A 60948-nucleotide genomic window follows, 5' to 3' on the forward strand; every position below is an offset into this window, starting at 1 on the left:
CACGGGGAAGATGGCTGCTCCTCAGGACTTGACAAGTGGGTCCTCTACTTGTTCTTTTACAGGGAATTCTTCTTTCCAGGGTCATAATTTTTTTTTAACAAAACATACACAATTTCCCTCCTTATAAAAGTAATACGTTCTTATATTTGCTTCCCACTTGAGGGAAAAAAAGAACACTCTCCATCAAAACAATGCTTATTCACAACGTCCAGCTGACTATCCACAAAGATAAAAGAAATCAGTCATGACCCTAAATCCATCATACTCACCAAAATACAGCAACTTTCGAGTCTTCTGCGTGCTGCACTGCTCATCAGCAGAAGGGCTAAGTGTCATTCTTTTCTCCAAGGGTCCCTGGTCTCTGATTAACAGTGTTCTCCCTTGTTCCATCCAAGTGATCAAATCTGGCTTGGAAAAAACACCACCTGCAAAGAGAGTCCACATAAGACGCAATCTGGATTTATCTGAGTTCTTCACTGAACATGATTATCAGAGTTGACTTTGATTCCTGAAGACAGGAAATCAAAGTTAAGTTAAAAAAAATTGAAACCCGGGGCGCCTGGGTGGTTCAGTCAGTTAAGCATCCGACTTCGGCTCAGGTCATCATCTCACAGTTCGTGGGTTCGAGTCCCGCGTCGGGCTCTGTGCTGATAGCTGAGAGCCTGGAGCCTGCTTCATATTCTGTGTCTCCTTCTCTCTCTGCCCCTCTCCTACTCGCGCTCTGCCTCCCTCTCTCTCTCTCTCTCTCAAAAATAAATAAGCGATAAAAAAAAAATTGAAACCCTTGAAATTACATGAATGACAACAAAATATAGCCTAACCAAGACTGCTTAGCTTAAATGTTCTCTGCAATGTTTCATAAAACTAAAGGAAATGGGGAAGTTAAGGACAATGATTTTTACTTTTATTTTAATGGTTATTTATTCTTGAGAGAGAGAGGGAGAGACAGAGCCCAAATGGGGTAGGGGCAGAAAGAGAGAGGGAGACAGAATCCAAAGCAGGCTCTAGGCTCTGAGCTGTCAGCACAGAGCCCGATGCGGGGCTTGAACCCACGAACTGTGAGATCATGACCTGAGCCGAAGTCAGACCCTTAACCAACTGAGCCACCCAGGTGCCCCTGGACAATGATTTTTAAAAGGCCAACAGATCCAGGCAGAAAGTCTTAAAAAATGATCATTATGAGAACAATGTGAGTGCAATAAAAAGCAAAATCACAGGAGGTCAAGAAGGGAGCCTGATCACTAAACGCTTCTGACTAGACTCCCCATATTCAAGGAGACTAACTACTGAGGTGCAGTGAAGGAACCAGGAAGTTGTTAAACGATGGCAATGATGAAGGGAGAGAGAGTAATGTGTCTAATGACATAAGCATGAAGGGAAGAAGGACAGTTCTAAAGTAAAGGAATGATTTTAGAAGATCCAATGGATGCCCTGTAGTAATGTCACCTACCGCTGAGACCTTGGATCAAGCATTGGCAGCACCTGAAGGGCTTGTGAAAAATGTGGACTCCTGGGCCTGAGGCTGAACCTGCTAAATCCTAATCTCTGGGGCTAATATCTGGATGCCCATACAGAAAATCATTTGTAAATAATGCCCTTTGGGTTTTAAAAAGTGGGAAAATCAGACTGGATTTTCCAAGCACAAGGACACTAGTTGTGATAACTCCCAACTCAACCCTGGATAAGCACGTAGCTCGAGTTTCTCCTACCTTACTGGACTGAGACTGCTCTGCTTGATCTCCTAATGTTGAGGTGTCCCGGGGCTTTCTCCTATCTACATATTCTCCCTAGGTGATTCCACCTAGCCCTGAGATTTCAAACACCATCTTGGGCCACCTGGGTGGCTCAAGTTGGTTGAGCGTCCGACTTTGGCTCAGGTCATGATCTCACGGCTGGTGGGTTCGAGCCCTGCGTGGGGCTTTGAGCTGACAGCTCAGAGCCAGAAACCTGCTTTGGATTCTGTGTCTCCCTCTCTGCTCCTCTCCCAGTCATGGTCTCTCTCAAAAATAAACATGCAAACAAATTTTTTTTAAACACCATCTATATAGTCACTCCAAATTTGTGACTCCAGCCCTGATCTTCACTTGGAATTCCACTCTTGCGTACCCAATTATAAATATTTCCATATAATGTCTAATAAATATCTCAAACTGAAGGTCCTTTCCCCAAGCGTTCCTGATGTCATCGAATAAAGCCATTGGCTTCAACATACTCAAGCCAAAAATCTAGGAGTTGATTCTTCTTTCACTTTTAGGCTCGACGTCCAACCCACCAGCAAAATCCGGGACGCTACCTCCGAAAGACATTCAGAGCCTGTCTCCTTCTACCTTTATCACCACCTACCTCGTTCGGCTGCCATGAAGCCTCACCTGCACTGCTGAGGTTCTTGGCTGGTGTCTCTCCTTTCATTGCTGTGCGCTACAATTCATTCTCCCCATGGCAACCCAAGTAATTAATTCTTCCAACAAATTTTGTCTTACTAGTCCTGTGTAAATCCTCTCATCACCTTCCCTTTGTATACAGAACTAAATCGAACTCTGGACCTTGACCTAGAGGCCCCTTCCAGACTTGGCACCACAGTTCTCATCTCCTAGCCTTCTCTGCATGTGTGACTAGCCTCAGCGTGGTTCCCATCACACAATGAGCTCATGCACTCCAACCCTTAAACTTCTGCACTAATCTTTCCTCTGCTTAGAATTTTCTTCCCTCTGATTTCGCACAACTGATTCATCTTGTCATCCCTATCTCAGATAGAAGAGATTATAAACCCCAAAGGAGGGAGAGAAGCCTACAGGCTATATTGAGATCACCTGTTAAATTGGTAACGGTAGAAATGGTTTTAATGATGTAAGAATGAGTTAGAGCAAGTTGGATAAATGGCAAAGTATAATCTCAACTTTCTCTTCAAATCTACCCCGTGAGTATTTCTCTGGGTATACCTACGTGTCCCATCCCACCGCCCCTTCTCCCTCTACCAGGGAACTTTTCCCCCAGTTCTTACGAGGAGAGAAAACTCCTCTTGCTGAGGCAACACATGTAGGCACCAAAGTATCAGTTTTAAAAAAAGGATACACTTAAAAAAAAGAGAGAGGCAATGAGGTCATTTAGTAATTCTAACTGTGGGACAAACAAGGGAGGTTTGGGGTGAAAGAGAATTCTGAATTAGTAAGACTGGGGGAGTGCAGATATCACTAGATAAAATAATGACATGTTAAATATTCCCAGGCCATAATAGGAAGTTAAGAAGATATTCTAAGTGTAAACTGGCCACAGAATCATACTCAATAGCTAATACAGAGTGGAAAGCCTAATAGTATTAGGCTGGTTCCCCAAAAATGATTTCTTTGAAGCCAATCCTACCCAGGGAATCAAGAGTCTCATAATTGGTCTTCATCACTTGCTGATACATTTCCTTCTGCCACTTCTCCAGGATCTCCCACTCTTGTTCCGAAAAATATAAGGCCACATCATCAAATGTCATTGTTACCTGGAATCACAAACAGTACATACATACATTTTCACTTTCAGGCTCCCATCTTTCAATGTCCATGTCTTTAAGAGACGAGAAGAAACTATATTAAAATCTCATTCTTGGGCGCCTGGCTGGTTCAGCTGGTGGAGCATGCAACTCGTGATTTCGGGGTTGTAACTTTGAGCCCCACAGGGGTGTAGAGATTACTTAAAAATAAAATCATATAGGGGCACCTGGGTGGCTCAGTTGGTTACGCCTCGGACTTCAGCTCAGGTCGTGATCTCGTGGTTTGTTGCTTTGAGCCCCACGTTGGGCCCTGTTCTGACAGCTCAGAGCCTGGAGCCTGCTTTGGATTGTTTCCCTTTCTCTGCCCCTCCCCTGCTTGTGTGTGTGCACACGCATGCTCTCTGTCTCAAAAATCAATAAATGTTAAAAAATTTAAAAAAAGAAAATCATATACATATATATAATTATATGTGATACATATATTCTATCATTCTCTCTGGATGGTGCCATGAACAATGTAATAAAGGGGTCACAGAAGTCTACTTGACCCACATAGTGAATTAATGACCAGCAGGCCTTTGAACACATGCATCACCTAAAGGGGGATCCTTTACTTAGCAACAACCAATTATTGGTATGCAAGACTTTTAAAAACTTTTTTATTTTGAAATATAGACTCAGGAAGTTGCAAAGATAGTACAGTACAGAAAGGTTCCCTGTGTCCTATACCTGATGGGGGAGGAGGTGAGAAGCGGAAGGGGAAAAAAATGCATTACATTAGTAAGATTATTAGATATGAAAATCTCAGTAAGGGTAGAAACAAAACTTGCATAAGTAGGCAGGTTATATACTTAGTTGAATTTAACAGAGTTTCCTGGATTGAGCCCAGGATATGCCTATTGAACTCTAAAACCGGTGTTGAAATTTCCCGTTAACCACCCCAACTGGTTTCAAATTTTCTGTCATTTCCTACAGGGAGCAGTCTCCAGTTCCTTTCATTCCCAGTCTTCCTTCCCCTAACTTTTTTTTCATCCGTTCAGATGAGCTTCTTTGAGGTTACATCCATCAGCAGAGCACAGAACGAGAACCCAAGAGAAACCAAAGAACTCCGACACACGGCGGAAACAGCGGGTGACAAGAGGGGACGCTTGGTTAGACCCTGAATTTCTCCCAGTGACCCCTTTTCTTCCTATTCCATTGCAGAAACAACCTGAGCACCAAAACCGTCCCTTTAACCGCCGGGGGCTCCGAGCTCAGTCCAGGGTCACGCACGTACAGTCCCCCGCCACCCCACTGCCCGAATCGGGACCCCACACCAGATCGCGACAGGGACGAGTTTCGACAGGGCCCGCATCCTCCAAGGCCCCTCTTACCGGAGCCAGCTCAGCCATGGCCCTTCGCGGCCCCCGCTTCTGCCCCTGCCTTCGCCGCTGCCCTGGAGACGCCGAGCGCACGGGTCACCCCCCCGGCACCGCCCACGGCGCGCGGCCTTCCACCCCCGTCCAGCCCCGCTAGGCCCAGCCCCCGCGCGGTGCACGCTGGGACTCGCGCCCGGCCCGGCCCCACAGCGCCCCCGGCGGCCGGGAGGAGCCAGCGCCGTCCCCGGGTCCTGGCGCAGGGTCTGGGTCTCCGAGCGAGGAAGACAGACCGAGAGGCACTGAACGGAGCTGGAGAGAGGAAGACGGAGAGGCGGACGTGGGGCTTCAGCTGCAAGTGGGGAGACGACTCGCTCTTCAGTGAGCCCCGGACAGAGAAGGGGCGCGGGGCTGGTTCCTCCCCGAAGCGGACCCCAGGCGAAGGGAGGATCATCTGTGAGGCCATCCCGGGAATGAAGCGAGGGAGGTGAGCCGGCCCAGGGGGTCAACGAGCAGGTCCCTGTCATGGGCAATGGGGAGTCCGTCCTGCCAGGGATTCTGAGAGTGTGCAGCCCCCCCCCCCCGCCCCCGCTCAGAATCCTCCCGCCAGGGGCCAGAAGGCAGGCAAGTCATCCACCAAATCCTGCTTCTTCAGTGAAACCACTTCTGGTCTACCTTGGACACACGTCGAGCCCATATTTAACAGTAGGTTTTTGTAGATACGTCTCAGGTTGAGGGCGTGCTCTTCTATTCAGAGTTTGCTGGGAATTTACAATGTGAGTGGGTGTTTTGTTTTGCCCAAAGCCTTTTCTGCATCAATTTATATTTTTATGTGGTTTTTCTCTCTTAAACAATTAATATGGTCGGTTAGATAGATTGATTTGTGAACGTTGAACCAGCCTTGCATTCCTGCCATAAACCTTACGGGGAAGACCTGTGGAGGGTTGAAATGCTACTCATCTTACAAGCCGACAAATCAGCCTGCCGTAGTTTCATAGGCGTTGACAATAGACAAAATTCATGGGTCATAGGCAGCTTGAGATTTATGTTCACATCGTTCATTACCTTGTCCTCAAGTCCCATGGGAATGATATGGGGTGGCCCAGGTGGATCCTGCACACATGATGGCTTTGTGTTGCAGGTGAAGAACCCAAACCATGGCATTCCCACTCTTACAGTGGAGCTGTTAGCAATTTGCTCGACTACTCTGATCATCTCTCTTTTATTGTTAATAACTACACTAAACGTAGTTATTAAAGTACTTGGATTTAGATCTTTTTTATTATTAGTCATCTGCTTTTCCTCTCTGCCTTTCATTTCCCTGTTTTCTCTTCTGGATTATTTGACTTTGTTTTAGTATTGCATTTTAATTTACTTATAATTTTCGCTGCGTCTTTTTATTTTTTTTTTTAATTAATTTATTTATTTTGAGAGAGAGAGAGACAGAATCCCAAGCATGCTTCACACTATCAGCGCAGAGCCCCGTGTGGGGCTCAAACTCACAAACCGTGACATCATGACCTGATCCGAATTCCAGAGTCTGGGGTTTAACTGACTGAACCATCCAGGTGTCCCTCACTGTATCTTTTTATATTCTATTTCGTAGTTGCTTTAGGAACTCTAAAATATGCATTTAATTTTCTTTTACCGTTTTTAAAAGTTTGTGTATTTATTTTAAGAGAGACAAAGAGAGCACAAGCAGGAGAGGGGCAGAGAGAGAATCCACACGCCGTCAGAAGCAGTCTCCACACGCCGTCAATGTGCAGAGCCCAATGTGGGGCTCAAACCCATGAAACTGTGAGATCATGACCTGAGCTGAAACCACATCAGTCCCTTAACCGACTGAGTCACCCAGGCACCCCTAATTTTCTTTTACTTTGTTAAAAGAGCAGCTTTATTTGGATATAATTAGTATACCATACAATTTTCCCATTTAAAGAGTACAGTTCAATGACTTTTAGTCTATTCACAGCTTCTTCCTTTATTCTTTCTTTTTTAAATAATAGACTTTTTAAAAATCGGTTTTAAACTCACAGAAAAATGAGTGTTAAATACAGAGTTCCCATTAGTCCCCCACCTTCCCTCGATTTCCCATATTAAAACAAGCATGCAGGATTTTCAAGATTAAGAGAATCCAAGGAAACAGAACTGCACAATGACCTATATAAAATTCTAACTGTAGAAAATTTAAAAGTCTGATTGTCTCAGAGCTGATTGGACTGACTTGCAATGTTATTATCAATATAAGAATGTTACATGTCTCCCATCCTTTGCCAACATTGTTTTCAAGATTTTATTTTTAAGTAATCTCTGCACCCAACATGGGGCTGGAACCCACAACCCGGAAATGAAGAGCCACATGCTCCACCAACGGAGCCAGCCAGGCACCCCTGCCAACGTTTTTCATTTGCTCTGACATCCATTTCACGTAATCATATTTTAATTTTGTTTTGATTTGCATTCGTTTCACAAAAATTGATTGATGCTGTGTTCTTTTCTAAATAGAAAAATGTATCTACCTAATGTAGATACCTAATTGTAGATTCACGTGGGAGTATAAGAAATAATACAGAAACATCCCATGTTTTACTGGTACGTATTTGTATGTGTGCGTTTGTTTAGTTTCATGAGGCTGTAGGCTTTTCTATGCACTAATTTCTTTTTCCTGCTCTGTAAACTCTTCATTTCCTATTTGGCAATTCACTGGTGGATCCTAGAAAACGATTTTACCTATTTAAGTAAATTTCATATCACATCACAGTCACATCACAAAATCCAGTGATTTTTCTCATATTTTTTTTTGGATTCAGTAGCTTGACTTATTAGGTTTTATAAAATGTATATATTGAGATGTATTCATTTTTGTCTTTGAATTTCTTAGAATTTCTTTCTATATAAGAATTTGTCTTTGAATTGTCTTAGACACTCTGTACATATAAGGTAGGGTAACAAATTACGGAAAGGAATTTTTTTTTCTTTGAGTAAACTCATTGGCCACGTGGAATTATTGCAGGATATGGTGTTAGATGTGGATATGGAATAGTTTTTATTTGTTCTAATATCCACTTTTACCACGTGGACGGCCTTTGTCCTGTTTTAGTGAAATTCACTTTATGCCGGTAATTAGAAGTGCTCATGAGCCTTTAAAGCCAATGGAGGGGTACCTGGGTGGCTCAGTCGGTTAAGCAGCCAACTTTGACTCAGGTCAGGTTCGTGAGTTCGATCCCCCCGTGGGGCTCTGTGCCGACAGCTTGGGCCTGGAGTCTGCTTTGGATTCTGTGTCTGTCTCTGTGCCCCTTCCCTGCTCGCACTCTTCTCTCTCTCTCTCTCTCTCTCAAAAATAAATAAACAGTAAAAACGAAATTTTAAGCCAGTGGAGCCCCTTCTTCTTTGTGAATGTCAAGGACACTCACTGACTTCCTTAGTGGTTCTATTTCTCCAGCCTTCTGCCTTCTCCTGCTGCCGGTGAGCTTGGCCAGGTCAGCTCCACATCTTTACTGTTGTCATTATAGCCAAGGACTATTTCTCCTAAAGCTGCTACCAGGTCCTCAAAGTTAGGGGCATATATATTTTTTCCTGGAACGATTACAGTTTTCAGTCTAAGTGAGGTCGGTCCTCTGGGTTTACTGTATCTTTTACTGGACACTCAAATGATATTCCCAGGGGACCGGAGAAGTGAGCACCTGAGGAACACCACCACGTGTTACACACTTGCTGTGTACATGACAGCCCAGTATCTTGATGTGTCTTCCGCGTGTGCAGAAGGAAAGAAATCACGAAGAGGCACGGATGCAGCTATTTTTGTAAAATTCTGCTTACTTTCCTAAACTATCCATTCCAGGTCAGCCTCTCTGCTCTCCACGAGGAATGAAGGTTTTCCACTACATGGCCTGACAAGAATCTCGCCCCAAGCTTTAGGCCATCCCAAGACAACACATCTCCGTTCCCCAGAGTTCTTTCTGGCTGACTTCAGGAGGTCCCAACCCACAAAGAAGCCAGCTATGGTAGAAAGACCTTGAATTTTAGAGTGAGACCTGGGTTTGGGTGTTGGCTCTACCATTTGCCATCTTTGTGACATCAGGCAAGTCACTTGAATACTTGTAACTTTGGTTTCCATATCTGAAGGGTTGCTGTAATAATTAAGTGAGGGGGGCGCCCGGGTGGCTCAGTTGGTTGAGCGTCCGACTTTCGGCTCAGGTCATGATCTCGCAGTTTGTGGGTTCGAGCCCCGCGTCGGGCTCTATGCCGACAGCTCAGAGCCTGGAGCCTGCTTCGGATTCTGTGTCTCTCTCTCTCTGCCCCTCCCCTCTCAAGCTCTGTCTCTCTCTGTCTCAAAAATAAATAGAAACATTAAAAAAATTATTTTTTTTAATAATTAAGTGAGATAACATAGATAAAGCACTTTCACCACAGTATCTAGCATTTATTCCTCCTGGCCTTGCCTCCTTCCCATCTCCCTCAACTTTAGATTGTCTAGTATGCTGATAGGCACCTCTTTCACCCTATGTGGAAGTCTCCTCAGTTCCCTTCTCTCGAGTCTTCTTTTCTCCCCTAACCTGAATCTCTTGGTCCTGTGTTATTTCCCCACGAATGATTCAGCATCAAGCCAACCTAATAGGCAAAAAATCTTACAGAATCAAGTCACCTTTGACATTTCTTAAGTTGCTCCTAAAGTACGGTATAAATGGCTTTATGCAGTTCTGCACAGCATTTCTTATATACACCGATGTTTCAGAACCACTGACTTAGATCAAGGGAAGGAAGGAAAGGAAAGCCCGTTTATAGATGTGTATGCATTCAAACCATTCTGCCTCTAAGATAATCATCAAATCTCTGGAGGTAGTGAAGCAACAAATGGAGAAAATGAAAGTGTTGCTGCTTGCCTATTGGGCCTACTCCATTCCACATTAATATTAAATTTCTATAACCTTAACAGAGTCAATAGACTTGTTTAGTTAGAGGATTACCCCACCTTATAAGCACACGGGATGTGACTTAAGAAGTATCTATCACGGGGTGCCTGGGTGGCTCAGTCGGTTGGGCGACAGACTTCGGCCCAGGTCATGATCTCATGGTCTGTGAGTTCCAGCCCCACATCGGGCTCTGTGCTGACAGCTCGGAGCCTGGAGCCCGCTTCGGATTCTGTGTCTCCACCTCTCTCTGCCCCTTCCATGCTCATGCTCTGTCTCTGTCTCTCAATAATAAATAAAATGTTAAAAAAAAAATTAAAAAAAAAAAAGAAGTATCTATCACATGGGGGCATTATGAGGGCTAAAAGCTACAAAGTATGTGCTTATTCACATAGTGCTTGGCATATAGTAAGCACTTAATATAAGTTAGCAATTGTTTTTATCATCTTCTTGAAAAGCTTCAGATAAAGAACCTAAAATCCCAGAACCAGATGGAAAACTGTCTTTCTCATTTCACTGAGAAGCATCATATGCACTTAAATGAAAATACATGACGAGTCCCTTTTAAATATGTGGTTAGGAGAAACCAGAGACTCCAAAAAATCATACATATACTCACAAGAGGAGGAAGAATCTTACCTAGAATTACCTATACTATTCTAATGTTTTATTTCTACTTTTTCTTTTGAAGGCCTTACTAAGCTAGGATCTGTTTAAGTTACTGGAATTCACTGTTCACTGGTGTTTTTTTTTTTTGTTTTGTTTTGTTTTTTAGTGTTTATTTATTTTTGAGAGAGAGAGAGAGACAGAGCATGAACAGGGGAGGGGCAGAGAGAGAGGGAGACACAGAATTGGAAGCAGGCTCCAGGCTCTGAGCCATCAGCCCAGAGCCCGACACGGGGCTCGAACTCACAGACCGTGAGATCGTGACCTGAGCTGAAGTCGGACGCTTAACTGACTGAGCCACCCAGGCGCCCCTCACTGGTTGTTTTTTTTTTAATTTCTTTAATGTTTATTTATTTTTGAGAGAGAGAGAGACAGAGAGACAGAGCATGAGTATGAGTGGGGGAGGGGTAAAGAAGGAGGGAGACACAGAATCCGAAGTAGGCTCCAGGCTCCGAGCTGTCATCACAGAGCCCGATGCGGGGCTTGAACCCACAAACCGCGAGATCATGACTGAGCCGAAGTCAGATGCTTAACTGACTGAGCCACCCAGGCACCCCTATTCACTGTTCTTGTTTCCAGTAGGTGCTAGAAATGAGGTGGCCGGGGTATGTTAACCCCCAAGGAGAAAACACACTCTAAACTGCAGCTAAGATTGTAATGTTTTATTTGTCAAGTTTGAAGTCTGAGTTGAATCGCCATTTATAGGCAAACAAGGTTGTTTTCTCCTTAATAAACAGGAGGCAAAATCCTGTTTTCCAAACAAGAATAAATGGAGGAATCTGTGTTGAATCTAGAAATTCAGGGCAAATGTGACAGTCTGATCCTCAGTCACACATTAACAGACCCCTGTCATAGTGTTTTGTTTGGAGACCATATTAGCCATGCCTTACTTGCCATAAGGGGCAAAAATGCATCACCTGGTAGTCAAATTACCCTTTCCTTTCTTTAAAAAAATTTTTATTACATTTCTTTATTTTTGAGAGGCAGAGAGAGAGCACAAGCAGGGTAGAGGCAGAGAGAGAGGGAGACACAGAATCCAAAGCAGGCTCCAGGTTCCGAGCCGTCAGCACAGAGACCGATGCGGGGCTCAAACCCACGAACCGTGAGATCATGACCTGAGCCAAAGGCACACACTCAACCGACTGAGCCACTCAGGCGACCCCCTTTCCTTTCTAAAGATCTGACACTGCTAATCTTCATTGAGGAAGCTTTTCTGGGAGTCGTGGTGAACATAAAAAAAAAAAATGTGAGTTCAAGACTCTCTACCTGTTATAGTCGAAGAAAATGTAACAATAATACAGATAGGGAGTTCCCGAAATAACTCCCTCAGATCCATATATGAATTTACAAAATGTGGATTTGGAGAAAGAGGTCATGTGGAAGCGTTGGGACCCTGTGGTTGCCTCATCATCTTGTTGAATTAAATGACTTTTGTTGTTCTGGCTGTATTTTGCTTTCGTGATGTGAAAATTTCTATTTCCTGAATAATGAAACTTGGACAGAGAGAGGTCCCTTGGGACTTGCAGCGCCCCAGATATGATCAAGAGTTTCCTCTGATAAATCTCATGGTAGCCTGTGCTGTACCAATGCTGAGAATCCCACAAGTGTGCCAATTGAGTAAGTACTTTGTCTGTGAAAATGCCAGTGATCCACAAGGATCCCAGAGATGATACAAAATGCTTCCAGAGGGAGGCTGAAGTATTGAGTCATTGTTTCTTTCACAAAGTCTTCTTCAAAAAATGTGAAGGATTTGGGTGGCTCAGTCGATTGGACCTCTGACTCTTGATTTTGGCTCAGGTCGTGATCTCACAGTCGGTGAGTTTGAGCCCCGCATTGGGCTTCACGTTGACAGTGTGGAGCCTGCTTGGGATTCTGTTTCCCTCTCTCTCCCTACCCCTCTCCTGCTCACTCTCTCTCTCTTTCAAAATAAACAAACATTAAAAAGATATATATATTTTTTTAAATGTGAAGGATTGGAGAAACAAAACCAAAAAACAGAGAGGGGAGGGCCTTTTTAAAAATTTTCTTTTAATGTTTTTATTTATTTTTGAGACAGAGAGAGACAGAGCATGAGCATGGGAGGGGCAGAGAGAGGGAGACACAGAATTCGAAGCCCCTCCAGGTTCTGAGCTGTCAGCACAGAGCCCAACACAGGGCTCGAACTCACGGAGTGTGAGATCATGACCTGAGCTGAAGTCGGACACTTAACCAACTGAGCCACCCAGGCGCCCCGAGGGGAGGGCCTTTTTTTTTTTTTTAATTTTTTTTTTTAACGTTTATTTATTTTTGAGACAGAGAGAAACAGAGCATGAACGGGGGAGGGGAAGAGAGAGAGGGAGACACAGAATCGGAAGCAGGCTCCAGGCTCTGAGCCATCAGCCCAGAGCCCGACGCGGGGCTCGAACTCACGGACCGTGAGATCGTGACCTGAGCTGAAGTCGGAGGCTTAACCGACTGAGCCACCCAGGCACCCCGGGGGAGGGCCTTTTTAAGCAAGGCATCAAAACCAAACCAAAGTGTTCACCAAAACACTGAAAACGTTTACACAAAAATTTTAAATTTCTATTTGGCAAGACGCAAAATGGCAGACGTCTTTACTAGGTAAAGTATATGTAACAAGAAAAACAAGTGTTTAATTTCTGTACTATATAAAGAGTTTGTGCAACCCAATAAGAAAATATCAACAACTCATAGTGGAGGGGAAGATGATGGTGGAGTAGGAGGCGCCTAGGCTCACCTTGTCCCATGAATACAACTAAATAACTATCACATCATCCTAAATACGCCAGAAATTGATCTGAAGTCTGACAGAAGAATCTCCACAAATAAAGGTAGAGACGAGGCCACGTAGAAGTGTGGAGACATGGCTTGGGAGAGAGACAGATCCTGACCACTGTGGTGGGGAAGGAGCCACAGTCGTGGAAAAGAGTGAGAGACACATAAGCGCTCAACGGAACACACGAATCCCCATAGCAATTGGCTTGGAAAGCGAGAGGGCCTGAGTTTTGTGAGTTCTTGCAACCAGTGAGGCTTAAAGCTTGGAGTTTTAAAGGTTAGCGTGATTGGCTCCGTGAGCTTGGAGGACACGGGGCTGCTCTTGGAGAGAAGGCAGGGCAAACAGCCCATAGACCTACAACATGGAAGCAGTCAGTGAGCACCTGGGGCACACAGTGGGGAGGTTAGTTGCTCATCTTGAAGTGCGTCCCAGAGAGGCAGCGTTTATGGAGAAAGCGCTCTGGGAACAAAGAAACTAGGCCTGCACAGTTTACGTCTTCTTCTCCTAAGCACAGAGCACAGTGGCTGACACTCACTACTTAATTGCTTACACCAAGCCCCGCCCCCTCATGCTCTGGTGGAACTGCCCTTCTGATTTACACTTGTCTTGTTCCCGGCACAGTGGGTCCCTCCCCCAGAAGACAGGCCTAAACCCCTGCCAACACTGCACTTACTGACCCAGGAGTTTTGCCAGGCTTGGTTCCAGCGGTGGTGATCACAAGTCTCATTTCACAAGAGCACACCTAGTTAAAATGCGCCACATTCAGGCCACAGACTAAACACTGCCCACAAGAGGCAAAGAGAGCCTCTGCAGACTGGCCTGAAGAACAAAGCAGCCAGGACACAACAGCAGAGCACATGTAGCACATAGCGAAGACACTCCCAGCCCTACACTACACTGCAGGGCACTACAGGACCTCTCCTAATAAAGGCATTACCCTCAAGAACAGGGGACATAGCTGACTTTCCTAACACAGAGAAACACACACAGAGACTTAGACAAAATGAGAAGACAGAGGAATTTGTCCCAAATAAAGAATATGACAAGGCCATGACAGAGATCTAAGGGAAACAGATATAAGTAACGTGCCTAATGGAGAGTTTAAAGCAATGATCATAAGGATGCTCACTGGACTTGAGAAAACAGTGGAGAAATCAGTGAGACCGTTAACACAGAGATAAGGAATAACATAGCAGAGATAAAGGGCTCAATAAATGCAAGGAGAAACATGCTTGATGGAATGAACACTAGGCTGGAAGAAGGAGAGGAACAAATCAGTGATCTAGAAGACAGAGTAATGGAAAGTAATCAAGCTGACAAAAGAGAGAAAAAATAATTATGCAAAATGAGAATAGACAGGGAAACTCAATAGCGTATCATGGAAGTCCCAGAAGAAGAGAGAGAGAAAGGGGGCAGAGAATTTATTTCAAGAAATAATAGTTGAAAAATTCCCTAATCTGGGGAAGAAAACAGATATCCAGATTCAGGAGGCACAGAGAACCCCCAACAAAATCAACAGAAGCAGATCCACACTAAGATATATTGTAATTACAGTGGCAAAATGTAGTGATAAATAAAAAATTATTAAAAGCAGCAAGACAGAGAGGACAGTTACATACAAAGGAAACCCAAAAGGCTATCAGTGGATTTTTCAGCAGAATCTTTCCTATCTAGAAAGGACTGGCATGATATATTAAAAGTGCTGAGTGGGAAAAACCTGTAGCCAGGAATACTTACCTCAGCAAGGCTATCATTGAGAACAGAAGGAGAGATAAAGAGTTTCCCAGATAAGCAAAAACTAAAGGAGTTAATGAGCACTAAACCACTCTACAAAAAATATTAAAGGGGACTCTTTGAGTGGAAAGGAGGGACCAAAAATGACAGTATGAAGGTAGGAAACACAAAAGCAGTAAAATAAAATATTTCTGTAAAAAAATCAGTCAAGGAACTCACAAAATAAAAGGACGTAAAATATGATACCATATTCCCAAAAAATGGGGAGGAAAGGAGGAAAGAATGGGTTCAAACTTAAATGGCCATTAACTTAATATAGACTGCTATATGTAGAAGATGTTGTATACAAACCTAATGGTAACCACAAATCAAAAACCACTAATACATATACAAGAATAAAGAGAAAGAAATACAAACATATAACTAAAGAAAACCAGCAAACCTTGAAAGACGAGAAACATTCACAGAAAATCTTCAGAAACAACCACAGAACAAGTAATAAAATGGCAGTAAATACATATCTATTAATAATCACTTTGAATGTAAAGGAATAAACATTCCAATCAAAAGACATAGGGTGACAGAATGGATTAAAAAACAAGATCGATCTATATGCTGCCCACAGAAGAATCATTTTAGACCCAAAGATACCTGCAAATTGAAAGTGAGAAATATTTATCATGCAAATAGATGTCAAAAGAAAGGTGGAGTAGCAGTACTTGTGTTGGACAAAATGCACTTTAAAACAAAGACTAGTGGGGCACCTAGGTGTTGAGCGTCCAACTTCGGCTCAGGTCATGATCTCCTAGTTTGTGGGTTAAGGCCCCACATCAGGCTCTGTGCTGACAGCTCAGAGTCAGGAGCCTGCTTCGGATTCTGTGTCTCCCTCTCTCTGTGCCCCTTCCCGACTCACGTTCTGTCTCTGTCTCTCTCTCAAAAATAAATAAACAAAAAAAATTTTTTTTTAAAGTAAACACTATAACGACTCAACTTGGAGGCACTCAAATATATATGTTAGTAACAAAACTAAAAGAACTGATTGATAATAATACAGTAATAGTAGGGAACTTTAACACCTCACTTACATTAATGGACAGATCATCTCTTTCCTTTTTTTGAAAAAAAATTTATGTTTATTTATTTATTTATTTATTTGAGAGAGAGACAGCATGAGTAGAAGAAGGGCAGAGAGAGAAAGAGAGGGAGACACAGAATCCAAAGCAGGCTTCGGGCTCTAAGCTGTCAGCACAGAGCCTGATATGGGGAGATAATGACTGCGAGATAATGACCTGAGTTGAAGTCAGATACTTAACCAACTAAGCCACCCAGGCACTCCATTTCTTTTTTTAAATTTTTTGGGAACAGAGAGGGCACAAGTGAGCAAGGGGCAGAGAGAGAGAGAGAGAGGGAGAAAGAGAGAATCCCATGAAGGGTAGACAGAGAGAGGGAGAGAGAGAGAGAAAAGTGGGGCTCACCCAATGTGGGACTTGAGCTGACCCAAAATGAGGCTTGAGCTCACCTGATGTGGGTCTTGAACTCATAAAACACGAGATCATGACCTGAGTCAAAGTCAGATGCTTTACCGGCTGAGCCACTCAAGAATCCTAATGGGAAGGGCATCTGAACAGAAAATCAACAAGGAAACAATGTGGTTTTTTTTAATGTTTATTTATTTATTTTTGAGAGAGAGAGAGTAAGAGAGAGAGCAGGGGAGGGGCATAGAGAGAGGGAGACAGAGAATCCCAAGCAGGCTCTGCACAGTCAGCGTAGAACCCAATGAGGGGTTGGGGGCAAGCTCACAAGCCATGAGACCATGACTGGAGCCGAAATCAAGCCAGATGCTCAACTGACTGAGGCACCCAGGCATTCCAAGGAAACAATGGCTTTGAATGACACACTGGACCAGATGGGTTTAACAGATATATTCAGAACATTCCATCCTAAAGTAGCACAATACACATTGTTTTCTGGTGCACATGGAACATTCTCCAGAATAGATCACATACTACACCACAAAACAAGTCTCAACAAATTCAAGAAGATTGAAGTGACACCATGCATCTTTTCTGACCACAATGCCATGAAACTAGAAGTCAACCACAAGAAAAACTCTGGAAAGACCACAAATACATGGAAATTAAACAACATGCTACTAAGTGAATGAGTCAACCAGGAAATAAAGAAGAAATTTAAAAAAATACATGGAAACAAATGAAAATGAAAACACACTGGCTGAAAACCTCTGGGACGTAGCAAAAGTAGTCCTAAGAGGGAGGTTTATAGCAATACAGTTTTATGTCAAGAAGCAGGAAAAATCTCAAATAAACAACCTAGCCTTATACCTAAAGAAGCTAGAAAAAGAACAACAAACCTAAAAAACCAGAAGGAAGGAGATAATAAAGATTAGGGCAGAAATAAATGATGTAGAAACTAAAAAACAAAACAAAACAAATAGATGAATGAAACCGGGAGCCGGTTCATTGGAAAAATCAATAATATTTAGCCAGACTTACCAAGAAAAAAGAGAAAGGACTCAAATAAATAAAATCACAAATGAGAGAGGAGAAATAACAATCAAGACCACAGAAATACAATCACAAAAGAGTATTATGAAAAACTATATGCTAATGAATTGGACAACCTAGAAGAAATGGATAACTTGTTAGAAACATAAAAACTACCAAAATGGAAACAGGAAGAAATAAAAAATTTGAATGGACTAATAACCAAGAAATAAATTGAATTAGTCATCAAAACACTCCAAACAAACAAAAGTCCAGGACGAGATGGCTTCACAGGCGAATTCTACCAAGCATTTAAAGAAGAGTTACTGGGGTGCCTGGGTGGCTCAGTCGGTTAAGCGTCCGACTTCGGCTCAGGTCATGATCTCACAGTTCATGGGTTTGAGCCCCGTGTCCGGCTCTGTGGTGACAGCTCAGAGCCTGCAGCCTGCTTATGATTCTGTGTCTCCCTCTCTCTCTGCCCCTCCCCTGCTCACACTGTCTCTCTTTGTCTCTCAGAAATAAATAAATGCAATAATAATAATAATAATAATAATAATAATAATAATAAAGAAGAGTTACTACCTATGCTTCTCAAACTATTCCAAAAAATAGAAAAGGAAGGAAAACTCTCAGATTCATTCCATGAGGCCAGCATTACCCTGATACCAAAACCAGATAAAGACAGCACACACAAAAAAGAAAAGTGCAGGCCAATATCTCTGATGAACATAGAAGTAAAAATCCTCAACAAAATATCGACAAACCAAATAAAAAAAAATACATTTAAAAAATCATTCACCATAATCAAGTAGGATTTATTCTAGGGTTGCAGGGGCGGTTCAATATTCACAAATCAATCGTGATATATCACATCAATAAGAGAAAGGATAAGAACCATATGATCATTTCAATAGACACAAAAAGCATTTGACAGAGTATAGCATCCATTCATGATCAAAACCCTCAGCAAAGTAGGTTTAGAGGAAACCTACCTCAACATAATAAAGGCCATCTATGAAAAACCCACAGCTAACATCATTCTCAATGGGGAAAAACAGAGCATTTCCTCTAAGGTCAGGAATAGCACAAGGATGTCCACTCTCAACACTTTCATTCAACATAGTACTGAAAGTCCCAGCCACAGAAATCAGACAACAAAAAGAAATAAAAGGCATCCAAATTGGTAAGGAAAAAGTAAAACTCTCACTAGATGCAGATGACATGATACTTTATATAGACACAAAAGGCTCCACCAAATAGTACTAGAACTGAGAAACAATTCAGTAAAGTTGCAGGATACAAAATATACAGGAATCTGTTGCATTTCTATACACTAATAATGAAGGAGCAGAAAGTAAAATTAAGAAAACAACCCCATTTACAACTGCACCAAAAATAGTAAAAAACCTAGGAATAAACCTAGTCAGGGAGGTGAAAGGTCTGTACCCTGAAAACTATAAAACACTGTTGAAGGAGATTGAAGTATCCACAAAGAAATGGAAAGATATTCTATGCTCATGGACTGGAAGAATAATATTGTTAAAATGTCTCTATTACCCAAAGCAATCTACAGATTTAATGCAATGCCCATCAAAATACCAACAGATTTTTCACAGAACTGTAACAGAGAATCCTAAAATTTGTTTGGAAACACATAAGACCCCAAATAGCCAAAGCAATCTTGAAAAAGAAAAGTAAAGCTGGCAGCATCACAATTCCGGTCTTCAAATCATGTAACAGAGGTGTAGTAATCAAAACATTATGGTGCTGGCATAAAAATAGACACATAGATCAACAGAACAGAATAGAAAACCCAGAAATAAACCCTCAGCTATATGGTGAATTAATTGAGAAATTAGTTGGGAAAATTGGACAGCAAAGTGCAAAAGAATGAAACTGGAACACTTTCTTATGCCATACACAAAAAGAAATTCAGAATGGATGAAAGACCTAAATGTGTGACCTGAAACCATAAAAATTGGAGAAGAGAGCAGGCAGTAACTTCTCTGACATCAGTCATAGCAACTTTTTTCCTAGATAGGTCCCCTGAGGCAAGGGAAACAAAAGCAAAAATAAACTATTGGGACGACATCAAAATAAAAAGCTTCCACACAGCGAAGGAAACAATCAATAAAACTACAAAGCAACCTGTGGAATGGGAGAAGATACTGCAAATGACATATTTGATAACGGGTTAGTATCCAAAATAGATAAAGAACTTATAAAACTCAACAGCCAAAAAACAAACAATCCAGTTTAAAAATAGGCAGAAGACATGAACAGAGATTTCCTTAAAGAAGGAGTACAGATCGGGGTGCCTGGGTGGCTCAGTTCGTTAAGCGTCCCACTTCAGCTCAGGTCATGATCTTGCAGTTCGTGAGTTTGAGCCCCACATTGGGCTCTGTGCTGACAACTCAGAGCCTGGAGTCTGTTTCACATTCTGTGTCTCCCTGGCTCTCTGCCCCTCCCCACCCCCCGCCTTCTCAAAAATAAACATTAAAAAAAGAAGAAGAAATACAGATGGCCAACAGACACATGAAAAGGTATTCATCATCGCTTATCATCAGGGAAATGCCAATCAAAAGTAAAAGGAGATATCACCTCACACCCGTCAGAATGACTAAAATAACACAGGAAACGACAGGTGTTGGCAAAGATGTGGGGAAAAAAAAAGAACCCTCTTTCATGCTTGTTGGGAATGCAAACTGTTGCAGCCTCTCTGGAAAACATTACGGAGGTTCCTCAAAAAGTTAAAACTAGAACTATCCTAAAGATCCAGTAATCACAGTATTGGGTATTTACTCAAAGAATACAAAAACAGTACCTCAAAGAGATACATGCACCCCTATGTTGATAGCTGCATTGTTTATAATAGACAAGATATGGAAGCAGCCCAAGTGTTCATTGGTTGATGAATGGATAAAGAAGATGTGAGCTAGGTTTGTGTGTGTGTGTGTGTGTGTGTGTGTGTGTGTGTGTGTGCACAATGGAACATTATTCAGCCTTTAAAAAGAATGAAGTTTTGTCATTTGCAATGACATAGAGCTAGAGAGTATAATGCTATAATGCTAAGTAAAATAAGTAAGACAGAGAAATACAAATACCAAATGATTTCATTCATATGTGAAATTTAAGAAACAAAACAAATGAGCACAGGGGGAAAAAGAGAGAGAGAAGCCCAGAAACAGACTGTTAACTATGTAGAGAACAACAACAAAAAAACCATATAGAGAACAAACATGCTTACCAGAGGGTAGGTGGGGTGGGAGGATATGTGAAATAGGTGATGAGGATTAAGGAGGGCGCTTGTCATGATGAGCACTGAGTGATTAAAATAAAAACTTGAAAAAAAGAGAAAAGGGGCGCCTGGGTGGCGCAGTCGGTTGAGTGTCCGACTTCAGCCAGGTCACGATCTCGCGGTCCGTGAGTTCGAGCCCCGCGTCAGGCTCTGGGCTGATGGCTCGGAGCCTGGAGCCTGTTTCCGATTCTGTGTCTCCCTTTCTCTCTGCCCCTCCCCCGTTCATGCTCTGTCTCTCTCTGTCCCAAAAATAAATAAAAAACGTTGAAAAAAAAATTAAAAAAAAAATTAAAAAAAAAAAAAAGAAAAAGAAAAAAAGAGAAAATACCAACAAGCCAGAAAAATGCTTAAAATGTGAACAGTTCAGAGAAAAGGAAAGTCACAAGGCTTTTAAGCTGATGATGTTCAGCTTTACTCATAATAAATAAATACAAGTAATACTAAATGAGATCTCACTTTTTACTCATCAGGTTGGCAGAGATCAAAAAAGTTCAGGATACAGTGGATTCACGTGGGGAGTGAAACAGACACTCTTATACCTCATGGATATATACCTTTATGGATATGACCTCTACAACTTGTTGATATACTTCAACATTTTATGTATACATACCTTTTGACCTAACAAACATTTCCACTTCTAGCAAAGTTTCCAACAGACATTATTATACGTATGCACAGAGAAGTATGTTCCAGGATATTTGGGACAGTATTGCTTACATTAGTAATATTGTCTAATTAGATTAGAAATAACCTCAGTGTTTCTCCATAGGGGATTGTTGTCAAGGAACTGTTGGTTCTGGGGTTTATCCGATTTGTAAATTCACAAGTTAGCCTGCTATAGTTTCCAGAGACGGTGGAGAAGACAGGAGACTCCTGGGTCAGAGACAAGGGACTTTATTACTCACAGAGCAGCAAAGAGCATAAGCTTCACGTTCCCATCAGTTCGCCCATACGGACAACTCAGGTGGCTCAGGTGGCTGCTGTACACAGTGTGGTTCTGTGTCACAGCAGGGGGACAGCAAGCTTAGGAAATTCTCAACATAGAGTTGCCAGAGTTAGCAAGTAAAAATACAGATGTCCATTAAATTTGAATTTCAGATAAACAACAAATAATTCTTAGTGTAAGTATTTCACAGTCCACACTTGTTGCTTATCTGAAATTCAAATTTAACTGGGCATCCTATTTCACCTGGCAGTCCTATCCTAATCTTATGAGGGTGATACTAGCATACATGTGCAACTTCTTTATTTTAATTTTAATTTTTAAATTTTTAAGTGTTTATTTAGTTTTGAGAGAGAGAGAGCACACCAGCAGGGGAGGGGAGAGAGGAAAACAGAGAATCTGATCAGCATAAAGCCCAACGTGAGGCTCAAACCCACGAACCGTGAGATCATGACCTGAGTTGAAGTTGGATGCCCAACTGCCTGAGCCACCCAGGTTCCCCTACATGTGCAGATTCTGACCTGGGGGAAGACAGTATCTTTATTATCCTAATGAAGAAACAAATATGCCTTCTCCCCCAGAGGAAGACACTACCTCTGTTTCACAGATTATTTGCCAGACAACTATCCTGGAAAAACTTGTCCGGGATAAAAGGTGTCACAACACGTGTAGAGACACGTAAAATTTCACATAAACTGAGGTGTAAAAAAGGCAACATCTACCTCATGTGGTTGATGTAAGGATTCAATTAGATGATTGTCTAAAGTGCTCAATAAATACGAATCACCAGTTCAATGTTAGTTTTTTATTTTTACAGATAGGTTTTTTAAAAATATCCCTTTTTGAAAAGTTTATTTTGAGAGAGAGAGTGAGAGAGAGAGATAGGAGCAGAGAGAGAGAGAGAGAGAGAGAGAGAGAGAGAGAATCCCAAGCAGGCTCCATGCTGTCAGGGCAGAGCCCAACGCAGGACTCGAACTCACAAACCGTGAGATCATGACCTGAGCCAAAATCAAGAGTCTGGCTCTTAACCGATTGAGCCACCCAGGCGCCCCTCAATGTTAGTTTACTGCCTGTTTGGTAATTGCCATTTTTAATTCTTTCCATCCTCTTTTGTCAAGCTTCTGTGAGTTCACAGCTTGCAAGCCTCTCTCACCATGTGCGTCTGCGCTCTCCTCCCCACGATTCCACATTTTAACATCTAGCAGCACTGCCCCATTTGGAGTTCTCTGGACATCCCTTGCCGAGCACACCTCCAGGACTTTGCATTGCTGGAATGACTGTGTTCCCTTCTCAGGACATCTGGTAACTTCTGTTTTTCCTTCAAGACTCAGCTATCAGGTCACCTGCTCCAGGAAGCCTTCCCTGAAACTCCCTGAAACACAGAAATACTACAGCTACTGTAGTACAAACATTTCGTGTTTGTATCTCTTGTGGGTGGAATTACGGAAATTTTCATCTACAACTCCAGGAATCTGATCACTGCACAGTTGCCCAATCTTTCACGTATGCCTAGACGAGAGCTACATGCACTTGTACCAGGGGCGTGCTGACCTTTGGTTTTGGACTCAGAGCCTGACCAAATTCTGCCATCCGGGCTTGGCCATTGCAAGGTAGAATAGCTGAATACTTGCTCAGTGTCATTGCTGGTGTTCTTAGACCTGTACTTGAGTCATGACCGTACAATTGGGTAGATTTCTATCATGTCCCATTGGTGCTTCGATCTTCAGTAGCATGAATATGGCATGTCACTTGTATTTATTGTTAATATCTGAATATCTACTTTCAAGTTAAGGTATTCTAAATTCTTGGTAACTTAGAAAGCTAAATTTGGTGATGTCCTTTATATGTTGTACTGCTAACAGTCAGTTGAAGTACATATGATTGGATTTTTAAAAAATGTTTATTTTGGGGTGCCTGGGTGGCTCAGTTGGTTAAACCTCCGACTTTGGCTCAGGTCATGATCTCGCGGTTTGTGAGTTCCAGCCCCGCGTCGGGCTCTGTGCTGACAGCTGGGAGCCTGAAGCCTGCTGCAGATTCTGTGTCTCCCTCGCTTTCTACTCCTCCTCTGCTCACGTTGTGTCTCTCTCTCTCAAAAATAAACATTAAAAAGATTTTTAAAAAATGTTTATTTTGAGAGGAGGGGGAGGGACAGAGAGGTAGACAGAGAATCCCAAGCAGGCTCTGCACTGTCAATGCAGAGCCCAATGAGGGGCTCGAGCCCACAAACTGTGAGATCATGACCTGAGCTGAAGTTGGGACATTTAACCGACTGAGCTACCCAGGCCCAGGCGTTCCTGCCCAGATAACTTTAGAAAGAACACTGTTATCTTTTTTGAGCCTACAGATGTTTATAAAAATATAAATATAAACACAGGGCAAAATAATAGATTAGATTATATCATAATTCTAATTACTGTGGAATTCTTTGGTGCAGTGGCATTCATAACACTAAATAAAATCTGTAGAAGGGCTCCTGGCTGGCTTGGTAGGTAGAGCACGCAACTCTTGATATCTGGGTCGTGAGTTCAAGCCCTATGACAGGCATACAGCTTACTTAAAAAGAGATAATAATATAAAATAAAATAAAAATACTTTATAAAAAATATGTAGAAACTAATGTCTGCTTACTTAATTCCATTTAGTCTGTGAATCTCAAAAAGCCCTATTTGATAATTTTTCACATATTAGGAGGATAAATTAAAAACAGAATGTCGGTGGGGGGCGGTGCCTGGGTGGCTCAGTTGTTAAGTGTCTAACTCTTGATTTTGGCTCAGGTCAGGATCTCACTGTTCCTGAAATGGAGCCCTGAGGCGGGCTCTGCCTGCTTGGAATTCTCTCTCTCTCCCTGTCTCTCTTTGACCCTCCCCAACTGTGTTCTCTCTGTCTCAAAAATAAATAAATAAACACTAAAAAAAATAATAAAAAGCAGAATGTCAACATGGCTACCTCAAAATTTCACGAAGACAAAAACTCATATACAACAGATGTGTGATAAATCACCCTTTTTTTTTTTTTTTTAAGTTTATTTATTTTGTGAGAGAGAGAGCACTGCCTCAGGAGGGGCAGGGGTTGGGGGAGAGACAAAGTCCCAGGCAGGCTCCATGCTGACAGCCCGGGGCCCAACATGGAGCTCGAACTCACTAACCATGAGATCATGACCTGAGCTGAAATCAAGAGTTGGATGCTTAACCCACTGGGCCACCCAGGTGCCCATGATAAATCATCTTTGTGTCGTGATTAAAAGTATAAAGACAGAATGAAAAAAAAGAATTTTTAGATAAAATGAGATACCCAGAATACATTCGTTCTCTCTAAATAATGAACTATTCAAGAATGGTTTTAATAAGATAATACCTCATGGTTTGGGATCTGTGAAGGCTAATGCTTTTTAAAGCTTGTAGAAACAATTGCAATAGACTAATAACCGTTTCAGCATTTGAAGAGAAAGGATTTTTGAGATTTGCTGAAGCTATGGATTGTAAATATTGATTTATTTTAGAAAACATTCCTAAAAACTGTTGCTGGATTTATATTTTGTTATACACAAAAAGGTTAATGAGAATGTTAAATACGCTCCCAAAGTATATGGTGTGACCTTTGGACACAAGGTTGGAAGAATCAACCTTAATTTTTAGATTTGACAACAAAGAGGATTAAAGATTAATTCAACCATGTTTCCACTTTCCTTACTTGGTGAAAGATTCTTGTGTCTCACACAGTGGATCTGACTTTGAGAAATATTTATGAAATATAAAATCATACAGACCAATGCATGAAATTATCATTGACCACAGGACACATACAGTAAAAGGCTATGAACACAAACACACTGTAATTTGTTTACACCCTTCAGTTTTATATTCATAAAATGGTCATAGCTTAAAAAGATGTAACAAAAAATGACTGGCTGCAAGCAGAAAGACCACTTCCATAATTTTTCTTCAGCCAGTAACAAATTATATGATATACAAGAGATTGTGAGATTGTCAGTTCATATACGAGATATTTAAACAAGGTGGAATAACAGCTATTATGCTTTTCAAAGGTAACGAAGGAGGCCTTAATTCTGTATTTCCCAAAGAACATTACCAACATAGCAAGACTTACTAATAACCAATGGTTAATTACATAGAAAGCAGTTTGCTTGTTGGAACTTGATGCATAAATTGATGTGCCTTAAGAGTGTAAGTATTTCCTGCATGATTCCTGCTGAAAAGATCTTCCTTTGATTCTACTCCAGGGAAGATGCTGAAATTGGTGTGCATACAAGATAAGCTACAGACGGAACTTTGATTATTTTCTTAACTTGAAAGGTAATTAAATCGCTCCATTGTCACATTTCTAGATCCAAACTTTAAGGACAAATTTATTTCTGGTCACTGTGTATAGTGGCAAGAACAGACAAAAATATTACAACTTAGAATCTAAATAAATGAGTACAAACATGTTAAAACCTGCTTCTGAAAGTATCACGCCTTTTCTTGAAAGTGCACAAAACTTTAGTCAGTGAAATTGCTTCAATGGAATGCTGTCATTGCCCAAGAAATTACCAAGGCCAACAATTAAAAAGGCACAAAGTCTTTACCATAATCAGTTCCTCTTAGAGGAAGAAACACATAAATTGGTGGCAATATTACCATATTATACTGGCAGATGTAGCCTTGCTATTCCTTGAAGCTCAGTTGAAAGTATTTTATTTGGTGATGCAAATGAACCTGTTTATTGGCCATACGGATCCAGCAGTCGCCAGGGCTGAGAAGTTACTGTTCTTGCCTTACAAAGCCAAACTTTAACATTTTAACTGCTACGCTTTTAATAATAAAACCATAAAAACTGAGTTTCCGGGAAAGTTCGTATTTTCTTTCTTTTTTAAAAGCTCACTCTGGGGGCGCCTGGGTGGCTCAGTCGGTTGAGCATCCGACTTCGGCTCAGGTCACGATCTCGCGGTCCGTGAGTTCGAGCCCCGCGTCAGGCTCTGGGCTGATGGCTCAGAGCCTGGAGCCTGCTTCCGATTCTGTGTGTCTCTCTCTCTCTGCCCCTCCCCCGTTCATGCTCTGTCTCTCTCTGTCTCAAAAATAAATAAATGTTAAAAAAAAAAAAAAAAAAAAAGCTCACTCTGTTATGGCGACATTCTCATTTAGAGAATAGCAATTTTTAATTTTTAACTATCAAACGTTCAGCACTTGACCAAAATAGATTTTCAGGTATAGCTCCAGTCTAAAGATAGTTTGTATGCTCAAGAGCAGGTGCCCCAACAGGATGGTTCTCATACTTTTGTGATTTAGTGTTACTTTGACCGTTACGGGCATTGACTTGATTCATTGGTTGAAATACAGGCTCGGGAGGATTTTCATTCACGTCGAGCATGTTCGAACTGAGGGCTGTGCTAGAAACTCAGGATTGTGTGGTTGTCTTAACTGTAACACCCACGACCTCCATAATAACACTCGGCTCTCTCCTGTTCATCAGCACAGACGCAGCAAACCGCAACCTCAATAATCCGAGACCGTAGACTTCGCTTTTGGTCCTAACACAGGCCACATGAGACGTAAGCCGCTTCACCTCGTTAGCCACAAGTGCTATGTCTGCAAATGACGGACGTCTCTTCGTCGCAGATTTGTGCCTCTCGGTCACTCGTCGTAACGCACCGGCTCGCTCCGGCCGGTCTGGCTCCCGCACTCCGCCCATCGCCACCTTTCCAAACTGGGCTGTCTTCCCGCCGGCGCGCCTCCTGTCGCGCGGTGCCCGCTAACCGGGCCCTCAGGAAGAAAGGCGCTCCCGGGAACGAGCCCTGGCTTGGGGCTGGGTCCTAAGCTCCGCTCCGACAGACACAGCCTCTGGGGGTAAGCGAGAAACCAGAAGCCTCGGGCGCCGCACCTCCACCGCCGGGGCGGAAGTGGCCGCCGGGGCCGGCAGGGGGCGCGCTGCGGCGGCGGGCGGGCGGCGCGGGCCTGCGGCGCGTCTAGGCCGGAGCCGTTTCCAGGGTGCGCTCGGTGGCCACAAAGCGCCAGCTGAGGGGCCGCTGCGGGCCGAGCGCCGCTGAGCCTGCCCGCCTCCTAAGCTTCACCGGCCGGCCGCCGTGCCTCCGCTGCGTCCCGGCGCCCCGAGCAGCCGCGCGAGTCCGGGCAGGGAAGGCAGAGCCGGGCGGGCGCCGCCTGCGGAGAGACCCGGGGCCGGCCTGCGTGGGGCCGCGCGCGGCGGCGGCGGCGGCAGCGGCGACGACGACGACGACTCCGGCCCGGGCCGGACAGCGCAGGGCCATGGCCGAGGCGGCCCCGGCTCCGGTAAGAGCGGCCCGCGCGCCGAGCGCTGCGAGCCCGGGACGGTCTGGGCGCCTAGGGCTCGGCGCCGCGGACCCGCGGAAGGGGAGGAGGTCGGGTCGCCCGGCCTGTCAGGCGCGGGGCCCCGGCGCAAGGGCGCTCCCGGGGTCCCGCCGGCGGGGAAGGGCCTGAGGCGCCGAGTGGGGACACCGACGCCGAACTCCGGCCCGGGACGGCGGCGCCCCCTCCCCCATCGTGCGGTCCCGGCGCCTCGGGTGCGAGGCCCGGGGCTCCTCCTTCCCATTCGGACGTTTAGAGCCGAGAGCGCGTCTTCCGCTAATGAAAGGAATGAGCGAAGAGGGGCTCCTCCCGCTCGGTGTCAGCCCCGCCACTGCCCGCCAGACGCGCGGCCGGCAGGAAGCTTGGTTGGGTGTTTCCATCAGCGTTCTCCGGCTCCGGCAGCCGTCCGCACAGAATCACGTTCGGGGCCGTCCGCCTGAGCCCCGCGCGGCCGCGGATGCGGCGGGGACGGTGGCCCCCGGGCGGGACGAAGGGCTGCGTGAGCGCCGGGGTCCCCAGCGCCAGGTAGATGACGACGCGCGCCACCCTAGGCCCGCCGTCTGTGCTGCTGCTGAACGACTGGTGCGGGTTCCGAGGACCAGATAGCCTTAGACGTGTTTATTCATCCCGCGGCTATTTCCCGCAGGCCGGCAGCGAGCCAGGCCCTCTCCCAGTTGCTAGGGCCGCGGAGGTGACCCACGTAGTCCCTGCGCACAAGAGCCACGTAGAAGGAGCAGGGACCGGCCCAGTAGCATAGGACTGACACGGACGCCGTGCATTTTGTCAGCCGGGAAGCCTTTGGTCGCCCCAAGGAGAGCCGTTTTAGTGAGTCAGGAAACAGAATGGGCAATGGAGTGCCTGGAAAGTGAGGAGGAAAAGAGGGAGCAGGTAGCAATGGGGTGGGGAGTAGGGTAGAGAGGAACGCAGTGTCTGCCCTTGGATCTGTTTTCCTTTTTTTTTTTTTTTTTTACCAGGGTAAAGATGATCAAGCCTCAATGCCAACCCTATTTAATAGAAATAAAGTGGACACTACATAAATTTTCTAGTGCTGGCATTTAAAAAGTGCAAACAAATAGATGAATTTAATTTTAATATATTTTATTTAATCCAAAGCATACAGAATATTTCAGTGTGTAACCAATATTGAGAATGTTTTTTCTGGGGGGCAGGGGACGCCTGGGTGGCTCAGTCGATTAAGGATCTGACTGCTGGTTTTGGCTCAGGTCATGATCGCCTAGTTTTGTGAGTTCAAACCCCCTCCCCCCCCCCCCATCTGACTCTTAGGCTCTGCACTGGCTGCAGGGAGCCTGCTTAAGATTTTCTCTCTCCCTCTGCCCCTCCCCCACGTGCACTGTCTCTCAAATAAACTTAAAAAAAAAAATTTAGAATTTTAGAGCACACGCTAGTCGGGGGAGGGGGAGAGAGGCAGAGGGAGAATCCCAAGCAGGCTCCATGCTCAGTGCACAGCCTGAGCCAGAGGCAGACCTGAATCTCAGGACCCTGAGATCGTCACCTGAGCCAAAACCAGGAGTCAGATGCTCAACCCACTGAGCCACCCCAGGTGCTCCCAATATTAAGAACTTACTAATGAAGTTTTCCATTTTCCCCCCTCATACTAAGTCTGCAGAATCTGGTGTGTGTTTTAAACTTCCAGCACGTCCCAGTCACAATACCCACATTTCAAGTGCTAATAGCCACATGTGGTTCCCATATTGAATGGTGCGGGTCTGTCTTTACCGAGAAGAATTAGGAGACATTGAACTACTGACCATAAAAAAGAGAAAAGAACAATGTCCCTAAAAGTGTGGAAAGCGTTGGCATTCAGAGCATAAGTGGAGAGATTAGTTTTAAATAGGATGCGTGCAACCTTTTCCTGGGGGAAGGAAGGAAGAAAGCATGGATTAAGCTACTGATGAGTTTGAAGTGAGAAGCCAGTGTAATAGGAGAAAGTTGAGAGAGTTGCAGGCCACTCTTCTTCTCAAAGTAGGAGGCCATGTTGTCCCCTGAGGTTGAGGGGGCCTGCAGTGGACAAGTGTCTCACTGCCCCACGTGTGCTCTCTGAACCACCAGCATCTGCATCACCCGGCAGCTTGGTAAAAATGCAGAATCTCAATTTTCCTCCCAGGCCTGCTGAATCAAAGTCTGCATTTTTATTTCTGAGTTTATTTATTGTAGAGAGAGAACGCGCGCGCGTGCAAACGAGCAAGCACGAGTGGGGGGGGGGCGGAGAGATGGAGAGAGAGAATCCTAAGCGGGCTCCACACTGTCAGCGCTGAGCCAGATGCGGGGCCGATCTCATGACCTGAGCTGAAATCAAGAGTCGGACGCTCAACCGTCCAAGTCTGCCTTTTAACGAGATCTGCAGATGATTCTCGGGCACGTTAGTTTGAGAAGCGTTGTACTAAAAGTTTAAGGGGTGTGCGGGGGGTTGCAGTGGCTACTATATGGAATGGGAAGAAAAGCGTAGGGGGCACCAGGCAGTGTTGAGTTCCTGCTGAGCTTAGAGACCACTGGTGTGGGGTGACACCAGTTTTCCCTGTCGTGTGACTTCCTTTAGTAGGGTTTACCAGGTTGCTTACAGGAACAGAGAAGGAACAGTTAGACTGATTCAGAGCTGGAGCAGGTGAGGCAGAAAGACAGAAAGGGGTTGAAGGTGGTTGAAATGATGCACCGAGGAAGGAAACGAAGCCTGTAACGGGCTGGGAAGCCAGGAGCAAATGGCTTGGGCAGGGGTTTAGTGGGATTGCAGAGCAGGTGGTGGGTGAGCTGGAGAGATGGGAGGTTGTGGCCAGGGAGCGGGTTGTCAAATTCATAGAGTCGCAAGGCTTTGTGGAGGTCATTCTGGTCCAATCTCCCCTATGTTGTAGGATCTTTCTTTCTTTTTTCTTTCTTTCTTTCTTTCTTTCTTTCTTTCTTTCTTTCTTTCTTTCTTTCTTTCTTTCTTTCTTTCTTTCTCTAATTTTGGAGAGAGAGAGAGAGACCGACCAAGAGCTGGGGAGAGGGGCAGAGAGAGAGAAAATATTTTAATGTTTTATTTATTTTTGATAGAGCGCAAGTGGGGGAGGGGCAGAGAGAGGAGAACAGAGGATCCGAAGCAGGATCTGCACTGACAGCAGTGAGCCCCGTGTAGGGGTCGAACCCAAGAACCGCAAGATCATGACCTGAGCTGAAGTCGGATGATGAGAGAGAAAATCTTTTTAACGTTTCTTTATTTTTGAGACAGAGAGACAGAGCATGAACGGGGGAGGGTCAGAGAGAGGGAGACACAGAATCCGAAATAGGCTCCAGGCTCTGAGCTGTCAGCACAGAGCCCGACGTGGGGCTCGAACTCACGGACCCGTCCACGAGATCATGACCTGAGCCGAAGTCGGACGCCTAACCGACTGAGCCACCCAGGGGCCCCGATGAGAGAGAAAATCTTAAGCAGGCTCCACGCTCAGCGGGGGCTGTGTCTCATGACCCTGGGATCATGACCTGAGACAAAAGCAAGAGCTGGACACTCAACAGACTGACCCACCTAGGTTCCCTGGAATTTCTTTTTTTTAATATTCATTTTATTTCACAGCATTTTCAGTGATGGGGCAGCCTGGTATTTTCTTGGAAAGATCTAGTTTCAAAAATTATTTATGTAGGACAGAGTTTGCCTGCCTGAAAATTCCATGTTCTAGTTCTGCCCTCTGGAATAAATGCAATATAATATTTAAAATATTAAACATTAAATAAAAAATGATAATGTTCTGGGGGCACCTGGGTGGCTTAGTCAGTTAAGTGTCCGACTTCAGCTCAGGTCATGATCTCACGGTTCGTGAGTTCAAGCCCTACATTGGGCTCTCTGCTGCTCTGCTCTCAGCGAAGATTCAGATCCTCTGACCCCCTCTCTCTTTGCCCCGCCTCCCTGCTCTCTTGCACATGCACCCTCTCTCTCAAAAATAAGTAAACGTTGGGGCGCCTGGGTGGCTCAGTCGGTTAAGCATCTGACTTCGGCTCAGGTCATGATCTCGCGGTCCGTGAGTTCAAGCCCCGCGTCGGGCTCTGTGCTGACAGGTCAGAGCCTGGAGCCTGTTTTGGATTCTGTGTCTCCCTCTCTCTCTGACCCTCCCCCGTTCATGCTCTGTCTCTCCCTGTCTCAAAAATAAATAAACGTTAAAAAAAATTTTTTTTTAAATAAAATAAATAAACGTTAAAAAAAATTTTTTTTTTAAATAAAATAAATAAACGTTAAAAAAAATTTTAATTAAGGGGGCTCCCGGGTGGCTCAGTCGGTTAATCATCCGACTTTGGCTCGGGTCATGATCTTGCGGGTTTGAGGGTTCGAGCCCTGCGTCGGACTCTGTGCTGACAGCTCAGAGCTTGGAACTGCTTCAGATTCTGTGTCTCCTTCTCTCTCTGCCCCTGCCCCTCCTGCGCTCTCTCTCTCTCTCTCTCTCTCTCTCTCTCTCTCAAAAATGAATAAACATTTAAAACATTAAAAAAAATTTTAATTGAAAAAAGTCTGTTCTGCCTAACGTTTTAGAACCATCAAATATTTGAAAATATGTTTTCTCCATACTCAATACTCTCAGCTTTTCGTAAGCAGGGTGGTGGACAGGGCTGGAGCATAAATCAATAAAGGATTTATCAGAGGGCAGTGAGTTCAGAGGAACCTAGAAAGATCTGGTGCACGTAGGCCTTTTCCAGAAATAGAGGATGCAGCAGCAACCCGAGCCTCTGGACAATTGGCTCTACAGCGTAACACCCCAGGGGATAGGCCAGGCTGGTTCTGAATCCAGTGTCCCTCACTGACTTCATTCATCCCTGAACCGCCAAAGCGGCCCTCTTGGCTTTTGCTGCTGACGAGCACCATAAAGATGAAGCTTTTGCAGGCAGTGCTAAAACTGTATTTAGATGAATCACAGCTGGTTAACCAGCTAACCAGTCCTTCTTTGATTTTAGTTTGGCTTAGGTTCCTTCCAACACTCAGTGTCTTGTCTCCTCTCTCCACCGCGTACAGACTTCTGAATGGGACTCTGAATGCCTTACCTCCCTGCAGCCCCTTCCTCTTCCCACGCCCCCGGCAGCAAACGAGGCCCATCTGCAGACGGCAGCCATCTCCCTGTGGACCGTGGTGGCAGCCGTGCAGGCCATTGAGAGAAAGGTGGAGGTCCACAGCCGGCGCCTCCTGCACCTGGAAGGACGGACGGGGACGGCGGAGAAGAAGCTGGCCAGCTGTGAAAAGACGGTGGCTGATCTCGGGAACCAGCTGGAGGGCAAGTGGGCCGTGCTGGGGACCCTGCTGCAGGAGTACGGGCTGCTGCAGAGGCGGCTGGAGAACTTGGAGAACCTGCTGAGAAACCGAAACTTCTGGATCCTGCGACTGCCGCCGGGGATCAAAGGGGATATCCCAAAGGTAATTCCCTCGCCCCTTCTGGGTGGAAAGTGGTACCACTAGTCCATAGACTAGGAGTAAGGGATCCTGTTGGCCAGTCAGGCTAAAGGAGCGATTAAGTTGGGTTTTGTTCATCTATTTGGGAAACATTTCACGTTCAATTTAGCTGTGATTTGAATTGAAGTGTCCGACTGAAGATTAGAAACCTCTTTCCAATTCAGAGTTGGCTACCTGGCAGATTTTGTTTTTCTCTTCAGCTTTCTCCTGTCCTTTATCTCCGAGTCCCTTTTGTCTTTGTTAACCTGTCTGCTTCGTCTTGGTGCGGAAGCTAAATTAAATATCATTTCAGTCGGCCCTTATGAATTTGTTGGTAATTCTGGTGAAAAGAGGAGTCTGGGGGAAGAGCTGGCAAGTAGATGGTTTGGGGCTCTCCGTAGGCCTAGGATTGGCATGATCCTGCCCTTTAGTACCCTTTACGGAAGTATGTTGTGGGGCTAGGGCCCGGCCCTTCTGCAGGGAGTGGCCCATACACCAGAAGAAAATAAACTTCATTCTTAATCTATGGAACATAGCCTCGAGGCATCTGGTTTTCCTGAACACGTACTGTCTACTGAATATCTATATCCTGGAGGCACAGCACTGAACAATTCATGTAAGCTTCTCTGGAGCTTAAATTTTAGTGGAGAAAGACAGAAAATATAAACAGACAAGAATATAAATCCCTTTAGGTGCAAGTAGATTAAAAAAAGTGCTATTCGGTGATTTAGTTCTTGGTGGGTTTTCAGAGCAGCTCTCATAAAGGTGCTAATATTTAGGCTGAGACTGAATGACAGGAAGGACGCAGCTGTGAGAAGATCTGAGGAAGAACTTTCTAGGCGGTGACGATGCCCCGTGCAAAGTCCCGAAGACAAACAAACGTGGAACACTGAAGGCAAGGGGAAACCCATTAGCTGGTATGCGGTGAAAACAGGCCTGTGCCTAGAGAAATGGATGAGGTCACGTCATTTAGGGCAGTGTTTTTCAGCACTGACTGTACATAGGAATCACCCGAGGGCTTTTTCCATTTTGGTGGGCATCACACCTAGAGATTCTGATTTAGTGGGTCCTGGATGAAGCTAAAACACAAATCTTAACAGCTCTGTGGTGGGGTCTAATGTGCAACCGGGGCTGTGAATCACTGATGTAGGGGTCTGAGACCAAGGTGAGGAATTGGTTTTATCTTGGGTATAATGGAAAGAAATTGAGGGTATTAAGCAGAGGAGTTCTATCTGGTTGATATTTTGAACAAATCGCTTTGCTCCGTAGGAGACGGATCAGGTTGGTAGGAATAGAGGCAGGGAGAAAACAAGAGGCAGCTGCAATAGTGGGAGGGATGAGAGTGGCTTGGGTGAGGGTAGCCGTGGTGGAGACGGATAGTGGGCAGATTCTGGACTTTTGGCGGAGATGCTGGGTAGAAGTCACGGATGGGAATTTGGTAATGAAGAACAACGATAATTTTAAATTTAGTGTGTGATAATTTACATAGAACTTGTTCTAAGTGCTTTGGTTATTTTCATAGGAACCCTAACTTGCCCAAGATCATTTAGTTACTAAATATAAGTAATAGAGTAGTTTTGCAACCCAGCTGGCTCCAGAGCATATGCTCTTAACCACCTTAGGTTTACTGACTGTTAGGCTTTTGGCTCAAGAACCCGATGGATGGTGGTGACATTTACTGAGATGGGGACTATCTTGAGGACTGGGAAGGAATTAGGAGCTCTCTTTTGGCAGTATTAGGTTTGAGGTGCCCGCGATACAGTCAGGAGAGATGTTAAGTGGTCCCCGCGGCTCAGAGCAGAGTAATATTTGGCAGTCATGGGTGCACAGACCCTGTTGAAAGTCCTGAGACTGGAGGTGATTGCCTCAGGAGAAAGCATGGCGAAGCAGGGAGAAGAGTCCAAGGACCATGCTCCAGGGGCAGGCAGAGCTGGCAAAGGAGACCAAAAGGAGTGGCCAGCGAGATGGAAACAAGACAGGAGTGTATGTGGCATCACAGGACGAGGAGGAAAAGCATTCAAGGAGAAAGCTGTCATTTGGATCGCATGTCACTGAGAGGTCTAGAAAGATGCAGACAGAGTATGATTTGGCAACACAGACCTGGCCGGAGACCTTGCTAAGACGCGGGGCATAGAAGTCTGGGAAGGGCAGGTTGAAGAGTGAGTGGGAAGGGAGAAAAGGGAGAGAATGATGACCGATGCCTCTTTCCAGGTTTGCAGGGAGGGATATCAGAGTCAGCATCTGATAGAGAACCTTCCCCAGTGTGTTTTACTTGTGTGTCTGGAGCCCCTCCAGGAGTTCTTTGGGGTAATTTATACTTAGTATTGCCATAAGATTAGTAGAAAAGGTAAGTTAAAGTGTGCGCCCATTGTCTTACCTAGATAAATGGATAATGTTTAAACTCTCCATCTTAAACTCCAAAATCGTATAGAAGATAATGTGATATTTCTTTAAGATATCTTCATAAAGTTAGAACATATTAGAGATTTATTAGCTTTAAATATGGGAAGCAAAATTTGCATTTTTGCTTTGTTGAAAATACTCTTCTTATTCTGTCTTTATTTATTTATTTATTTTTTTTATGTTTGTTTATTTCTTTTTGAGAGAGAGAGAGAGAGCTGGGGAAGGGCAGGAGAGAGAATCCCAAGCAGGCTTCTCACTGTCAGCACAGAGCCTGACTCAGGGCTCAAACTCACGAACCATGAGATCATGACCTGAGCCAAAATCAAGAGTCGGACACTTACTGACTGAACCCCTCCCCCCCGCCCCCGCCGCCAGGTGACCCTGTCCTTACTTCTGAGTGCCAAGTTCAGAATAATCTTCCCTCAGTTTTCTTCTTACTTTCAATTTTAAACTGTGGTAAAATGTGCACAACCTAAAATGTACCATTTTCGCCGCGTTTAAATGCCCAGTTTAGTGGTACTCAGTACATTCACGTCACTGTGCAACTACCAACACCATCCATCTCCAGAACTTCCCAAACTGAAACTCTGTCTCCATTAAACGCTAATCCCCCAGCCCCTCTGCCCCGGCCCCTGGCGCCCACCATTCTGCTTTCTGTCTCTGTGAATTTGACTCTTCAGAGTCCCTCATATAAATGGGATCATACACTATTTGTCCTTCCGTGACTGGCTTATTTCACTCAGCACAACATCTTCCAGGTTCACCCATGTTGTATCAGCATTTCCGTTTTAAGGCTGAATACTCCACTTCTCTCAGAATTTTGAAGGCATCGGTCCTTTGTCTCATAACATCGAATGCCATTGATGATAAACCTGAATACCAAATCAATTCCAAATTAATATTTCTGCATTAATTCCAAATGAACACCAAATCCGTTTACAAGAAATCTGTTCTCTAGAATCTTCCCATTTGTACTTGGTGTTTTTTTTTGTACTTGTTTTTCTAAAACGTGTTGAGGGTGTGTCTTCGTGTAGGTCTTTTAACATTTGTGTCACACACTTGGTGTTCTCTTTCATTCGGAAGATGGGTGTCTTGTTCGGCTCTGGAAACTTTTCTTCCATAATCCTATTTGTAGAATATCTCATCCCCATTTCTCCTGTTTTTTTTTCTGGAACTACCATCTGACTCATGGTGGGTTGTGATCTTTGTCTCTAACTTTCCCTTCCTATTATTCACCTTTTTCTGTTTTTTATTTCAAAAGAATTTTTTTATGTTTATTTTTGAGAGAGAGAAAGGGCGTGAGCGGGGAAGGGGCAGAGAAAGAGGGAGACACAGAATCTGAAGCAGGCTCCAGGTTCTGAGCTGTCAGCACAGAGCCCGACAGGGCTCAAACTCATGAACTGTGAGATCATGACCCGAGCTGAAATCAGACACTTAAGCGACTGAGCCACCCAAGCACCCCCTATTCGCCTTAAAAAAATTTTTTTTATTAAAAAAAATGTTTTTTGGTGTTTATTTACCTTTGAGACAGAGAGAGTGAGCAGGGGAGAGGCAGGGAGAGAGTGAGACACAGAATCTGAAGCAAGCTCCAGGCTCTGAGCTGTCAGCACAGAACCCGACGCGGGGCTTGAAGCCACGAGTCATGAGATTGTGACCTGTGCTGAAGCTGGTCGCCCAACCGACTGAGTCACCCAGGTGCCCCTCACCTTTAAAAAAATTTTTTTTGTTTGTTTATTTAAAAAAGAATTTTTAACATTTATTTGTTATTGAGAGACAGAGACAGAGCACAAGCATGGGAGGGGCAGAGAGAGGAGGAGACACAGAATCTGAAACAGGCTCCAGGCTCTGAGCTGTCATCACAGAGCCTGATGCAGGGCTCGAACTCACAAACTGCCAAGATCATGACCTGAGCTGAAATCGGACGCCCAACTGACTGAGCCACCCAGGCGCCCCATATTTATTTATTTATTTAGAGAGCACATGCATGTGCAAGTGGGGGGAGGGAGAGAGAGAGAATCCCAAGCAGGCTCCGCACTGTCAGTGCAGAACCTGATGCAGGGATCAAACCCACGATCCATGAGATCCTGACCTGAGCTGAAATCAAGAGTCAGATGCTTAACTGACTGAGCCACCCAGGAGCCTCTTGTTCATCTTTTTAGAGTTTCATCACCTTCCTTTCCAGCCTTTCTCATTTTTATTTTAAAAATTACATATTTAGGGGCGCCTGGGTGTGGCTCAGTTGGTTGAGTGACCGGCTTCAGCACAGGTCACGATTTCATGGTTCATGGGTTCGAGCCCCGCGTCGGGCTCTGTGCTGACAGCTTGGAGCCTGGACCCTGCTTTGGATTCTGTGTCTCCCTCTCTCTCTCTGCTCCTCCCCCACTCACGCTCTGTCTTTCTCTCTCAAAAATAAATAAACATTTAAAAAAATTACATGTTTAATTTTCAAGAATAGTTATTTCTATCTCCTTTTTTTGAAGCAACCTGAATTTATTTAAATGGATGTGATATTCAAATGTCTCTGGGAATATGTATTAGAGGCGTGTTTGATTTGTTCATTGTTTTTTTGTTTTTGTTTTTTTTTCATGTTTGTTTATTTTTGAGACAGAGAAAGACAGAGAATGAATGGGAGAGGGTCAGAGAGAGGGAGACACAGTCTGAAGCAGGCTCCAGGCTCTGAGCTGTCAGCACAGAGCCCGACGCGGGGCTCAAACTCACGGACTGTGAGATCATGACGTGAGCCGAAGTCGGATGCTTAACCGACTGAGCCGCCCAGATGCCCCTGTTCATTGCTTTTCTTCTAGGATCGTTTGTAGTGTTTGTGTATCCTCACAGCATCATTTTTTTAATATTGAGTAAACCTAGGTTGTGTATCCATAAGTGACAGGCTCAACTGATTAATAGGTTAATGACAGGAAGCTGGCATGTCTCCTCGGCCACTGTGTGAGTCTGTTTAACCAAAAGATCTTTCCTTTACAGCAGAGAGCTGCCTCCATTGATGCTAGACATAGTTGGGCTTTGCTTTGAGGTGCCCTGGTGAGGAGCAAGTAGGGGGTGCAGGGACCACCCAGAGACCAGGAGGGAAGCGGTACTCTGTGTCATCACATGCCCCCTGGAAGTGCATGCTGTCTCCAGGCGGGCTGGACTGTTAGATGTCCTTAGAGGTGATGTCCGCCGTTTCAGCTCTGGGGTAAACGCTGCCGCTTCCTCCCTCTGCCAGGGCAGTGGAGGGGTCCCTGCTAGTCCCAAGATACACCTTCAAACTGCAACCCATAATCACTTTTCTTCCCACTCATTCATTGTCTCTGCCAGCTTTGAGCTTGGAAATCTCTGGATTCTTCAACTGCAGTCTGTCCTTCGCGGAGTCGCGGAGCTGCGGCTTCCTCTTACACCCTGGACCCCAGAGTGTGCCCATCGTTTGGGTCTCGGTGCGAAACTCATCAAAAACTCTGGTCTAGTGATGGCTTCTCCTTATTCTTGGCATTGCTTTAGATTTATGGGGCGTCTAGGTGGCTCAGTTAAGTGTCTGACTTCGGCTTAGGTCATGATCTCGTGGTTCATGAGATCAAGCCCTGCATTGGGCTCTGTGCTCCCAGTGAGGAGCCTGCTTTGGATTCTCTGTCTCCCTCTCTCTCTGCCCCTCCCCTCCTCAAAAATAAAAAAAAATTAAAAGAAAAAAGATTTAGTCCCTGCTGATCTTATTTACTGTCATTTCAGTAGAACTCAGGGAGGGAAGGAAGATTCATATGTGTTTAGTTCATAGCCTTGAACCAGAATCCCATCCTGATCCTTTTTTTTTTAATCATTATTTTGTCATGTGTTTTTGTTGTAAGGTGTCACAAATCTTTTGTGTAGTGACATTAGATACAATTATGTCATCTACACTTGCCCTCACCCTGGCTTCAGGTGCTGAGCAAGTGTAAAGTAAGTAATTTAAAGTTCTAGCCCCTAAAGAACAAAATTTCTAGTTGGAAAATGAAGCAATTAGAAAATAAACCCAGTTGCCTCATAGTATTGTATAGACCTTTGACTCTTAATGGGTATGTTAAGTTTATGAAAATAAATATGTATGGTTTTCATTGAATTTTTTAATTTTGGGAAAAATGTGTGTGTGTGTGTGTGTGTGTGTGTGTGTGTGTGTATAGTAGATACCAGAAATGTTTCTTCTTCTCTGATCTTCCTTTTTCCATAGCATCCTGTTTTTATTTTACGGGTGGTGTAATATCTCTCAAATCTTTGTGGGAATACTAGTTAGGAGGTGGTGGTGGTTTGTTTTTGTTTTTTAAATTCTGTTGCCTGGGTATTTGTTTCCTTCCACATTTTCCTCCCTCATTTTAGTCTTTCTTGTTCAAGTGGCTGACTTTGCTAAATGGGCATTGACACTTAGTGCTTAGCTTGTATTTCAGAATTTAACTACAGGAAGCTGTCCAGTGACAGGAGGGTGAGCTAGCCTTATGACCAGCTAGATGCCAGAATGAGGTGATAGTGCCCGTACTAGGTACCTTAAATTCCCCAGGCAACTCTTATACTTCATTACAGAAGAACCTTCCAGTTTTTACCTAGGGAAAAGTACCTAGCTTTGGATGAAACGTTGCCAGAGGGTGGGGGGATTCTGTTCTGCCTATGACCATTCCCTACATGAAGCCCGAGCTCCCAACTCGGCAGGCTTCATCGTTGTTCTCTGAAAGTAATCTCCGGTCTTCCATGCTTACATGTTTTTCCTGTTCCCATTAGGCCTGTTAATAACCCACCAGAGCCCCATCTCTTCTAGACTCATCCCAGCCCTATTATAGCTCGATATCCAAAATTTCTGGTCCATGTCTTCAATTTGAATGTGACCATATGCTTATTTTGGGCAGAAACCATATTTTTGTAATCTTGGCACTTAGGATAAAGCTTGTACGTAGTGGGTATTCAGAACATGTTGTATTGTGTGAATTATATACTGCTTTGCATCTGTGCCTCTCTCCGTGAGGGACTGTTTACAAGTCATGTGCTCCAACCTCCCAAAACTCGTCGCTCTAAAGTTTATTGCCTTTCTCCTTGAAAATGTCTTCAACTCCTAGAGGTTGGGTCTGTGCCCTGTTTTTCCTGTATCCCTCCTGCATCCCACACAGTCTTTGTGTGACAAGTAGGCACTTAGTAAGATTGGCTAAATGACTGAATTGCAGTGGGAGGGACTAACTCCAATATGATTATAATTTCAGGTGCCTGTGACATTTGATGATATCTCCATCTACTTTTCCACTCCAGAGTGGGAAAAATTAGAAGAATGGCAAAAAGAGCTTTACAAGAATATCATGAAGGGCAACTACGAGTCTCTTATCTCCATGGGTGAGGCTAAGTTGGCGCCTTTTGAATGAGGGGACCCCAGCTCCACGGGGGCTTAGAGCAGTCCCTTTCCCTCCAGTGGTCCTCATTTTCCCTCTGTCCCCACACACTTCAGATTCTAGGTGCAAGCCAGAGATTTCCAGTTCACCCTTCACAAGTAGGAAATCATAATCTCTCCTGCCAGTTCATCGGATGGAGAATGAAGCTCAGGGTTAGGGGTCTCCCAGTTGCAGTGGTTTCCATAGGTGTTCTTCACGTTGAAAGGGCCTTGTTCTCCCCCTTGAGGCAACTGTCCCTCTTCCTCAGTGAAAGCAGCAGGTGGGCAGTGCTAAAGTAGCACACATGCCTTTCCCATCACCTCTCCTCTCGTGTGCGTTCCCAAGAGATGTCATCCGTACAGGAGGGGAATGGAAGGGGAGGAGTGCTCTAGAATCTGAAACAACTTCCCTGGGACTGTGGACCTCAAAGCCTACAATTCAGCCTTAATGGCAATTAGTTGTCATCCTCATTGAGCTCTTTGTCCTATCTCCTTTTCCTTCTTCCTCTCCTAGATTATGCCATGAATCAACCTGATGTCTTATCTCAGATTCAGCCGGAAGGAGAGCATAACACAGAGGAGCAGGCAGGACCAGAGGAGAGTGAGATTCCCACTGACCCCAGTGAAGGTAAGTAGGAGAGGAGATGATCCCCTCCTTGTCTCCCCTTCCTGGTCAGAGACGATGGCTCAGAACTAAGTAAGCAGGGCTTGGGGCTTCTAGAGCCTCTCCAATCTCAATCAGCTAGACCGTGAGTAACGCGTGACCCTCAGACACTTAAATAGGGGGAGTATTAGAGATTGCCAGTCCGTGGCCTGTCCCCACGACTACCTCACCTCTGAGGGCTATTCATGGTGTTCCGTGACAGGTTCCCACACCTAATTATCTGGTAAAATTAACATCCGTAGATGGCAGGGGAAGCGGTAACGCTTTCCTGGAGGGAAGTGGCTTCAGTGAATATACACCGGGCGGGTCAGAAATGGTGGGGGGGCGGTGGGCGTCCGCAGGGTCCCTCAGAGATGCACTTAACCGGCAGAGCCCAATGATGGCCACCTGGGCAAACTTCACCTGGTTTGGGAGCCAGCTGTCATTAATGAGCCCTCCCTGCTTTATTTGGTTGGCAGCTGCCTGCTGTTGTGTGCAAAGACTGCTCAGCCAAGTACAGTTGTATTGTTTGTCTCAAGTCCCACCCCTGCGGTCAGAAAAAGCTCACCATTTCGTTCTTTGTTGGACAGAAAGCTCACAGAAAGTTCATCCTTCAGACCACTCTATTAGATGAACTTTTCTTGGAACCCACCCCCTCTCCCGGGCACTATTTTTTTCCTAATGTTTCATTATGAAAATTTCTAAATAGAAAAGTTGAAATAATTTTACAGTGAACACCTAGATACCTACCACCTAGATTCTGTCACTAACAGTTTACACGTATTTATCCATCTCTGCATCCCTATCAATCCATCCTATTTTCAGTGTATTTCCAGTTCAATACACACATCAGTACATTTTCCCATAGGGGTGCCTGGGTCATCTCAGTTGGCGTGGCGCCCAACACTTGATTGTGGCTCAGATCATGATCCCAGGGTTGTGGGATTGACCCCGCACTCAGTGTGGAGCCTGCTTAAAATTCATTTATTCTCTCCCTCTCTCCCCCCTCTCTCCCTCCCTGTCCTCCTTTTCTTCCTTCCTCCCTCTGCCCCTCTCCCCTGCTTGAGTTCTCTCTCTCTCCTTAAAAAAAAAAAAAAAAAAAAAAAAATTCCCCATATGTAGTTCAGTATGAATATCATTAGCCTAGAGTTCAATATATTTTTTTAAGTTTATTTATTTATTTTGAGAGAGAGAGAGTACGAAGAAGAGCAGGGGAGGGGCAGAGAAAGAGAAAGATAGAATCCTAAGCAGGCTCCGCACTGACAGTTCAGAGCCCAACACGGTGCTCGAACCTACGAACCATGAGATCATGACCTAAGCCGAAACCAAGAGTTGGACGCTTAACCGACTGAGCCACCCAGGAGCCCTGAGTTTTTTATTTTTAAATGTCTGTTTCTTTATTTTGAGAGAGTATGCGAACAGGCGAAGGGGCAGAGAGAGAGAGGGAGAGAGAATCCCAAGCAGGCTCCACTCTGTCAGCACTGAGCCCAACGTGGGGCTTTATCTCCCAAACTGAGATCATGACCTGATCTGAAATCAAGAGTTGGACGTTTAACTGACTGAGCCACCCATGCACCCCGACAGTCTCTGAATTTTGAAGAATGTATATATCTGCCACACATTATGTTATTCTACAGTCTCTGTGGGTGGTGGTATTAAGCAATCAAACAGGTTGAATTTGACGAACCTTTATATCATGGATCTAAGTAATGAATCTAAAATCATATCACAAAGATGGGTGACTCGATTACAGAAATTATTGGAAATTATGCCGTAGTTGATGTTATTGGCTATCTAACATAGTTTTCAACCAGTATAAATCAGTGTGTCATCTTATTTTTGAGGATGAATGGAAAAGGTGTAAATAATTTGGTTTTATAATAATATATGAAAATTTCATTTAGCTGCCAGTTTCTCTATTTTTACCATGGTTTTTTTTTTTTTTTTTTTTTAATGTTTGTTTATTTTTGAGAGAGAGAGAGCGCGCGCGAGTAGGGAAGGATCAGAAAGAGGGAGACACAGAATCCGAAGCAGGCTCCAGGCTCCGAGCTGTCAGTACAGAGCCCGACGCGAGGCTTGAACTCACGAACCATGAGATCATGACCTGAGCTAAAGTCGGATGCTTAACCGACTGAGCCACCCAGGCGCCCCTTATCATGGTTTTTAAGGCTCCATTTGTGGGTGGTCAGCCAAATGTATTAATACGTGTTTACGGAAAATTAACAAACAGTGTAAGCATTGAATTTCTTTAATGCTCTGGTTTGATTCCGTACAGTTTTAGCTTACATTGGTGATTATCAACCTAGGTACTTACTAGAACTTGAGGACAGGCTTCATATTATTTGGGCAGATCAATATATAGCATTTTTAAAACCCCCTCAGATGTCTCTACTTTAGAATCCTTTATATTTCCCCCCTTATAGATTTAATCATATATTCATGCCTTTTCATTCATTTAAGCCTATTTTCTGTTGGTTGCTGAAATTGTCAACTTGGCAAGTGAGATGATTTTTAAATGGTTTCCTGTGTCTTTCCAGTACTGCCTCAGTACTTGTTTTCTTAAAAAAAAATACGCTCCAGTCTATTCTGGGGGGTCCCCAAGGCCACCCCCAGGTTCGGTCCTTCACTAGGAGGACACGCAGGATTCAGCATAATGTCATGCTTAGGGCTGAGGTTTATTACAGCAAAAGGATACAGAGCAAAGCCAGCAAAGATAAAGGGTGCCCAGGGCAAAGTCTGGAGGGAACCAGGGGAACCTTCCAGAGTCCTCTGTCAGTAGAGAGTCTCTCTCAGTGGAGTCTCACAGGACACACGCGGTTCCTCCAGCAGGGAGTTGTGACAACATGCGCAGCATGTTGTCTCCCGGAGAAACTTAGAGACTTAGCATCCAAGGGTTTCACTGCGAGCTGGTCACATAGGCATCCTCTGCCTAGCATATTCCAAAGTTCTGGACTCCCAGAAGGAAAAGAAACGTTCCGCATAACCTCCGCTGCACAAACAACTAGGCCAGGCGAAGCCCTCCTAACATTTGGGGGAAGTTTCCAATTGGTGTAGGGACGTAAACCTTGCAACAGGCGTTTCTGACGACAGGCAGGCTCAGGTTGTTGCCTTAACGCAGGCCCAGCAGAGTTTTCTGCTCCTAACACACACGCAAAATCCCAGTTCCTTTCAGTGGAGAATAAACTGGTTATTAGGGTGCATACAAATACTAGGCAGAGGTACTCATTCTAGGCCACTTTAGTGACATAACTAATAAAATACCTTTTTGATAGATTATTCTCCATTTAGGTTTTGTTGTTGTTGTTGTTGTTGTTGTTGTTGTTGTTGTTGTTTTAAAGTAATCTCTACACCCAACATGGGGCTTGAACTCACAATCCTTTGGTCTCATGACCCTGAGATCAAGAGTTGCATACTCTACAGACTAGGCCAGCCAGGCACCCCTCTTCCCTTAGAGTTCTAACCATTTAAATCCTATTTTCATCTTGTTCTAATGGAAACACTAATCATTTTTGTTTTGTTTGTTTGCTTTTTTACTTTGGTGCAAGCAGCTTTTCTTCCATAAAGCAACATCATATTTTTAAAAATCAATTTTAGGTGTGCCTGGGTGGCTCAGTTGGTTAAGCATCCAACTTTGCCACAGTTTGATCTCAGTTTGTGAGTTCGAGCCCTGCATCGGGTTCTGTGTCTCCCTCTTTCTCTCTCACTTTCTTTCTCTCTCTGCCCCTCCCCCCTCCCCCTGCTTGCACTCTGTCTCTCTCTTTCTTAAAAATAAACTTTTTTAAACTTTTACTTATTTTTGAGAGACAGAGAGAGAGCATGAATGAGGGAGGAGCAGAGAGAGAGGGAGACACAGAATCCAAAGCAGGCTCCAGGCTCCAGGCTCCGAGCTGTCAGCACAGAACCCGATGCAGGGCTCTAAGTCATGAACTGTGAGATCATGACCTGAACCGAAGTCAGATGCTTAACCATCTAAGCCACCCAGGCACCCCTAAACAAATTTTTTTAATCAATTTTAACACATTGTATAATTTATTATTGTCAGTGTATTTATATTGGAATAATTGATGGACTTCTAGAAACCTTAATCTTCTGAAATAATTTGGATTTTATCCATATTTCTCATAAAATAAAGCCCATAATGTATTATTGTATTACATTTTAGAGCTTTAGAAAGAACTGTGCGTTATAATAAAAATATGTAGCTAGAATGGATTTGAGGATAGTAATGGTACCATGCGAGTCCCCTTCCTTTTTATGGCCAAATATCTTGGAATTAATGTTACATTCTGTCCCTATCACCATCATCTGAATCCGATGAAGGGAAAGAGAAATTGTTATACCTCCCTAGGCAATGGTCATGGATACCTATTGATGTGTTGGATAAAATTCTATACAATCAGTAAAGAAGAGTGGTGAATGGGAGAATACAGAAAAATATAATCTTGAGATTTTCTGAAATTCTTCTTTAACTCTATTATTAGGGCCAAGTGCAGATCAGCTGTGTGGGGGGTGGGGTGGGGGGCATGGCCATTATTTGGTCACTAACGGTTTGAATATTGAACTCCCAAGTTTTTGCAATTCTTTGGAGAAAAACTACCCAAGAAGTTCTAATGGAATAATTACTGAAAGTCCATTATCTTTGTCCTTCTTCTAGTTCAGAAGCCATGAACTCAAGCAATGATTCTAAAATGACCCAAAAGTAAAACGAATTCGTTTCTAAGTCTTACACCTCTGGGGAGATCTCCTTGGTCATGGTTTCAGGTGCATTGCCATTAGCCCCTGTTGATGCCTGTTGACCCTAGTCCAGTGAGGCCATCGTTTCCTATACAAACTCAGTGATTAAGGCGCATCCCAGTATGATACCCCTTTGATTTTGCTTTATCCTGTTTGAAAACAAGAATCATCCTGGGAATGATAAAACTCTGAGGTTTTAACTCACACAAATACTTAACACGTTCATCTGGCAACGTTTCCGTTCCACACCTGTTTCACAAAAAGTTTTAAAAAAATTTTTTAATGTTTATTTATTTTTGAGAGAGAGATGACGGAGTGCAAAAGGGGAAGGGGCAGAGAGAGGAGACACAGAATCCGAAGCAGGCTCCAGGCTCCCAGCTCCCAGCTGTCAGCACAGAGCCTGACGCAGGGCGCGAACTCACAAGCTGCGAGATGGTGACCTGAGCCGAAGTTGGATGCTTAACCGACTGAGCCATCCAGGCGCCCCTCACGAAAAGTTTTAAAAGAAAGTTTTTATATTTTTACCAATGGTTGTTTCATGTATCAAGTATTGTTCATTGTCTCCTTAAAAAGTCAGATCTCTGTACCATTTTTAACTCAGTTTATAACACCTTTGTATATATCCCAAAACCTCAAGGTTCCAGCTCCTTTTCAGACGGCATGGGTCCTTACCTGTTTCACACACACACATACACACACACACACACACACACACTCACACTCCAATTTCCTCATAGTTAAAATAATATTTAACTGGTGTAGACGTTAAATTTTTATATTTTCTTGTGATCAGCTTTTCTATTTTTAACTACCTCTCAGACCTAGAACCTCAGCATTTTTTGACTTCCTCCTCATTGCTATTCAGGTTTTCTCTATTCTCTGGCTTTTCCAAAGCCTGCTGCTTGCATGAACCTACGATTTGACTTTCATTTTGTTTCTGTAAGTATCCACCGTTGGGACTCCGCAGGCCTGTGAGGAATGTGCTCTGAAAGTTGTGGTGGCCCGGCCGGCAGCTGCCATACTGTCACCGAAGTCGAACGCTTAACCGACTGAGCCACCCAGGCGCCAGTGGGTTTTAATAAAGTGGAGAACTGGGTTGTTTTTTTACCCTTCCATAACTTTTATGGTTAGCTGCTAACAAAAGATTGGACAGAATCCAAATACCCATCAGTAGGGGACTCTTGAATAAACAATGGTATAGCTACCTAGTACAGCTCTAGAAAGGAATGAGAAAGATCTCTGTACATTAATTTATGTTTTATCTTTATTTTTGAGAGAGAGAACGTGAGCAGGGGAGGGGCAGAGAGAGAAAGAGAGAGAGAGAGAGAGAGATACCGAATTGAAAGCAGGCTCCAGGCTCTGAGCTGTCGGCACAGAGTCTGACGCGGGGCTCAAACTCCCACACTGTGAGATCATGACCGGAGCTGAAGTCGGACGCTTAACTGACTGAGCCACCCCAGCGCACTACCTTGTAATTATTTTATATAATTAAAAAAAAAAAACAATTAAAATTTAAAAATCAAGCATAGGCTGAAATAATTAAACTATATAATTCATGTGTGACATAAATACATAAAATAGATTTCTTTCAAATGGCTTTAAAACATAATATTTGAGGTGCCTGGGTGGCTCAGTTGGTTAAGCATACGACTTCGGCTCAGGTCATGATCGGGTGTTTCGTGGGTTTGAGCCCTGCATTGGGCTCTGTGCTGACAGCTCAGAGCCTGGAGCCTGCTTCGGATTCTGTTTCCCTCTCTCTCTGCCCCTCCCTCACTCATGTGCTGTCTCTATCTCTCAAAAATAAATAAACATTAAAAAAAACTTTTTTAAGAAATAAAACATAATATTTTAACTATATATCCCTAGAGGATATATAAAAGAGTCACAAAATAATCTTAAATCGAGTTCATATTTTTGTTTATAACGTTGCTATTATTTTGACACACGTCTTCAGATAAAGCAAAGATTATATTAATGTCATTAGGAACCAAAATTTTCAAGGTAAGGGAGAAAAGATACAAGTATAAAATGAAAGGATTTAATGAAAGTCGTGTAATCTTACATATGAATCATGAATATGAATGTAAACTCATGACATTTTTTCTAAAAGGTATGTATTTCAATAGCTGTGTCCATTGAAAAGAGAAGTAACAACAACCTGTTAACTGTTGGCATCCTCATCATCCAGATTGCGGTCTCTAAATTCTGTTTCTCAGATCAGTGATTGTGTGCGTGGAACAGGAAATGTCCAGGATGAACCTGGGATAGTCTGTCATGCCAGAAATGGAAGAAACTAGATGTCTGATGATATGAAAAGACATGGAGCCGCTCTGAAGAGGCTCCCACTGGCCAAAGAAGGCACAATTTGAGCAATGGATTGAAACTCATCAAATATATTACACGCCCCCCCCCCCCCCCCCGCAAAAAAAAAAAAAAAGTCAAAACCACTTGAATCACATTTAGAGGTTTCTAAAGCACTGTTTTAAAAGTCTCGCAGTTTTGATGAATAGTTCATCCTCTGGATGTCTGTAAAAAGACCCTCTTCGTTACACCTAGTCTGTCCCCTCCTGCTCTTTTCCATATATGTGTGTGGGTATAAAATCTGGAAGAAAAAAAGATATGGTTGGACTATGTTTAGTACATTTCAGCCTGTAGTTTAAAGCAGGAAGTTGGAAAGGCAACCTGCTGTGTGCACTAGAACCTGTATTTTCCTGGTCTTGCTGCATAACCTGAGAGTCTTTGGGGCCTTAGTCTTGTCCGCCTCATATTTCTGCTTTAGGCACACCAAATTTCAGTGGACTCTAACTGATTTTAAAGGCACTGGGCAGAACAGTGAGTTCTGCTCATTTGCTACAAATAAAACCAGAACCTACCTACAAGGCTTTTTTGAGAAATAGTATAGTTTGAATTTACTCTGTGTACCTTCTCAGCTTGCCAGCTTGTCCTTTTAGGCCAAAAAAGGCCATATAGGCGCCGTGGCTCAAATAGCAAGCACAGCTGTTTCTGTACTGACCAAATGAGGCATGTTATGTGCAAAGCGTTTGGAGGCTGTTCTTTTTTTCTTTCCAGAAGAATCCACTAGGCCTGAGGGACTTGGAAACACTATTCTTCCCTCTCCTGGGGGTTCAGGGAACAATGAGCTGTATCATTTAATAGGCAAAAGTAATATGATCTTGGGGCACCTGGGTAGCTCAGGTGGTTAAGTATCCAACTTCGGCTCAGGTCATGATCTCGCGTTCCGTGAGTTCAAGCCCTGCATCGGGCTCCACTGACAGCTCAGAGCCTGGAGCCTGCTTCAAATTTTGTGTCTCCCTCTCTCTGCCCTTCCCCTGCTCACACTCTGCCTCTTTCTCAAAAATAAACATTAAAAAAATATTTTTAGGGGCGCTTGGGTGGCTCAGTCGATTAAGCATCTGACTTTGGCTCAGGTCATGATCTCGTAGTTCGTGGGTTCAAGCCCTGCATTGGGCTCTGTGCTGACAGTTCAGAGCTCAGATCCTGGAGCCTGCTTCAGAGTCTGTGTCTCCCTCTCTCTGTCCTTCCCCTGCTTGCTCTCTCTCTCTCAAAAATAAATAGACATTAAAAAAAATTTTTTTTTTTAATTTTTTAAAGTACTATGATCTTTTAGAGCCTAGAACTGAGAACCTGAAAAGTATGTTTCTGAGGAGTCAGATCTGTGTTTAAATAGGCCTAAGTTTGTAATTCTGGGAATGTATTTGTTTTTTAATTAACATCTAAGAAAAACTTGTTGGTCAATCTTGTTTCTTCTGCCTTTTTCCTGCTACATTTTAAAGCAGACCTTTGATAATATGGCATTTCACCATACATACTTCCTTACTGGCAATTTATTTAACCTCTGGGGGCCCTCTCTACCGAAATGGAGAAAATATTCCCTACTTTATTATTTCATTAAAAAGCTGTGAGAGAAGGTGAAAACATTTTGGAAGTAAGAGTGCTAACAAAATGAAAGCACTACTGATTCTAGGTTATGTCAGGGTGTCCTCTCCAAGGTAAAAACTCTGATTTGTTTTAAAATGAAAGTAGTGAGGGACACCTGGGTAGCTCAGTCGGTTAAGTGGGCAACCTTGGTTTTGGCTCAGGTCATGACTATCTCACAGTGTGTGGGTTTGAGCCCTGTGTCGGGCTCCCTGCTGGCAGTGTGGAGCATGCTTGGGATTCTCTCTCTCTCTCTCTCTCTCTCTCTCTCTCTCTCTCTCTCTCCCTCCCTCCCTCCCTCCCTCCCTCCCTCCTCACTTGCCCTCTCTCTCAAAATAAATAAACTTAAAAAGTATTCTAGAAATGTGGGTGTGCCTAGGGCACTCATACTGTATTGAAAAAAAATGAAAATAGTGAATCAAGGGATGCTTGGCTAGGTCAGTCGACAGAGCATTTGATTCTTTTTTTTTTTTTTTTTTTTTTTTTTTTCAACGTTTTTTATTTATTTTTGGGACAGAGAGAGACAGAGCATGAACGGGGGAGGGGCAGAGAGAGAGGGAGACACAGAATCGGAAACAGGCTCCAGGCTCTGAGCCATCAGCCCAGAGCCCGACGCGGGGCTCGAACTCACGGACCGCGAGATCGTGACCTGGCTGAAGTCGGACGCTCAACCGACTGCGCCACCCAGGCGCCCCCAGAGCATTTGATTCTTGATCTTGGGGCCACGAGTGAAAGTTTACTAAATAAATAAAAAGAAAGAAAATAGGTTTCGGTATACCATGTAAAAATACATAAATCAGGTTCTCTAGATGTATGCCTTTTTTTCAAAGGCTGATTTAGTTTTGGTTTTCCAGTTGGAGATAAATATTTGGGCAAAACATAGTGTTCAGCACACCAACCCGATCATTGTCACTTTTGGAGTTAAGCCCTGAAGGCCATTCTCTTTTCCCCACAAATAGAGCCTGGCATTTCAACATCAGATATTCTGTCTTGGATCAAACAAGAGGAAGAACCCCAGGTTGGGGCCCCACAGGAGGCCAAGGAGAGTGACCCGCACAAGGGTGCCTATGCCGGTGAGTGAGGACTCGGAGATGCCCCTGTCCAGATTCTGCTCAGGCCAGGACTGACTGAGGAAGCGGCGGGGGGGGGGGGGGGGGGCGTGTTGTGGAGGCAAGGATGGGGAAGAAGATTGGGGAAAGGGGGAAAAGGACACACTCAAGTAGGTTAGAAATAATGAAATCAAAGTAAGATGAATTTTACGTGTGAAAACACCCTTTTAAGTGTAAAGACAAAGTCGATTTGTTAGAGGGAGAAAGATAAGTGCCCACAGGATGTACCAAAAGTAGGAGGATGAGGAAAGACCGAAGACCATCTGAGGATTGTGTAGAAAGGATAGAACAAAAACGGGGGGAGGAGATGAGCCATAGAGACAAGAATGTCCTTGGAGAGGCGCAAGTGTTGACAAAGCTCTCCCGCGGGACAAAGTGATGGCAGAAGCAGCAAATAGCTTCCTTCCCAGAGATTTAGCACCATCTATATTTTGCCATCTGAATTGTAGAAGAGAATCCCAAGGTCAGAAGGAACCCATTCATATATATGACTTGATGCAGCCTGTTTTAAATATCTTCTATGCCCTGTGTTCCATTAGAGTCTAGGAAACAAATAAAAAATACCAGTTGGTGCTCTTCCAGATATTTATATCGGACACCTCCCCCCGCCCCAGGACTGGGCACGCCCACTGTTAAGTCTCCAGGGTGAGTGGGGTGGATGACTTCTATAAGAGAAATCAGGAGTTTGGAGAAGATCCATTAGTTTTAGTTTAGGTGTTTAGTTGCGGCCTCTAGCCAGTTGTGAAGCCGGAATTGGGCCTTGCAAGATTGGCGTGACATGGTCGGGTGTGATTTGGGAAGCTGGGAAGAGACGGATGGAGGCTACAAAAGGGAGGGCAGAACGAGCAAAGATTCAGAGCCAGAAATGTGGACTGGATTTTCAGGCAAAGTAAAGAGAGCTAATAGTCATGAAGCATTTATCTGGCCGACCGAAGAGAAGTAAGAGTAGACGAATGTGTCATTTTTAGGCCTTGTGCCGGGAGTTGCCATCAGACGGCTGTTGACAGGGGTGACCCTGAGTCCTTTCTTTCAGATGAGGAGCTTGTCATCAAAGCTGAAGGCCTTGCCCGAGCCTCCCTGTGCCCCGAGGTTCCCGTCACCTTCTCTTCTCCACCACCGGCAGCGAAGGACGCTTTTTCCGATGTGGCTTTCAAAAGCCAGCCGTCTGCGTCCATGGCACCTTTTGGACGTCCAGCCGCCGACCTGGCCGAAGCCTCTGAGGGACAAGTGACTTTCACGCAGTTGGGCAGCTACCCCCTGCCGCCTCCGGCCGGGGAACAGGTATTTTCGTGCCACCACTGTGGCAAGAGCCTCAGCCAAGACATGTTGCTGACCCACCAGTGCAGCCACACAGGTGAGCACCCCTTGTCCTGTGCCCAGTGCCCTAAGCACTTTCCCCAGCAGGCCGACCTCAGCAGCAGCTCCCAGCCCCACGCCAGTGACACGCCCCCCACCTGCCCGCACTGCGCCAGAACTTTCACTCACCCTTCAAGACTCACCTACCACCTCCGGGTCCATAACAGCACCGAGCGCCCCTTCCCCTGTCCCGACTGCCCCAAGCGCTTCGCGGACCAGGCCCGGCTCACCAGCCACCGGCGAGCGCACGCGAGCGAGAGGCCCTTCCGCTGCGCGCAGTGCGGCCGGAGCTTCAGCCTGAAAATCAGCCTCCTGCTGCACCAGCGGGGGCACGCGCAGGAGCGGCCTTTCTCCTGCCCCCAGTGCGGCATTGACTTCAATGGCCACTCGGCCCTGATTCGCCACCAGATGATCCACACGGGCGAGCGCCCTTACCCGTGCACTGACTGCAGTAAGAGCTTCATGCGCAAGGAGCACCTGCTGAACCACCGGCGGCTGCACACGGGCGAGCGGCCCTTCAGCTGCGCGCACTGCGGCAAGAGCTTCATCCGCAAGCACCACCTCATGAAGCACCAGCGCATCCACACGGGCGAGCGGCCCTACCCCTGCGCCTACTGCGGCAGGAGCTTCCGCTACAAGCAGACGCTCAAGGACCACCTGCGCTCGGGCCACAGCGGGGGCTGTGCGGGCGACAGCGACCCCTCTGGACAGCCGCCCGACCCCCCGGGGCCGCTCCTAACTGGGCTCGAGACTTCTGGCCTGGGCGTTAACACCGAAGGTCTAGAGACCAGTCAGTGGTACGGGGAAGGGAGCGGAGGGGGAGTTTTGTAAATCTCGCTCCTTTCGCGGTTCTCCGTGCCCGCTGGCCCCTGGGCCCTCTGCAGTGATCGCCGTGTGGCACGTCCGTGAGTTTGGGATCTTACACACTTGACTACAGACAGGCCGGAATTTGGAACTTGACAACATTACGAGAACACCACACTCTGAAACCCAGAAAGACCTGGAAAGGGACCCAGCATCCCGATCGTTTCAAAAGTATTACCTAAGCAGAAGTTGTATAAGAATGTTATATACGAATGTTGCAGAGAGGTTAGGAAGCAAGATTTGTCCTCTGGTAATCCATCACGGGGTCGTAAGGTAATAATGATTGTGGCTCTAGGTAGGAAGAGCCTCCAAAGTTCGAAGCCCATCCTGAGGCATGAGAATGTCTCACCGAACCTCTGGTTAATTCCTTGATGGTGAGATGGTTGTTAGGAGGGAGTGCTGGAGCCTGGGTCGCGTATGCCCCTTCCTGACACCAGCTAAAATCTGCTCCTGTGCCGATGTACTGCCTCTCCCGAGATGAGAATTCAAGACTGCCTTCCTAGGTTTCCTAGATTAATTCTTCTAATACATTTTGTTAATATCGGGGGAGCAAGAAGCCTGACTTTAAAAGCTCCTTAAGGAGAACAGTTCCTAACTTTGAATAGTTTGAAGAGTTCAGGATCTTATTGGCATTTAAACTGCTAGGAGCCTTTGTGGAGGTCCTCGTTAAAAAAGCGGGAGCAGTGTCCTTAGCCCCAGCTTTAAAATCTAGAGAGCCAGAGAAATGACAGAACAGCCTGAAATTTGTGCCTGAACCATGACATATAAATTTATGTCAGATTTTCCTTATTTCCAAGCTAATAAGCTGGTTTTTCCATTCCTGCTGTCTCATCTTCTTGACAGTCATCAGCAGAAAAGATCACAGCGCTTTCCAGAAGCGTTACGGAGTTTCAGAAAGTGCCCGTGGCTCTCAGCTTTCCTTTCCTCAGTAGTGAGATGATGGTGCTCTCCTGCAGCTTTCTTGAGTTATCAGTGTCTGCGCGCCCCTTCCGGCTCTCCCCGTTGGCAGTGGGCAGACTGAAGGGCTTTGTGGGTCCCTGAGCACTAAGCACCAGTACAGACAAGGACAGCCCCTTCTTGCCTGTTCTGCTTTTAGGGACCTTGGCTCCCATGTGCTCGAGATCATTCAGTCAGAGGAGGGCGTCGGAGTGTGGTCCTGCTGCTAAGTGGCTTTGCAGTGGGACGTAAGTCCCTTTCCCTGTACAGACTGCAAATTTTCATCTGCAAAATGATGAGGCTGGTGGAAGGAAAAAAAAGTGAAATTAACAAAGAAATTAACAAAACTCGTGGTTCATTTCTTCTGCCAAAATTCCATCTCTAACTCTGGCTTCTCTCCAGGCGAAGCCAAATAAGACCCCCCAAATCCAAGCAGAGACGTTCTTGTTGAAACTTGACCGAACTCGATTTGTTTTATTCCGGCTGGGAGCCTGAGGTGGAAGAGACTGCCCTAAGTCTTGGGCTGTAACGCTGTTGATTCCTACCCTCTCTTGTTTCCCCTGAATCTTTCTCAGATGCCTGGAAACAAGGTCTGCAAGTACTTAGGACAGTTTCTTGATGAAATGATAAGGGAGGCACCCATTTTTCCCTTATCACCTAGTCCAGCCTTCACCCAGCCTAGCTATGCATAAACACACTAGGAAAAAGGTTTTGCCCTGGCTAGCTTTGCTCCTGGGAAGGCTCTGTCTGAACATGCTGCCCTTAGAGGACAATTGCATTTATGAAACATCTGCTCTGTGGCATTCACAATACCAGGGATCACAGGAGATCTAAGAATGAGTGTGAGACCCGATTCCCTGCCATAACTTATAGTCTGAAGGCAATGAGAAAATCCAGTGTAGAACAAACCAGGACAACTGATGAAAAGAACCCCAGCATATTGGGATTAGTGCTTTCTAGTTAGAATCTAGACCAATACTATAGGTAAATGTAGGGGCTCTGGGGCTCCCAAAGCCAGGGTTCCAGCTTCACTGGTGACCTACTAGGAACTTGGTGTGAGATCCAGCTCTGGTTTGAACCTTGTCTCCTCATTAAAGGGGACAAGAATCAAAGCACTACCTTTAGGTGGTGAGTTCCCTTTTCTGGAAGGATTTGAATATTTGCCAGGGTGTGCTAGAAAGGGATTCCTACATTAGGTGTGGTGCTGGTCTAGATAACGTCAGAAACTCTCTACTCAAAGATTTAACGAGGGTACAGAGCTTGTTAATGAGAGAGACCTGTGGGTTAAAATGCTACAAATACATCCCACAGTCTTTTCTGCAAGGAACTGTAGTCAGCAGGGACCCACGCTCTGGCAAGAAGTTGAACACGGTTCAAATATCAACGAGGTGGTTCAAATGCCATGGCAATAGCCATGAAGCTGAATGACAGGGAATGGGCAGGGCCATGCCAGAAAGATGGAAGTCCGTGTTCTACTCCTCAGCCCCATACACACCAGGGGTTTTCGATTGTGCATTCTGGTCTCCTTTCCCTGCACCGATCCTCTAACAGGTAGAACTCCGGGCCAGCTCTAGAGTTTGTTTGCTTAAGATTCCTGAGCGGATGCATAAATGTATCGGTGGAAAACTTAAGTCCAACAGAAAGGTTTCAGAGTGTGGAGAAACTTGGTCCATCGAGGGCTCTTGAGAGAGACCATTTAACTGAAGTTGAAGTAGCTGAGGATCGGTTGTCATGACCAGACAAGATAGGAAAGACAAGAACCCAGAAATGTGCTCTCCGTCTGCCCCTGGGCTAAGAGGTATGTCACGTACAAATAGGCACATCCCCTTGAAGTAGACCCAGATGTTGACTCTAACCAGATTCACTCTTTGCTTGCCAAGTTTTTCATCGTCACCGTTAGATGAGCCTCTGTTTCAGCCACAGGTGTGAAAATAAATGGAAGTTGATTGCTTGTCTAGAAAGTGAAAGAAGACTCTGGTCCTTTCTGCTGGGTATTTAATATTGGAAACACGGTAGCTGGGCTCTGGCTAGAGCAGTGCTTTACGTAACTAAGACTGCAAGGTTCCAGTGGGAGACCGCTGGGCTGCTTTTTGGAGCGTTTCGGAAAGACTTGGGTGACCATGCCCATCTCAACCAGGATGAGATCAGATGGCTGCTTACTGGGGAATAACAAACGTTCACTGTCTCAGTCCGCAAAAACTCTGTTGATAATAAAGGACCCAGGTTCCTTTATTCATAACATGGGATGGAGAACCCAGTTTCTGCTCAGGTTTTCTCCGAGGAGAGTCAGAACACCCTGGTCCCTCCCCCCACCTTCCACCCCATATCGAAGCTTCTTAGACAACAAAAAGCTGTCTGAGGGCTGCTCAGTAGCAATGAGTCAAAGCAAGTCTTTCCCCAAATGGCTCTTATAGACGAGGAACTCTGTTATCATCAGATAGGTTTCTTCTGTGTGTTTGGTGGATGCTTTGACCCTGTTCCGTTAACTCTACAAACTCACAGGGTCTATACATAGGACATCCTTTGAGTAGGGAAGTACCAGGTTCTTTAAGCAAAAGAACCTCAAGTTAGGTCAAACTGGCAGGGAGGGGAGGAGGGGGAGGGGGAGGGGGAAATGCACAGGGCCTTAACTGAAGGACACACGTGGGTTAGTAGAGCTTAATGGGCACAGACTCTGAGTCAGACCTGTATTCAAGTCCTAGCATCATCAGAAATATCATAACATATGCTATGTAACCATCATGAGCCTAGTTTCCTTATCTGTAAAATGGAATGACATCTAGGTCTCAAGAGGGTTTGGGGCTTAGAGGAAAAGGAAGCCTGTGTGAAGTGCTTAGCTCAGAGCCTGCCAACACAGGGGTCAGTACGGAAACTATCCAGAAAGGTTACGGGACCGACTGGAGAGACGATCCTAAGTCTGGGCTGCTCTACAGAAGCACTTAATTGCCTGATGTCTCAGCTTTTTGACCGCCGTCTTTTGCTTCTGTTTAACCTGTTCTTGTATTCGGTCTTTCCTGTACCTCCTGGTTCCCACAGGTTTCTGTGTACCTTGACCCCACGTGGCTCTGATTCTTTTTTTTCTTCAGATTCTAAAGCATGCGATGTGGCCCAGCTCCCCTTTCTATACCAGGTCACACAGGTTTCCAGCCAACCCTTGGATTGGCTGCCCTTGGGTTGCGTGTTCATCTTGGTTCAGTCAGCTGTGGTCAGGAGGAAACGTCCTGTGCTTCCTGCACCAGGGTCTGTGGGCCTGGGAATGGGCAAACGGTGGCACAGGGTTGTATTTCTGGCACCACCAGGACAGGGGACAGTCTCTGTTTCAAAGACGTCTACTTCATTAGGACTTTAAGAGACCAGAGCTTATTGTCCCCACCATAAGGGAACTAGAAGGTACTATTTACGTATCTTGCAACGTGAGCAATCTCTTGCCTTCTAAGGTGTTAACTCCTCCCTTTCTGGCCCCGCTCTAGTTTCTTTTCAAATGTGTAACTCTGGCCATGATCCTATATACACGCATACACAATGACTTCTGTCAGCTAGGTCAAGTTGTCTCTTCAAAACAAAAAAGTATTTCACCCCTAGGGCCAATCAACCAGTAAAGGAGGCAGAGAGATATGGCCCAATCAGAGAAGCCTCAGAAGCAGTGTGCTGCAATGCTCTCAAAAACTGCCAGGTACATTTGAAATATTTGATAAAGTCTCATTGAGCTATGTGGCTTTAATAGCAAAGCCATTATTTACTGTAAAATCTTGAAACTGGTCTAAAAAGTGAGCTAATAACCAAGAACACGGGCCATATCCTGTTTCGTATCCCTCACAGGCCACGTGCTGATAGGGACATGGGTGTTCAGTGCGTAATCATCCAGTGGAAAGACCACCTGAGCAGGAGTTAAAAACGGGATTCTGGCCAAGCTGAACACTACTTACTTGATAGGGAGCAAGCCACTTAATTTGTAGGTCTCATCTTCCTAATTCTAATATGCAGACAGAACACGATGGTTCTTCCAACTCCAAAATCATGGAATTTAACATTTTACATCTGGGTCCTGTTTTCCTTGTCTGGTTTCTCCCCAGATTCCGCCCTGTTGAGAGATTGCATCTGACACAGTAGAATAAACACCTTGGAGAGGTATGCATTCTTAGACTCTTATTCTAACCGTATTATAATTACTCCAAAGCCATACAAACTGACAAAATTCCAGCAAAACTATAACATTTTGTTTTAAATACACATTCGACTGCATTTTACTTAAAGCACAGGAAAACAAAAAGAAGGCATACCAAAATAACAATGATGGATCTAGGGTACTGGGGCCATTCAGTGGTTCTTTTTGGAAAGTGGTTCTTCCTCCCCGTGTTTGTAATGTAAAATACTTTATGTCCAGCATCTATAATCCTTTTATAAGAATAAGGCTAATCGTAATGAAAAAATTCTTGGAAAGGAAGTCAGGAGGCCAGAGTTTCAATCTCATTTTGGTTTTCTCATTCCTAGTATGAGGATAATGCCCACTTTACTAACTTTACATAGGTCACTCAAATGAGGAAAGGTCTTTGAAAGCACTTTGAAACATACTGCAGGCCTAAGAAAGTGTTGACATCGATGCAGAATTACTTGTTGACCAGTTAAACAATTTCCTGGATGTTGTTGGTGCATCTTTTCGCTCAAGGCCAGGCAGCGGTTGTTTCTTCGCTTCCAGTCTGCCTGCCCGTGCTGGGGAGAAGCTGGCCCGAGACGGCAATTTGGGAAGCAGTGGGAAGAACAGTATGTGTGAGCAGAGACTGAAAACAAAGCTTGATGCAGAAAGTGTCAGACCTATATAATGCGTTCACTTCTACCAGCAACTTATGCCAGATAACCAGTTTTATGTACATGAGGAATTGAAACAAATTAGAAAGGCAGGCACATTACTGGAGAGACCGGGCTAAACAGGCTGAATTCAAAATCAAGGAAGTACAGAAAGCAGTCTACATAAGGCAGTTCTTGGCGTTGAATTGTAGTTGTAAAAAAATTGTGTAAGAAAAACAATATCTACAAGCCAAGCTCACTGAGTAAACAGCAGGATAAAAACAATGGACAAGAATAGTTCAATCAGTCCCATGTTTATTAGCCAATAAGTACTAATTCGGGATGCTCATTGCCACAGGGTGATCCTGTAAGGCGGAGACAGGCACACTGTTTTGATCTCGGCTGAACGTGAGACGAAGCCGGGGACCTTAAAAAATAAATTTGTGCCAGGGTCCCCCCTGGCATGATCTAATTTTCCTGGGGTGGAGCCTGGGTGTTTTGTTTTTTTTTTAAGTTCCCCCCCCACGCGATTCTAATGTGCCTGCAAGTTTAGAAGATCCTAGAACAAGAAAGTGAATTCTTGGACTGGAAATGAGCAGTTAGCCTGCTTTACTGGAGCAGGGAGCTGTGGATCGGAGATTCATAAAGGGTCACTGAATCCACAACGGGCCGTCCTAATTTCGTAGGAAGTAAGGCTATGGGCATGGTGGTTGAAAAAGTTCTGACTGATCGCAGTCGGTAGGACCTCTAGAGGCCGCGGGAAAAGCCGCATTCTCTCCACTGCGCCCACTGCGGGCTCTGGCCAGAGAGACCTGGTGTGTGACACACTGTCAGCATACCGGACGAGCCCAGATGGGATCCGTTCCGATGCCTGCAGTGTACCCTGACTCGCATTGTGACACTAGCAGTTTGATGAAGAAGGAAAAGGGATCTTGGTGATGTCCTTACCGGCTCGGCTTTAACAATAATACGGGGTTTCACACCTTATTTGTCGCATTTAGGAAAACCAGTATAGGAGCACTGGACTTCATTTGGAATGAATTTTGACCATTTTTAATAATCAAATCCACACTTGAAGTGACGCCCGTCGGGAGGATTCAAGAGAACATACTGCGATTGTTAATTTACCAACACAAAACCTGTCTTCTGCATGCACAGAGTTTCTAAGCCCTGGACACCTGTCGCAGTAGAACTGTTGAGTAGCTAACTCAGGCACCCAAGCAATCACATATTTACTGACACTGAGCAAAGTACCGTAGTCATTAAGAACTGAAGAGGAGCCAGGGAACTTCACTCATCTGCTGTGCCAAGACTTGTAAAGAAGGTGATGAAATGCCTACTTGAAGTAGGCTGAGAATAAACTCAGGAGGGAAAAAGTATTTTCTCTAAACTTTCTGCAAAGCAGGAATTCTCAGAAGTTAGTGAG

General features: G+C 44.7%; 2 protein-coding genes across 2 annotated transcripts in view; one reads left to right on the forward strand and one right to left on the reverse strand.

Moving 5' to 3' along the window:
* The window catches only part of ZNF425 (zinc finger protein 425), a 9648-nt gene extending 4715 nt beyond the window's left edge, over positions 1–4933 (reverse strand). The window contains exons 1-3 of the mRNA XM_042926987.1: positions 4852–4933; positions 3361–3487; positions 270–425 (exon numbers count right to left, since the gene is read on the reverse strand). Coding sequence (XP_042782921.1) covers positions 270–425; positions 3361–3487; positions 4852–4869 — 301 coding nt within the window. The 5' untranslated portion in view covers positions 4870–4933. The remainder of the gene's footprint in view (positions 1–269; positions 426–3360; positions 3488–4851) is intronic.
* A 22719-nt stretch (positions 4934–27652) lies between these two features.
* ZNF398 (zinc finger protein 398) lies at positions 27653–54590 on the forward strand. Its single transcript, XM_042926988.1, has 6 exons — positions 27653–27951; positions 32978–33373; positions 40999–41125; positions 41674–41787; positions 51432–51545; positions 52615–54590. Exons 1-6 carry the CDS (start codon positions 27928–27930, stop codon positions 53766–53768), a joined length of 1929 nt encoding a protein of 642 aa, XP_042782922.1. The 5' UTR covers positions 27653–27927; the 3' UTR covers positions 53769–54590.
* The last annotated feature ends 6358 nt before the right edge of the window (positions 54591–60948 follow it).

This window comes from Panthera leo, chromosome A2 (genome assembly GCF_018350215.1).
Source record: "Panthera leo isolate Ple1 chromosome A2, P.leo_Ple1_pat1.1, whole genome shotgun sequence".
Taxonomy (NCBI): Eukaryota; Metazoa; Chordata; class Mammalia; order Carnivora; family Felidae; genus Panthera; species Panthera leo.

Bases quoted from the DNA above. Each gene is read 5' to 3' on its own strand.
- ZNF398 (XM_042926988.1), top strand. From the start codon at position 27,928: ATGGCCGAGGCGGCCCCGGCTCCG. The intron at 27,952-32,977 runs GTAAGAGCGGCC...CACCGCGTACAG, and splicing joins CCGAGGCGGCCCCGGCTCCG to ACTTCTGAATGGGACTCTGA. The intron at 33,374-40,998 runs GTAATTCCCTCG...TTATAATTTCAG, and splicing joins TCAAAGGGGATATCCCAAAG to GTGCCTGTGACATTTGATGA.